We start from the raw sequence: 66986 nt of genomic DNA on the forward strand, positions 1-66986 counted from the left end.
CTGCATGTCAACAGGTTTCAAATATCCTCCTCAGTCCCAGCAGCCTGCTTGGAAGTGCTGTGTCTTTATCAGACCATTGCTGGTCCTTCTGAAATGTGAGTCTCACTGGCTGCATCCAAACCTTATGCTTGAAGAGCATTTCTAATTCAAGCAGTATAATTAGCATGCTGTTGTTAGAAACATCATTAGTATAATTAGAACATGTATAAAATTAGCACAAAGGTATCTAAAATGTGTTGTGAACCTGGCCTGGTCAGTACAGCTGTTGCCACTCTGCATTTCAGGTGGTTTCTCTGGGTGGTTCATGCACTTGCATGGCAGAGGAATTGGTAGAGCTTGGCAGTGGAATTGATACAGCTGGAGTTCTCTGCTAGGAATTCTTTGCTGATGGAGAGTGTGTTGTCGGGCTAATAATTTTTATGGGAGGATGCTCAAGCATATAAATTAGCCCTGTGTGGATCAGCAAGATTTTCCTGCCTGCATCCAGCAGGGAGCACATTTTGGGAATGACCATGCTGTACTTCCCTGGGTAAAAACTGTCTTGCATCCGGGAGTCTTTGGTGGGGCTGTGTCAGTTTTCACCAGCCAAAGGTGTGGTGACCTTTTGCATTGCTTTGGACATTTGTTATTGGAGAGGTTAAGCTGCATGAAAGCTATTTAATTACAGACCTGCAGTGGTTTCTGCATGCTTTCCCTGGAATTCATTGTACGTTCAGGAAGGTGTGTAAATCACATTTTTCAATCCTGCCTCTTGCCTGCTCCTGTCTCAATCTCAGCACAAAAGCAACACAGAAGTCCTGAGCAGCAGTGCTGGATGTGCCTGGGTGGGTTGGACAGGATTTTTGGGGGGTGCTGGGAGGATGTTCCCTGCTCCCCCTGGAGAGAACAGCAGGGAAGGGTCCCCAGGGGGGGACAGCTCCTGGCTTCCCTCAGCAAATCTTCTCCACACAAGTTTCCTGCTCCCTTGGAGCACTCTGAGCTGGCTTAATTGGAATTCCTGGTGTTGGAATTGCCCCGTGAAGGCTCAGAGGTGCTGCTGAGTGTTCTCCCCCTGCCGTCTGTCAGAGGTGGGGCACTTATCTCTGTACATTGGGCAGTTTTATTTATCTCTGCCACAGCCAATCCTCCCTCCAGGAGATCTCTGCTGTCCATGGCCAGTGAGTGTCCCTGCAGGGCTGATCCAATTCCAGCATCCATGCCTTCCTTAGCAGGCCCAGGGGAGGAGCCAAGCATTCCTACCTGGATCCAATCTGAGCCTGGAGCAGCACAGCAGCCTTTGCCCACTGAGGGCTGGGAGAGGATGGCAATGGAAACCCAGAGTAGGTGCAGGGAAAAGCAGCTAAAATCAGTCAAGTGTTACATTCATGAGGGAAAAATATCCCTCTGAACTGAACAATGACTGGAATTTTTCCAGTGACTGGAAAAATACAGCTGCTCCTTAAAGCTGCAATGATTTTCCTGGAAGTTATTCTGCCAGAATAAACTTGAGGAAAGCAGCACTACTGCTGCTGCACAGGGAGCACTGACCATGGAGGAACACAGCCAGAGGAGGACTTATAACACTATACAGCATCTATAATAAGAGAATGTACATGTATAAATATCATACAAAATTATTATCCACTTTAATATGCTTTCTTATATTCAAATTAATAATTTATTATAATTAATTATTATATAATTATAGAAATTTTATTATATTATTATTATTTCTGATTTTTTTCCTATATTCTGATTAGCTCCTAAAGTCCAGATCTGACAGGGCACGAATCATCACCTTTTCATTATACAGAGCACACCTGGATTTTTTAGACTATCCTGTGAGCAGCAGCTCTGCTAAAGTCTTTTTATAACTCACAACTAAATATAATCTCCCATATAATTATATATTTATGCTAGATTGTGCTGTAACACACATGAGCTGGCTATTTGTTACCACATAACCGTTTATTAGATTTTTTTTTTGAAATGACATTACAAAGGACCTAAGGCTGGTATTACAAGTATATATTGATACATTTCTCATGTTCACAAAATTCCCCCGTTATTATGAGCTTTTATTACAGTGAGTTTGGAAAAATGACCTGTCATATTGCCTTCACAGCACTCAAGTGCTAATTTGGTGGCATTTAAGGAGCAGCTGAAGCGTGGTGCACCTGCAACTGCTGCCTGCCACTAGTGCTTGCTGAAATTTGCATTTGAAGCTGGAGGAGCATTGCAATGATTGTCAGAACAGCTGACATTGGTCATTTTTCTTCACAAGTGACACAGTTCAGACTCTCCCAAACACACCTTCCACGGCCTAAATGTAATAAATACACACTCCAGGCCCAAAGATGTGGGTATGATTAGAAAAGCAAACAAAAAAAAAATCAAATATTTTGAAGTTGTCATTCCGAGAGAAGCAAGGCTTTAAAAATCTACCTGGATTCTCTCATTTTTTGTTCATGTATCACTGCTTTGCTAGCAAACTGCTGTGACCAACAAGGCAGTGATTCCCACTGAAAACCCCACACAGACATTGCCACAACCCCTGTCCATCAATCCCAACCCTTCAATCCCAGTTATGGATCAAAGGGACATGTTAAAAACCTTCAGTCCCACGGTGAGATTGTTCTGTGAGCAGTTCCTGGTCTGCCCAGGTGTCACAGCTGGGGTGGCAGTGGTTGCTCAGATGTCTCTCATGGTCAATCTGCATCTCCTTGATGCTCCAGGAACACAGCTCAGGGAACAGCAGCAGTAGGAGAGATGGTTTTGATGTTCAGGGCCTCTTGTTTCCAAAAATCACCTTTATTACATGGATGAAAGACAACACAGTCCTCAACTAGCGAGTGCCTGATGCTCAGAGCTACAATTAATGCAATGAATTGAGTTTCAATCTTGTGCTTCACTCCACAAACTCACAAGGCAAGGCTCCCATTTGGAAGGAGTCACTAAATGCTGAGCTATCAAACATGAAACATCTAGAAAAGTACAGGAAAGAGAAAAAAGTGACTCCACAAAAAAATACAGCCAGGAGTTGAGATCCATAAGATCTGTGTTTTAATAACACAACCAAGTGATCCTCGTTACAAGAATTCAAAAAGTGAAATTACAGTACACAAAATCAAAATAGAAACTACCCTACCCCAACTATACAATGTACATTAGGAATGCAAGCTCTGTAACAATATAAAAATGCTTTCACACACTGGAGTTGCAAAATGCCATTTTTTAATTCCAAGGATTTGTAGAAAAAAAAAGAAAAAGTAATCTTCCATGACTTGAGTTGTTGGCAACCTGTTGGGGAAAAAATAGTAAGAAAGGAGATTACTGGGAATTAAGAGAATGATGCTCATCAGAGATTTTCATTTGTGGGGTTCAGGCTAATGGAAATGGCACTGAGGGCAACAAAGCCAGTAATAATTTGTGTTTTCAACAAGGTAACACAAAAATAGACACCTCAACAAGCAAGAACATATCTGTTCCAAACACAGGCCCACTGTAACATAGGGGCAAGTTGGCAATCAGAAATGCTGTGAGAATATAGAATAGAATAGAATATATAATAGAATAGAATATATAATATATAGAGCTTTACTGAAAGGTGAATTGCCTTCCTCCAGGGAGCACTGCCCTGGCACAGGCACTGCCTCATGCCTGGCTGCCCTCCCACACAGGCAGCACCTGCAGCTTGGCAGCTGGGAGGGAGGCTCTGCTCCCTGCAAGCTCCCAGAGCCACACAGGAGGAATTTACAGCTGAGGGACTCCTCAGCAGCCCCTGGGGCTCCACCTGGGCGCTGTGCTCCAAAGCCTGAGTGCCTTTTCCATGGGGAAATCCCTGCTGGTGTCCACCCTGAGCCTGCCCTGGCCCAGCCTGAGGCTGCTGCCTCTCCTCCTGTTCTTCCCTGGGAGCAGAGCCTGACCCCTCCTGGCAGGAGCTGTGCAGATCCACAAGGGCCCCCCTGAGCCTCCTTTGCTCCAGGCTGAGCCCCCTCAGCAGCTCCTGGTGCTCCATTCCCTACCCTGGCTCTCTCTCTCTCCCAGAGCAGCCCCCAAACCAAGGAGCAGCTCCCTCTGTGTCACAGCCAGCAATTCCAAACTCCCAGGGCTTTGTTTCTCCTCCTGTTGTTCCCTGGGAGCAGAGCCTGACCCCTCCAGCTGTCCCCTGCTGTCAGGAAGTTGTGCAGAGCCAGGAGAGTCCCCCTGAGCCTCCTTATTCCAGGCTGAGCCCCCTCAGCAGCTCCTGGTGCTCCATTCCCTACCCTGGCTCTCTCTCTCTCCCAGAGCAGCCCCAAACCAAGGAGCAGCTCCCTCTGTGTCACAGTCAGCAATTCCAAATGCCACAAGGGCCCCCTTGAGCTCCTTTGCTCCAGGCTGAGCCCCCTCAGCAGCTCCTGGCGCTCCATTCCCCTCCCTGGCCATGCTCTCTCTCTCTCTCCAGCACAATCCCCCAGAGCAGCTCCCAAACAAAGTCACAGCCAGCAATTCCAAAGGCCCAGGGGTCTGTTCCAAAGGCAGGATTTACTTTAGCCCTTGTTGGAAGCCGGGGTCTTGTTCTCCCCCTCGAGCTCCTCCACGCCCGCCTGCATCATGAGGTCGGCGATGTTGCGCTCCAGGTCATCGATGCGGCAGCTCATGTCATCGACTGCCAGGGGGTCAAGGGACAACAGGGACAGCTCAGGGACAGGGACAGCAGCCTCAGCAGGCACCTCAGAGCCCCTCTCAGCCCACCCTGGGCACTGCCAGGGTCAGCCACAGCTGTGCCAGGCTCTCAGCACGCTCACAGGGGCAATTCCTGATTCCCAAAATCCCATCTCACACTGCTCTCTGCAGTCTGAGCCCATTCCCCCCTGTCCTGTCACTCCAGGCTCATATAAACAGTCCCATTCCACCCTTCCCTTCAGGCCACAATTAAACCACCCTGAAATTTCACTTTTCCAGCTCTGCCAGCCTTTCCTCCAGCAGAGCTGCTCCACCCTCTGATCACCCTGGAGCCTCCTCTGGTCCCTCCTTTCCCAGCCCCAAGTGATAACATTCCCCTACAAGTGTCTAAAACTCCCTTGGTTTAATTGTTTTTATCCTTACAGCTTTGAGCAAACACTTATGGCCGCTTCAAATTTCTCTTACAAACCCCCCTGGCCAACAGACTTGGTGACACTTGTACTGCTGCCCCCATCTGAGTTTAGAAAAGGATATTTCTTCCAATTATTTGGTCAGACATGGTTTGAAACTTGTCCTGCATTTGCTGGAGCAATGTCTGCACCTAATAGAAAGGGATAAAAAAGAAATGGTTTGTTTCCTTCAGAGGCTGTTCCCCGATCTCATGTAACAACTCCACCGTTCTTTCACTGCTAAGCTCAAACCCCTGCAGTACAGTTATACCTAGAGCTAAAAATGCTACTTAAATATTTGTAAGATCTAGAACCCGGCCACCTCCCCAAGCAGGACAGCACCTCCATGGCCCTGTTAACCTCCATGGCCCTGTTAACCACAGGGCGATTCTGTGGGCTCACGGACCGGGTTGTGATGAGGGCCCCCTCTCCTTCCACCCCCTATCACAGCCAGCGACCCCTCCCGCGGAGCAGCCGCTCCAAGCCCCCTCCAGAAGCGGGTTTTCCCTCCTTCCCCGGCTCTCCGCAGCCCCTGCAGCCCGGCCCGGGCCTCACCACGGCCGTCAGGTCCTGGACGCTCTTGGGGTCGGTCTCGGCCATGGTGGCTCCGGCGGCGGCTCCACTTCCGGGCCGCGCCCCGCCGCTTCCGCCCGATCTCGCGAGAGCGCCCGCCCCGCGGCATTGTGGGAAATGTAGTCCTGCGGCCATCCCCCGGTAGTCCACAGACAGGCACAACAATTAAAAGATTTTCATTATTTCTCCATTTCGGCTGAAAATTGTGTTGTTTTCTTATGAATTAGCCTTCTGTCTTCTATTGTTCATTGCTGTATGAGCGTGGTGCTAAATTATTCTATGTAAAGGGCTTCTCTGCTCTCAGGATTATACATTTTTGTTTGAATGACAGCTGTTGTCTCTGTTTAATATGCACAATTTGGTTTCTGAAGTCCTCATTTTTTTACACAAATAAAAATTAATTATTTATTGTAATAAATAATTAATTTTGAAATTTATTATTTATTAATAAAAATTTTATTATTTACAAATTATTATTTATTTTAAATAATCATTTATTAATATTCATTTTATTACTTTTTTGTTTTGTTTTTTATTACTTTTTGTTTTGTTTTACCTTTTTTATTACTTTTGTTTTTATTACTTTTAATTTTATTACTTTTGTTTTATTACTTTGGGGCTTTTTTCTTTGTTTTTTGTTTGTTTGGTTTTGTTTTTTTTTTAATGCACAATATTAAAATGTTCCTTTCTTTTACTTCTTGCTTTCTTCTGGATGAGCAGTTAAGCTTAGGTAGGTCTTATCTCTTGAATGCTAACAATCTACCCAGAAATGGATGAAAATTTAAAGGATGACATTTCATGAATATCTCTTCTAGAATCCATTGGCATTTCTGCTGCTTTGCCTAGACAAAGCTGGATGATTTGATTATAAATACTTCATGGGTGGAGGAGAATAGGTAATTATTCTCAGTGCCTGCTCCATTAGGATTTTTTCCCCTCTGTTACTGAGTTAAAAGAATTTTGGCAAATCAACCAGGAATTTCCAGCTACGGATCTCAGGCTGAAATGAAGGGCAGTTGAAATTTTATTTTCTCGTGGAAATTTGAAATTTGTCCTTCCAGTTCCAGCTCTACAAAAGCAGGAGAAAGGCACCAACTGGAGATGGACAGAGGAGAAATCAGGAAAACAAAGGGACAGTGGGGAAACCAGAGTGGAAACCTGGCCAGAAAAAGGGACAATGACAGAGCTGGGCAGCCGTGTCCCTCTGCCCTTCTAAAGTCCTTCCCAGCCTTCTGATGTTTGCATTTTTGTGATGAAGTTTCTCACGCACTTTTCATGTCAATAATGATTGGTTTGCATTCCTTTCTGGAAGAGGAGAGAATTATTGAGCTCTTGGTTTGACCAGTGTGGTTACAGAAGCGGCAATTCTATCCTGTGAAAAATGTGTATTTTATCATTGGCTTTTGGCAAATATTGAAATGAATGTTGTATGTGTTGTGTTAGAAAGTGATGCTGTATTAATTCTCATAAGTAGTGTGTTAAATATAGTTTTAGGTTATAACAAAATGTTAACATAGGAACTATGCTAGGGAGGATAATTTTTTTAAAGAAAGGACTCACACCAGACAGCAGCCACAGGACACTGAATCTTTCAGAGAAAGAGAATTTATTGCTCCATTTTCAGAAGAAACAAACTTCTTCCCACCTCTCTCGGGCAGGATGATGCCATTAGGATTATGAGGAAGAAGCTGACACTGCCCAGACAGAATCCTGTGTTTAAATGGAATTTATGCACCATGTATGAGGTGTATGAATATGCACCAGGTTATTGCTTTTAAGGGTTAATCCTCTGTTAATGTGTGTCCTTTCTCAGGCTTGTGCTGCCCAGAAAAAGGTACCCAGACCATCCATAACTCTTTATCTCTGTTGTCTCATATTGTCCTTATCCAAATTGTCCAAAATTTCTATTACTCTAATTATATTACTATTTTTATAACCATTTTATTACTATTAAACTTTTAAAACTTTAAAACCAAGCGATTGGCGTTTTTCACAATCCTCCAATCCATAGTCGCCTTTAAAATTCCATAAATATCCAAGTGCTCTTTTTTGCCTTAAACATCTCAGTGAATGTTCATTTCTTGTTGTATTGTGACACAGCCACTCTGAACAACTCTTGGTTTGACCAGTGTGCTTGGACAAGCAGCAATTTCATCCTCCAATCCATAGTCGCCTTTAAAATTCTATAAATATCCAAATCAAGAAATAAATGTGCCTTTTTTGCCTTAAACATCTCAGTGAGTGCTGCTCATTTCATGTCCTATTGTTGTGTTTTCAAGAATGTGAACAATGTGAATAATTGAGGCAGCACAGCCGAATGTGAGGGGACAAAAACCTCACAGAGCAAGGGAAGGAAGGGTCACAGGTTGTGCTTCTGCCCTGCCCTGAGCTGCTCTTAATGCAGTTTGCACTTTGATAAACTCTGAAATCAGGTTCCTGAGAACAGCCTGGCTGTGAACAGAAAAAATGAGCAGTTGAGACTTATTTAATTCCTTAATTGGCATGTTTTATGATCCCAAATGTCCACAGCGTTCAGTATTGTCATTTCTGGGGCCAGTGGGACCCTTGGTTGGGCTGTGGATGAGGGAAGGTGGTTTGGCTGGAAAGGGAAAGGGAAGGGAAGGGAAGGGAAGGGAAGGGAAGGGAAGGGAAGGGAAGGGAAGGGAAGGGAAGGGAAGGGAAGGAAAGGAAAGGAAAGGAAAGGAAAGGAAAGGAAAGGAAAGGAAAGGAAAGGAAAGGAAAGGAAAGGAAAGGAAAGGAAAGGAAAGGAAAGGAAAGGAAAGGAAAGGGTTGTTTTAATCCTTTAAACTAAAGCCAATGGCAGCTTTTCCACAGGAAATCACTTCTCCCACAGGGAGGAACTCTTGGGACATTCCTCCCCAAAAACTCCTTTGCTTTCAGAGGATGACAGAGCTCCTTGATCTCACAAAATTTCTCAAGTTTAATTTTTCTGCCTTCATTTATTCAGAGTGGGGAGCCCTGGCAGTCCCTGGGGTTCCCATCCCTGGGCAGGATCCCCTGGCGCTGAGGAGCTGCCCAGGTGGCTGCCAAAGCTGCTTTTTGCTCCTCTCAGAGTCTCCAGACTGGCACAGTTCAGCTTTGTCAAACTGGCTGGCGCACCAGGTAAATGCTTGCTGCAAAGTCACATCAGAGTGTTTAAAAAATCACAATGCTCGTGTTATTTTTCTGCTCTGAACAGCTTAGGAGAGCTCAGTGGTGCTGGGGCGACACAAAAGCAATTTTTGCAGGGTACCTGCAGCATGCCAGAGCCAGGGCAATCCATCAGGGTGCTGCCAGCACTATTGATGGGGTCTGGGATGGAGTTTGACTTGAAAGATGAAGAGGAAATTAAGTATAACAGAGTGATAATGGAATGATCAATGCTGCCGGCTGCAGACTTGGTGTGTGCACTGAAAAGGAAGAGTTGTGCACAGAAAAGGAAGAGTTGTGCACAGAAAAGGAAGAGTTGTGCAGTGAAAAGGAAGAGTTGTGCACTGAAAAGGAAGAGTTGTGCACAGAAAAGGAAGAGTTGTGCAGTGAAAAGGAAGAGTTGTGCACTGAAAAGGAAGAGTTGTGCACAGAAAAGGAAGAGTTGTGCGCAGAAAAGGAAGAGTTGTGCACTGAAAAGGAAGATTTTCTGCCCAGTGTGGAGTGAGGGGATGAGCCTGGTCTGAAATGCAAAGTCATCAGTGGGGCAGGGTGAACACTGGGGCTTTGCTGACAGAGCAGGGAAATAAAGAAGGATGGGATGATGTCCCAGAATGTCTCTTTCAAGAGAGCAGAAATAGTTCTGGGGTTTGTCATGAAATTCCCTTTCCTCAGTAACCACAGTCCTGTTTTCTCTCACAAACATTGAGTGTAAAGATGGGGTTTGTGGAGAAGTCCTTTTCCTCTAGCATTTGAGTAGCCTGGGCTATGAACCACAAACCTGTTGTCATAAAACCTCTCTTTTTTTGTTTTTAAAAGTCTGATTTCCATGGGGGAAAAAAGCCATCAGATTGGGACAAGGATTTTCTTTTTAATGGGACTCTCTGTAGAAGGAGTCTTCACTCAGTAGGAAAAACTGTGCTGAGTATTATGGGCCTCAGAGTCATCCACCATGAAGCTTTTTGTGTTCCTAAAAACTGATCCTGGCAGGAAAACCTCTGTGCCCCACCTTGGGAACCCTCCACAGTCTGTGGGACTGGTCTCTGTGGCAGACAAGGCTGCAAAATCCTCTTTGGGCAATGCCATTTGGAATTTTGGATGATTTTAATGGCTCCCCCAAGGGAAAAAGAGACTTCTGAGTGTCTGATTGCTTGTAGGATGTGTTATTTATTATTTATCCTGCATGCTTTTGTTGCTGCTTGCTGCTAAACATCCTCATCCTCGTGGGTTCCGGTGCTTTTATAGGATGTCAGGTTCTCAGGAAGTCATTATGGGATTCATTAGGGATCTCCATCTCTTTCCCATCCTTCCATGCACACAGGAGTCTCAGTGTCCCCCTCAGTATTTTATTTTGTCTTGTTGCAAAGCCCAAGGGATGGATTTCTGCCCTCTGGAGTTTTCACCACAGCCACTGAGGTCTTTATTGACAGCATCTGATCCACCCTCTGCAATGTTTTCAGCTGCTTCCCTCAGGAAGATCAGATTTTGAACCAGATAATGGGATTGCCTTATCCCAATCATATGGTTTAAAATATCTTGTGGGGTCAAAATTTCATTATTTTAATCTTCCATTGACCATTACATGAACCCTTGCAATTCACTGTGGCTTTTCTACAAAACTAAATTGCTTAGCAGTGGCTTGTACCAAATCTTTTTATAACATCCTTGAAGAGTCAGGAGCTTTCCAAGACAAGATCTCCTTCTAAAATTCCTTTTCCACACAGTAAACTTTTATTTCTTAGCATTAGTGGCCATTCAGATGCTGTGTCATTTACCTTTGTTTTCTGTTTAATGCTAAGCTGAGTTTTAAGCCATTCACAGGGCAATCCAAATTTTGGCTTTACATTTGTGTAGATAAATTGTACAGAAAGTTTAATTAACTAATTATGTACTCACAGTGAGTCACAACAGCCTGGTAATTCAGAACTGCAGCAGTCTGACCATCACAGAGTAATTCTCTTTGTGCTTTAGGGGATGCCAACCATGACACAGGTGCTCTGAAATTGGCAGTTTTGGCCAAAACAGGAAGATTTGAATTGATATTTTGGGGAACCATTTGAATATGGAAGCCAGCCACCAGTTTCAGAGATGATTAGGGTTTTAAAAGCCTGGGATGAGCAGGAATTTTTCAGAAATTGGGCATTCAGAGAGGAGCTCTCTGAGCAAGGGTGTCTCATGAAGCTCTTCACCATCACTGCCCTCCTTGGGCTGTGTTTTCAACCCACTGTGAATAAATTTCAGTCCCCCAGCATACAGCTGCATGGATCTTTATGGTTAGTTGCATTCAAAATTAGAGTGGTTGGGGATTTTCTTCTTTTCCCTCTATTTTTGTGAAAGGTTATTTGTAAGTTTGTGCATTTTCAAACTGGATGCAACCTGAGCCAAAACTCTGGAGCGTTTACTGCAGAAATCTGGATTTGGTCAAACTCTTTATTTCATATCTGCATACTCCTGGTTTTTCCCATCCCTTCCCCTCTGCAAGCATCAATAGTAGTTAATAAAAACCTCACAGAGCTGGGCTAATGATCCCTTCAAAATGAGCAGGGAATAAATTACAGCAGGAACCACACTAGGTAGATGACATGATTTAACTGAGCTGAGCCCCTGAAGAATTAGTCTGGTGATTATGGGAAGTGTCTTTTTGAATGAGGTAATTTGAAATTAAGTCTCTTTTCCATATCTACTTAGCACAGTCTATTGTTCAGAGCCTGGGGCTCAGGTTGGTATCTGATGTTTGAGGCAGCTTTGCCCAGAGTGTCTCCTGGTGAGTTTAAAGTCATTTCAGACCCTTTCACTCCTGAATGCTACACTTGCAATGAGATTAGGCAGCAGAGTGGTTAAAGTGAGCTTTTCCATTGCTAAAAAAGGTACTGCTGTATAATTCAGAACTTCTCAACAGAGAAAATAATTTAAAAGACTGGAAGACTGAAAATAATCCACCTTGAGGGACTGCCTGCTGTCCAGAGCATGGAGCCCAGCTCCTGCAAACTGCAGCTCCCTTTGCTTTCTGCTGTTCCCCGTGGATTCTCCCAGATCAGGAGCTGCTGGTTGAAAATGTGCTGGGGAGCAGAAAAGCAGGGAGAGCCTGGACATTGTGCTCCGTGCAGCTCAGCCAGGCAAAGCAGAGCATTGGCACTGAAACAGCAAGAGATTTGTGATTCCAGATTGCCAGGGATCTGCCTTTTACACTCTCCTAGAGAAATCATTAGGGATCCACTGAAATCTCCCATTTATCACAGTAAATTCAGATGGCTGGGACATTGAGTGGGTCTGGGTCATGGTTGATGCTTGTTCTGGCTGGGTGAGGGGGCAAAAAGCTGAATTATTATTATTTTTATTATTGTAGTAATAGTAATAGTAATAGTAATAGTAATAATAATTCTTATTACTATTGTTATTATTATTATTGTTATTATTGATGTTGTTGTTGTTGTTGTTGTTATCTGTCAAGGCTGGTGAATAAGACCCAGATTTTCCAGGAAAGTATCCATGGTAAGTGCTGGACCAAGCCTTCATGCTCCTGCTTGGGAAAAATCAAAATTGTCTGAGCTCTGTCAGCCATTCCAAATTGCCATTTTTTGCTCCTGCAGCTGACTGAGGCCAGCTCCTCTTTGTGCACTGGATGTGCCCAAGGAGAGGAGGGAAAGCTGGAGCTGCACAGTGATGAGGTTCCAGGGAAATTACACTCCCCACTCCAAACACACAGAATTATCACAAACCATTAAATGGTTTTCCCTTCTGCTGCGCACTTTGTGTCCAACCTGTCATGGCAATCTTGCTCTGGAGCTTGAGTGAACCTCAGCCCCCGATTCCCATCCTCTGCAGGGAGTTTCCAGCTTGGCAGCCAGGAATCAGGCAGCTCACAACACAAATCCTGTCTTGGGTTCCAAACACTGGCTCGACAAATTGCACTTGTATGTAAAATAAAGCAATTTATTACCATTGGCAGTGGATTTGATGCTTCAATGGTGGGCTGGATGTGTTTGACAGCTGCCTTCCAAAGGAACAATCCTGCTCCATGATCCTGTGCCAGATGAGCCTGCTAATCTTCCAGAATCAGGTAGATCAGGTTTAAATTCTGGGTTTAGCCATTTTAATCTGGAATGAAATGCATGCATAGAAACTGTAAATTTGTTTGTCTGGCTTAGGTTTCTCTTGTTACAAGGCTGCTTATCAGAAAGAATAAATCCATGTTCTTTTTTTCTTCTGAAACACTGACAAGGTATAATTATATCATGATTTATTTTACAACATCAAGACCAGGACTTGAAATATTTACTCAGGAAAAAAATTAGAAACCACAGAGAGTAATCAATCATTCACAAGTGGAGAGATGAAATTCCTTCTGTGTCCATTTGGTAGAGTACAGAATAACCCTGTTATTGGGGCCTCTGACAGAGGCAAAGAATAAAATTCAGTCTTTTTTTGATTTCTAATGCCCTTTCAGGCTGAGCCTTATTAATGCACCTCATCCTGAGTAAGAGTCACAAACGCTATTCCAGGCTTTTAATCCCAAAACCACAAGGGATTAGTGGAAACAGCAACAATTTGGAGCCCAAATAATTGAGTTATATGGCATGTTGTTGAGTTTTGTTTTATTTTTTAATAGTCAGATCCACTCCAAAAGCCTCCAGTTGTGTAAGACTGAGTTTGGGTTTTGGTGGAGGGATGTGCCCCTGATTTTTGCTTGTGGTATTTCCTTCTCCAGGCCCTGCTGGGCACTCCTGATGGATTTCTGTCCTCCTGGGAGTGTTTTCAGATCCCAAGCAGTTGCTGCAAACAGAAGAACTTCTTATGGCATTTACCTGTGTGGGGAGACAAAAGAAATCCTCAATGCTTCCAGGGTAAAAAAGTGCCCACCACGGAGCTGTAATGGATGGGAACCAAGCTGATTCTAGAAAGAACAATCAGTCTGCCTCTGACAGAATTATCCCTGTTTTCCAGCCTGAATTTTCAAGTAACTGTAGATCAGTATGCAGAAAATTATTTTTCATATCTAATTTATGTTCACTAAAAGGATCATAAAATTCTCCAGGTTCTGCTTCTTCCAATTTCCAGCTGTCTCAGGAAGACTAAGAATTGCCACCATAACTCTAACTCCTGATGTGTTTAGTTATCAAAACACTTTGTTACATCACTCCAGAAGCCTTGACATTAATAGTCAATTCTTCAGCTCCTTTATTCCACTGAATGGTGAGCTCAAAAATATAAAATACAACGGAATCGGTGTCAAACTAATTGATAATTTAATGAAAATTCAAATAACTGAGCAGGCAGATAAGCAGACCTGAATCACAGAATGAAGTCAGCTGCTGGGATGGAAATCATTCCTGTTCCATAATTTCATCATTTCAGTGGGGTTGGTTTGTAGCCTGTTAAAAATGGGATGTGGTTTTGTCACAGTTCTTGTCCCCTCAAAAGGAGCTGCACAGACACACCTCACACAGTTCATTTCAGAAGTCATTCACCAAATCTGAGTTTGGTTTTATTTATTTCAGTGGGGTTATGCTGGTTTACATCAGCTGGGGATATAATAGCCATTTCCTTGGATTTCCCACCAACTCCTACAAATCCCATAGGGAATGTCAATAAAACTTTCTGACTCTGTAGGTTTTGAGTTGTGCTGTGTGTGGAAGGACTCTCAGCCCTACCTACCAAATATAAGCAGATGCATTTTGGCAAAAACAGCCTGGAAATGGTGCTGTTGATATATTTGATTTTGAAATGGAGCATTCACTGAAATTAGAATGTTACACTGAAATTAGAATGCTGCAATTGAACAGCTCTACCTTCTGATTTGGGGTCTGTTAACAAATTTATTTTTCAGTGGAAATAAACCCCAACTCTGCCATTTTATTCAGACTTCAGGAGATATTAACCTTCCAAACTGGCTCTTTGCAAACAGGAATATCTGCTAAGTACTTTTTACAGCTTTTTTTATTTTTCTTCCTCACTCCAGAGAAACATTTTCCAAATTTCCCTTCCAGCATGGGCCCTGTCATCTCACTGCAGGTCAAATGTAGCCTGTCCTTGTGCCTCTCTTACCCTAAGAAATTCATTAGGGAGCCATAGAAGAGCTGATAATTAGCTGTGAGGGACTTGCAGCAGATGTTAAATATTGTAGCACTGATAGTTTTGCACTTTGAGGTCTGAAATGCTGGAAACCTCATTCATTACTGAGCAGTGGTTACTCTCATCATCAGGGACTGGCTAGAGGAATTTAGGAGATGAGTTAGCAAGTGAATATATGAGCTGATTAATAAAAATTCCACACCAGCCCTTAGCCTGGAAGATGCTGAATTTAGAGCCAGCTCAGACCCTCAGTTGTTTATGCAATGATGCTTCAACACCAACCTGAAACTACAAATCCAGGAGGGCTCCCCTGGGCTCCCTGAGCCCTGATTTGGGTCGTGTTCCTCAAAAAGAGCTACAAGGCAGCAGCACGTCAGGAGCCACCAGGGAGATGTGCAGGAGATGGAGAGCAAAGCAAAAAACAGATAAAAGGAACAAGGCTTCGTTCCTTTTCCCCTTGTTTTTAGCCTTTTTTCCTTGTTTTAAGCCCTTTCCCCTTGTTTTAAGCCTTTTTTCCTTGTTTTAAGCCCTTTCCCCTTGTTTTAAGGCTGTTGTAATTTGCCTGATCCCGTTGAGAGGAACCTTTCACGTGCTTTATTTTGGATAAGCAATATTAACATTTTTCTCCTGCAGGTTACAGCTGGAACCCTGGTTAATGAGAATTTTAAACTTTCTGTGCTGGCAGGCACTGACCCCCAAGAGAACACTGCATTGACCTGAGGCCGTGGAGAAGCTTCCAGAATGGAATGATGGAAATGGGATTGTGAGTGTGGAGTTTGAATGGAAGTGTGTGATATCACAGGGTGGAAAACAGAGTTTAAGGTTTAGAATATAGTAATAGGTGTAAAGCAAACTGGAAGTTTTAGGCTGGAGGCTGGTCCTTTTTCACCTTCTTCTCCATGGGTTTGGGTGCTTTTGTGTGATTGGATAAATTTCCACACTGTGGGCACGGGTGGCTGGTTATTGGGTTAAAAGTGAAAATAATTTAGGTGCCATTTCTTAATTAGACAGTTTATCCTTAAAAGGCCTTGTAGATAGAGGGATAGGGCTCCATTTTTAGTTTGTTAAAGTGAAGTGCTGCAGAACTCAGGGTTTGTGAGACTGTGACAGAGATAAGAACTGATAAACATCTGAGTCCCAACAAGAAATACCATCTGACACATTTAATCCTGACCCTGGCAAAAAGAAGATAAAACTCGACAGAAAGGCCCAGGTTAGGACCAAAGCCAGCCTGCATATTTTCTTGGGAAATGACACATCAGTCTCACTAGTAATATAATATAATATAATATAATATAATATAGATAAGAACTAATAAACATCTGAATCCAAACAAGAAATACTGTCTCACACATTAAAACCTTGGCAAAAAAGAAGCAAAGTCCCCCTCAGGTTCCCACAACATGGTTTGCCAGCCTGTGCTGAGCCCAAGGCTCCAGGGACAGAGTTGTGTGCTGCCAAACTGACAAGAATATTGAAATTAATCAATTCAGGAAGTCAAAGCTGGTTCTGAAGCTGGAGGGGAGCCCCAAACCCCCATTCCTGCAGCATCCTCTTCCTCACAGGTCACTGCATCCCTGCCCGAGCCACCCTGGGGCACAGAGCACCCAGCGCCAGCTGCTGGGGCAGAGCCTGCCCTGGGCAAGGTCTGAGCTGCCAGGTGCCCTCCCCAGTCCCTCCCTCTGAGATTATTTTTGATCCCCAGGAAGGGCCTGGCCCTGTGCATGGCCATTAGCATCCCTAATTTTAGCAGCATCATCTGTTTAATTGGGATTTCAGCAGAACAGGGAGCCTGGGGGCAAGGAAGACATCGCTCAGACATGAATTGCAAATGTTTTAAAGCTTCCCTCTCCCCTGGGTGAAACCTTCCAAGGGCTCTGGTATTTGTGCTGCTCCCATTCCAGGCTGCTCTCCTGCACTTGGATAAAGTTTCTTCCTGTGCAGAGAACATTTAATGGATGTGTACCAGAGATCTACTTCATATGTGCCATCTCTTTGCCACACAGCAGCATAACAAACCTTTCTCAGAGCTACTATAGGTATTTGTACATTTCAAAGGCTGTTTTAGACCATTTTCAGGATTTTCTGCATGAGTTGAGTACTAAACTCATGGGATTCTTCTTGTTGAGAGCTGTCAGAAGTCCCTTAAGCACTAAAATCTCTTTACAAGGTCAAAAACCTATGCCACCTTCCAAAACCTTAAACATTTAGTGGGAATTTCTCTGTGTTTTATATTTTTAATAACTGTATTTATTATTGTCACTTTTACGTGTTCATCAGTCCTAAATGTCACTGATATTTTGTAGGAATTTCTCTGTGTTTTATATTTTTAATAACTGTATTTATTATTGTCACTTTTACCTGTTTATCAGTCCTGAATGCCACTGATATTGCAATAGAGAACTTGGTGGGAGATGCTCCTAAAAATGTACCAAAAATAAAATGCAAACCTAATGCAGGATTGTGCTGGGAGGTTGGCTCTACACTCACCATCTTTCTCGTAGAAACAAACCTTAGCATTTTCTAAAAATCTTGCTAAATTATCACTTCTCACAGCATTTTGTCAGTGGTTTGCTGACACCTCCTCAAACTGTGCAAACCCCTTCAAACAAAACCTTTTCCAGTTGTGCCTGATCACTGATGCAACCAGAGAGTTGCCTGATTTATAGAATTAAATTATTATTATTATTGTTGTTGTTGTTGTTGTTGTTGTTGTTGTTGTTGTTGTTGTTAGTGCTAACTTGTAAAAAATTAACAACTTGATCCCTACTTGATCTGTACACACAGTTTTTAGAAAATGAATTATTCTAGAAGAAGGAGATGAGAAAATATTGCTATTTAAAAAAATGTCACCTTACCAAGCCAGCTTTGAGAACCTGGGAATCCTTTTTCCTGAAAAAGAAACAAAGCATCTCGTCCTACTTTCCTAGAGATTAGCTTTTGTTTAATCTTCCAATCTTCTGGCATCCTGAACCACTGACTACTCTAATAACAACATACTACTTAATCCTTATGAAACACGTAGTGATAATTCAGCCTAAGAAACAATTGCTGCTTTACTTTTAGCTGCCAGCTAAAAGCTTGAGGTAAACTTTCTGCTTTTACACAAAACAAAAAGAAATGTGAAGGGTTTTTTTTCCTCTTTTTTTTTCCCGGTAAATTCTCTAATTATATATTCCAGGGATTTTTTTCCAGAATAGTTATTTCAGGCATCTTTACCATAGATGGCCAGCTCTTACTGTGTTTTATTTTATATTCTCTTCGAGCAGACCAAAGGTTCACTCTTCCACTTCATCATTAAACAAGAAAACAAAACCTGTTAGTTTTAGGAGGTCTATATATATAAAGGAGGTCTTTATCTATAAAGGTCTTTATATATAAAGTTCTGATCTCACTTCACATAAATCAACATTTGTTGTCCTCGGAAGAAAATGGCTGTTTAGTAAAAAGAAAAAAAAATAGATTTAGAAAGGTGTGCAGAATGCCATTGATATTTTTTGATGATATGAGGAAATATGTTTTGAGAAAAGAGAGTTCAGAATAAATCACTCTGCCTCTTCTGCATGGCCTGGGAGCTGCTGTGAGCAGACACCATCCCCTCTACAGGTGACACACCCAGGGGAAAATCTGAGTGAGAATCAGCCCAGGTCAGACTTCAATTCTGTCATTTCAGCAGAAATGTGAAACAAAAATCTACAGGCCAGGTTGGGGTGATGACCAAAATCATGTTTGCTGTGACATGACTGACTTGAATTCTCCTTTGGTTTTGTGGTTAGATTTTTAATCGGGTTTAATTTCAGCACAGATTTATCTGCAGAGGAAAGGCCGAAGTCTAAAGATCAATTCATTCTGTTCCTTCTCCCTGCCCACCTTTTCAGGAGTAATTTGTTTGCCTTTCTCTCAGCTTGCCCACATTGTATCCGCATTTGTAGATGATGAAATACTTGACTGATTTTTAATACTTCTGTAATTTGGTCCACTTGTTCCCATCCGTGAAAAGAGAGGTAATTTGTTTCACCAGGAGCTTCCAGGCAGCTTTTCTTAGCTGGAGCTTCCACTGTGGAAAGGCACCCATCAATAACCAAGTGGATCTGCTGGGTGAATCCATGTGAAAGAGTCTGGGCCAGAATTTTCTCTGCAATTGATGCCTGTTGAGTGTGAAAGGGAACAGTAAGAAGTGTGTGACAAACCCTGACTCTTCTAAACATGGGGGAAAAAAGCCCTGAGTGTGCCTAGCACAGCATTCTGCTGCTGCACTGTGTCCTGGGACATTTAGTGGGCCATTTTTCCTCCCTGAGGAGATTATCTTCACATAAAGATAGAGGTTTGGATTAATTAATTAATCAGGCTTGGGGTGAGGACAGCCAGGATTATTATAAATTATTGGGGACAGCTTGGGGAATTCTGACACTTGGGGTTGAGGGGTTGCTGTGCTGGCTGGGCTGCTTTTCGTCCTCTCTCTGCTGCCCCACACTGAGATAGAGCAGGCAGGGAGAAGCATCTATCAGAATCTGTGCTACTTGGATAAAATGAAGTATAGTCAAGCATAAAATTTAACTACCTTATCATAATATTTAGTTGCACTCTTTAGAGATCTCAGTATGCTGGGTGATTGAAGCTCTGTAGACTTTCAAAAAGCTGGAAGCCCTTAGCACAGGAGTTATCCCAGAACCTGCAAAAATGGGCCTTTAGTTTGCTGTTATTTCAATAAATAGGATTAAAGCCTGGCAAATTTATCTACTGACATATTTTTGCTCTTTTGGGAGATAATTTGAAACTTATTTTTCTTCTATGTAGTGTTCTCTTCAATAACCTTGCCCTAAAGATTAATTTCTGTGTATTTTCATTGTTGTTTTGGGTTGGGTTTTTTTTAATCCCACTTGTGCAATAACACAGAGAAATGGACCCTCGTTGCAGTTTTATTCAGAAATGCATCATTTCTGGAGTTTTAAATTCTGTTGGAACATTCCTCAAACTCTGAATCCCTTATGGGATAAATCTCTTTGACCTTCAGTTTTCCTCAGATATCTTTTTATCAGCATGAAATGAGTTTAATTTGTTTAAGCATGCATACTCACACCCTAATGAGCTGATAGTGTTATCTTGATCAGTTCTGGAAATGACTGTTCGAAATCCTGCCAGCCTCATTCAAGGTATGAACCCTCGGATCTGGCTTGGAATTACAGATGAAGTGCATTGTTTCACCCTCTCTTTCCTAAAAATATCCTTTAAAAATCATAGTAATTGTGCTGGAGGAAAGTATCCATGAATCTTTGCTGAAGTGTGTAATAGTTTTTTCCTTTAATCATGAGCTTGTAGCTTTTTGTCTCTCAGAAGCTTTGAAATTTCCTGGACTTTGTTGTCTTTGAGCTGAGCTGATTTTCTGTGAAATTCTCCTATAAGAGTCTCTCAGAGGTAGAAGAGCTCTGACTAATTTGGTGAGGAACAAGGGAGCTCTGAAAGCTTCGGGACAGTCAGGTGAAAGTAAAACATCAGACCAATGAAAACACAAATGATTTGGAAAATCAGATCCTCGAGGCATAAATTTAGGATTGTTACCTGCTTTGTTGCTCTGGTGAAGGCAGTTCAAAACCAGGGATTTGCAAATGAAACTTTAATTGGAAAATTTTAGTGTCTATTTTCTTAAATGAGGGTGCAACACACTTAAAGGGCAGTACAAAGATTTTGGTTGAAGAACATAAAAGCACTTTCTTCATTTTATTAATATTCTTTATTCATGAATGCAACCCAATTATCTTTAGCATTTCTCACACATTACCTGTAAGGTGATGAATTTTAATAAGAAATTTCTTTAACTTTGTTAGAAAAGGAACAATTCTTGCTGTGGGCAGGTGAAAACAAGAGCAGCCATGGAACTGGGGAGGGATTTAATCTGTGTCCTGTCTGTCTGGGGAGGGATGAGGACCTGGATGCAGAGTTAAACCAAAGGGTGGAACATCAGCAAATGCTCCTGCACTTTGTGTGAAATAAAGTGGAACATCCTTGGGTTCTCACAGAGGCTTCACTGCCCTCAAGTTCAACATTAATTGTTCCTCATCTGCTTGAGCTTCAGGCAGCAGGAAAATTCTGTATTGGTCCATTTGTTCTTACTGAGAACAGCCTCTTGGAAGCTGATGGAATTATTTTGAAGAAGCTGAAACAAAACCTGTTGGCTCAATCTGACTGGTTAATATCTGGCTGAACATTAGAACTGGAAAGAAAGAAATAAATTTTGGAAGGCATTATGGCTTAATTATATGCACGTCTGGAGTTCTGTGCTAATATATTAAGTCCTAAATGACTTTTTAAAGCAAAATTTCCCAGGTATGAAGCAGTAGAGCTTTCCATTAAAATCTGAAGTGTTGTTTCAGGATGATTATGTTTTATTATTGATGGTACAACAGGCTGTAACTTTCAGAGGAGAAACATCTGAAGGGTCTTCTACAGCCCTTCCCTTCTAGATAGGTGCTTGATTTTTACAGCTGCTGTAGTTATGGCAGGAATGGAGTATGAAAATAATGAAATCTGAGTTGGATTTTTATCCCTCTTGCTGAATCTGCTGGAATAATCTGCAAAAATGCTCCTTAGTGCTGCTAATCCCAGTTTGGATTGTTGTGTGAGCTCATGGGATGCTGTTCTGGTTGCAGATTTTTCTTACAATGCACAAGCTTTGGGTCAGGCTCTTCCTCCCACTGTGAGCATTTCCCTGGCATAAGGGAACTACAGGAACATGAAACTTTGGGGAAAATAAGTTTTTTGAGAGCTGTCTCCTGTCAGAAGTGAAATGATAAAGACAGGAGCACAGGAGGGGAAACACCTCAGTTCTTTTCATCTTTTTCTTGTGAGCATCATTTTAATCATCCAGGAACAAACCAGAGCAACCCAGAGCATTCGGTTTCATCCTAATATTGCAAATGAAGAACTGCCCAGCAGATCTGCAGCCTGTTCCTCAGGGCTTTGCTGGGTGTTGTGCCATGGCTGGCACTCAGCGAAGGGGGGAAAGCCCCATTGCTACCAAAACAAAAAGTTCACAGGAAGGAATTCAACACTTTCAGTAAAATGGGCTGGAATATCTTCATTTTACCATGCAGAAACTGGATTGCATTTAGGAAATATGACTTTTATATCAGCCCTTTATCAGTTTTAACTTCAACACGTGGCTACTAATTTATTACTTGTAGAAGTAAAAACTGGGAATGTGCTGTACTTCTTTCTCTCCTTGACCTTTTAGGTTTTCATCATTATTTATAGGTTACTGCAATGTATTAAAATAATTTTCTGAACCAAAAAAAGAGGGAGAAAATGTTTCATGGGGAAAAAAACCAGAAGGGACATGCTGAGTGTAATTTCTGTCAGCAGATGTGCTTAATTGATCAAAATAACTGCACAACTGTGTTTGGGTGTGTTTGAAATAAAATTGTTGACCACTGCAAGTTTTAAATAGTTCTGCTATAATTAATGCATGGCATAGGCAGTCCAGTCCCTGAATTCTTTTACAATTTTCTCCTAAAATAAAACACTGTTCCCTCCATGAATTTGTGGCTTAATCAACCTGGTAACTTTATGTTAGTGGCTGGATGCAAAGACAGGTGAAAAGCGAATTTCAGAAGTTCTAATAGTAGGCTGAAATAATAAAATACAGAACCTGTGAAATTAAAGGAAGTTAATTAGTGGGATAATAACATGTCCATCTTATGTAATGCTTCTGTACCAGAGGGAGTGGTGAAAGTCACAGAGGAGAAACAGCTGGAAGAGAGCTGGGAGGCACCAGGGCTGCAGAGAGACCTGGAACAGGCTGCAGAACCCCTGAGGAAATGAGAGTCAGGTCAGAAAAAAGGTCTCAACCCCTCGGTGGGATTTCAACATCACAGAAAATTTGCATTTAGCCCCTGATCAAAAGCCATTCTCTGTGTTTTGAGTCCAGCTCAGACCAGGTGGGAGCATCCTGTGTTGTGTTCTCACAGGGCTCCCACAGGCTGGGCTGCAGAGCAGGATAAATTCCTGATTTCCCCCAAAAAGCAGCAGGGTGGAGGTTTTTGCGGGAGGTGTTGCTGTGCCAAAGCAGCAACTAGAAGCTTCAAGAGAGATGCAGTGCATTGGTGAGGGCTGCACAACGTGGATCCCCTGGGTGATGGGTGCTGTCCCTCTGCTGTTTCTGGGATGTAGGTCCAGGGGAAAGGCTTTGAAGTCAGGGGAGATGGGTGCCAGGCAGCTCAACTGCTCTTTTAATTAAATCTGGTTAGGAAATGATTCGATCTTGGCAACAACAGGATCTGCTAATTGTAACTGCTTGTTCTGAATGTGTTACTCAGTTGAGTTACACCAGCACTAAATGTTCCTCCTAACATATTTTTCCCTCCCCTGTAACACGATGAATCATGCAGGACTCATTTTCTGTGAGAGCTGCTGCAGCCCAGACCCAGCTATTAGAGGAGATTCAAGTTAAAATCAGAAATAGGAGTGATGGTCCAAATTCAGCTGGACATGCAAACACTCAGCTCCTGTCAAGCACTGGTGCTTTGTTTGTTTGTTTGTTTGTTTGTTTGAACTCTGTGATTCAGCACATTCTTGAGTTGTGTTTTGGAATTTACAGGGGGTTAAATCACATTCTTGGGCTGTGTTTTGGAACTTACACAGGGTTAAACACTAGACTGAGTCAGGGTTTGGATTTCTGTCACTGTCCACACTCCCAGCTACATCACAGAACCTGTTGGACGTGGAGCTGTTACAAGCACTTGAGCAGTAAAACCCCCAATATTTCACCAGATATCTACATTTTTATAGCCATGCGCTGGGCTAGTTTTATGTGCAACTGTGTTGAACTAACTCCTGATCTAAGAAGGAAATTGTTACTTGGAAAAAGCAAATCAGCTGCCCTACCTGATTGTTTGTGTCTCCAAAGTCAGAGGGAGAAGTGTTGGGGGTTTTTTTTGTTTTTTTTTTTTTTTTTTAAAGCTGCAGCAATTCTGCATCAGGATTTGTGTCCCAGCAGCCGCCAGTGATCAGGAGCAAGCACTGGATTTGGCACTGCCAGGCCAGAGGGGCAGAATCTCCAGAGGAATGCAGGTGGCATCACCATGCACAGGACCCTGGAGAGGTTTGCTTCATAGTCCAGACCAGGATTTTGTCTGATTTATCATCTCACTGGACCTACTTAGAGAATTACCGGGGGAAAAAAAAAATTAAAATTGTGAAAATTAAAAAATCAGATGGACCTGTGCATAAATCAGCAGAAATTGCATATTTAATGGGACAAATGTAAATGCCTGTCATCTAAAGCCAACTTGCTCCTCTTGTTGGAACATCCCCCTGAATAATCCCCTGCAGTTTCTCTGGTTTGAATCATAAGGTCAATAGCAAGATAAACCCAAGAGATTAATTCCAGTCACGCCATCCCAGCGGCGCCAACAACTGTGCTTTTCTCCTCTCTAGCTGTGCAGGAGGGAGGGGAGCAGCTCCTACAGAAGCTGCAGAACCCTGCAGGAGGCTGGGTCCAGGTGGGAAATGTGGCAGTGCTGCACATGTCCCCAGGCTGGGCAGGAGGGGTGCCTGCCAAGAGCTGGCCCTGGGGAATGTTCACTCACTGAGCTCTGCCCCACCACAAGGACATGGGGACCTCGGCAAGATTTAAGAAAATGGAGTGAGGAAAGCTGGCAATCTGATTAAAAACTAATTTAGGCCTTGATTAATCTCAGTGTTTAAATACATTCCAGAAATGCAGCGTGTCAGAGCCCTGTGGGGATCAGGAGGGCTCTCACTGTGGCCATGAACACACAGGTGTGTGCGCACACCTGGCCTCTGGCACCTGCATGGAACTCACTGAGCACCTTCACACCATCTAAAGGCTCAAGTTGTACAAAACCATCCATTCTGTCCTTAAAGGAGCATTGCTGACCTCAGCAAAGCCCTGTTGATTCCTTCTGGCTCTACATGAGTATCCCAAAAGGGGCATCTTCCATTTCCATTAGAAAATCACTCCCACTGCCTCTCTGGCAATCATTCCCCTCATTCTTTACTATTTATACCTTTGGATTCTTCTTAGAAGAAGAATTTTTCACATTTTCAGAAGCCAATTTTCACATTTTCAAGTAGCCTATTTTTTATCTTATTTCCAGAGAAACCATCACCATTCAACACAAAATAGAACACCAAGGCTTTTTTGATATGGTCAGTAAGCTTGGGCTTTTTTTTTTTTATTTCTCATTTTTATTTTAAATAATTATATGAAAAATAAGTTTGAAGACTTTTGCTGTCTAGTATGATATGTTTACAGTCTGCAGACCACAACTGCATTTCTAGCAAATGCTCTTGCAAACATGATGTGTTTTATACAAAGCACTGCAATTTGTTAGGTACGGATTGATCATCTGGCTACAGGCAAACTTTGAAAGCTGTCACATACAGCAGTTTTATTTTTATTTTAAGCTTGTTACTGGCTTTAAATACAGAATTTGGATTTGTGTCTGTATGCCTGGTGATGAGTTGTGGAAAACCACACTGGTGTGTAGCCCTGAAAGAATGTGTCCTGACGCCTGGCTCAGGAAATTCATTGCAAGAGCACTGGAAACTCAAAGGCAAATCAAATAACAAGTGTGTTTGTGCCAACAGAAGCTGGTTTGCTTGTTACTCATTCAGAGTTAGGTATTCAGCAAGATGCATGAGCTGTAGAGACAAAGTTTATTCTTAGTAGTCATAGAGAAGAGTGAGCATTTATCACTGAACAAACTCTGACTTTTTTACATTCTCCCAACCTCCAGCTCTACAGGGATTTTTTGGAGCTGGCACTGTTGGGTTGGCTGCTGCCTATACCTATGCCAGGAGAGAGGATAGCACTGTAACCCGTTCTGTTGCTTTGCTTTGTGTATTTTGCTGATGCACACGTGCACGTTTCTGTCTGTGGTTTTGGGAATGGCCCAGGCCAGGCTCAGATCCCTGTGTAGATGTGTTTGTTAGGGATGCCAGGCTCAGTTTCCCATGCAGATGTGTTTGATGGGGGATACCTGGCCCAGGTCCCCATGTAGATGTATTTGATGGGGAAGGCCTGGCCAAGGTCCCTGTGTAGATGTGTTTGATGGGGTCTCCAGGCCCAGGTCACTGTGTAGATGTGTTTGATGGGGGTCTCCAGGCCCAGGTCACTGTGTAGATGTGTTTGATGGGGGTCTCCAGGCCCAGGTCCCCGTGTAGATGTGTTTGATGGGGTCCCAGGCCCAGGTCCCCATGTAGATGTGTTTGATGGGGTCCCAGGCCCCGGTCCCCATGTAGATGTATTTGATGGGGAAGGCCTGGCCAAGGTCCCTGTGTAGATGTGTTTGATGGGGGACACCAGGCCCAGGTCACTGTGCAGATGTATTTGATGTGGTTTCAGGCTCAGTTCCCTGTGTAGATGTGTTTGATGGGGTCCCAGGCCCAGGTCACTGTGCAGATGTGTTTGATGTGGGATACCAGGCTCAGTTGCCCGTGAAGAGGTGTTTGATGTGGTCTCTAGGCCCAGGTCCCTGTGCAGATGTATTTGATGTGGTTTCAGGCTCAGTTCCCTGTGTAGATGTGTTTGATGGGGGACACCAGGCCCAGGTCACTGTGTAGATGTATTTCATGTGGGATACCAGGCTCAATTCCCTGTGTAGATGCATTTGATGTGGTCTCCAGGCCCAGGTCGCTGTGTAGATGTGTTTGAGGAGGTCTCCAGGCCCAGGTCCCCACGTAGATGTATTTGATGGGGGAGGCCTGGCCCAGGTAGATACCTGTGTATATGTATTTGATGTGTTCTCCAGGCTCAGTTCCCCGTGTAGATGTATTTGATGGGGGACACCAGGCCCAGGTCACTGTGTAGATGTATTTCATGTGGGATACCAGGCTCAGGTCCCTGTGTAGATGTATTTGATGGGATCTCCAGGCTCAGTTTCCTGTGCAGATGTATTTGATGTATTTGATGGGATTTCCAGGCTCAGTTCCCCGTGTAGATGTATTTGATGGGGGAGGCCTGCCCCTCCAGGATCAGGCTGTCTGTCTCGTTGAAGGTGTCGCTTTCCCCGGCGCGGTTGGCGCTCTTGGCTCGGCTCAGCCGCGCCTGCAGCCGCTCGTGCTCCTTGCGCAGCTCGGAGTAGGAGTGGGAGAAGGTGTGGAATATCGAGGTGGCGGGGAAGGACATGATGAGGATCCCGCTGAGGATGCTGCTCAGAGCCACCATCTGGCCCGGCACGCTCCGCGGCACCATGTCCCCGTAGCCCACGGTGGTCATGGAGATGATGGCCCACCAGTAGGAGGCGGGGATGCTGGTGAATTCCAGCACCCTACCTGACTCGTTCTCAGCCAGGTACACCAGGGGGGAGAAGAGGGTGACGGCCACGCACAGGAAGAGCAGCAGCAGCCCGAACTCCCGCGTGCACTTGCGCACGGTGAGGCCCAGGGTCTGCAGGCCCAGCGAGTGGCGGGCAAGGCGCATGACGTACAGGATCCTCAAGGCACGTAAAACCCGTAGCACCAAGCCCACCTTCTCCAGGTACGTGTTGCTGCTCGGCCTGTCCTCCTCCTCGCTGGAGTCGTCCTCGGAGAAGATGAGGGAGGCGTAGTAAGGGGAAATGGCCAAGAAGTCGATGATGTTCAGGGGTCCTTTGAAGAACTGACACTTGCTCCTGGCCTGGATGAAGCGGAGGCAGAACTCCAGGGAGAACCAAGCCACGCAGATGGTCTCGATGACGAAGATGTAATAGCACTTCTGGGAACACTCACCCTGCCACAAAACAGAGAGGGAAATAAACAAAAGAACAGTTTGTGAACCAGCATCCAAAAACGCTGAGGGAGAGGCAATATGAATCTGCCTGAGTCACTGGCAGCAGAGATAAACAAAACCAGCTCACAGGTAGTGTGGCAGCTGTCCTTCAGTTCCACAGAGAATACTGAGCACACAAAATAGCTGAACAAACATCCTATTTGCCTAATTGGTCATAGTCAGGCCTCATTGGTCAGGTAGGCCATGAGGTCTACCTGCCTCATTTTACCCTGTTGCTTCTTCCAACCTACTGGAATGAAACCCATCTATGTATAAAGTCCTGGCATGCAGGCTGTAGATCCTGAATGTCACAGACAGGTAGAAAAATTATAAAACAAAGGCCTCATAAAATCAAGCCTGTCCTATTAAATTAATAGTTGGCCTGACACCTCTTCTATATGCAGCTAAGTACTTTGCAAGTTTTCCTGTGAAAACATCTTGAAAATGAGAGTTCGTTAACGCAACAATCTATTTCTAGGGTGAAAAACAAGTGCACTTGTATAAACAATAAGATCTGTCCCATGAGAATCAGTGAAGAAAAATATGTAAACAATTCAAGAATAGAGAGATTTGATGGACAAGTAAAATACCTTTTACTAACCAATACAGTGACTGACATGAAAGTTATTAACAAATTAAAATTGCCCACAAGGTCGGTAAAAACTGTCTAAAATGAGTTGTGTGAATAAAAAAAATGGCTTTTCCCACATGAAGCAAATGGAGTCACAGCAGACTTTTTACAATACTGAATAACTCACACTTTCTGCTGCACTTGGGAGTAACAAGTCTTTTTGTGTTCTAGAATTGGCCAGCAGAGGTTCCCCCTCAGGAGTGAGTTTTACCCTGCCCAACCCTCAGAACAATTTAGCTCTGTAGCACCATTTGGCGATTTCTCCTTTCTGCACAGTAAGCTGCTGAGTCCATATTTTACCCCTAATATGAAACACCACAGAAGCTTCATCAGCCCTGCCAGGGCTCTGCCTGCAGGGTCAGGCTGTGGCTCCATTTGCAGTCAGGGCTGGAGCACACTGATGTTTGCAGAGCTGCTGACGGGGCTTGATGAGATTGCCTGCAATCAGCAGTTGTGCTGTGCAGTGCTCACTCTCTCTGAGCCCTGAATTATTTGTACAGTGCAGCCTGGACTCTGCACAAACCTGCCTCTGGTCACCCCAGTGATGGGGCCTCTGAATTATTCATTGCTCCCATCAAGATTTATTTAATTTTTTGTTAGCTGGGCTGAATTTCCAGTACATCTGTTATTTATTTGCCTTTAGACATTTGCAGGTGACATTGCTCTCAGATCATCGTGGGGTTTTCCCTATTCCTTCCTTAGAAAACAGAAGAAAAGAAATTTTGTTTAACCTGGTTAAAACTTGCTGGTTTGTTAAACCTGGAAGGTTTAACCATTAAGATGTAGGCTGTCTTTTGAACTGAGCATGAAATTTCAAGGTGTAGCAATGTAGAGACTGTTTGGGAGCTTTTTAATTCTTGCCACCCTCTGTAACTTCAGTATTCCCTATAGAAATTTATATTTACTTAGTGAAGGCAATTTATGCTGTCAGCATAATGAGAACATGCTCATTGCCTTCACATGGGGAGATGGATTTCATCCCAACAGTTTGCATGTGAACGTTTTATATATTAGGAACATTTGTATATATTATGGAATGCACCTGACTTGATTTATATAAAATATCCCTCTCTAATGTCAGTCTCTGCAAACATTCTTCATGCTTTTGAATACCCTGTTCAAAAGCAGCAAATATTGAAATAAGAGGGGGTAAGGAAGGAAATATCAAGCACCAAAGCCAATTTCTGTTTCTCCCAGTAGTTTTGAGGATTTTTACAGCTCAGTGTTTTATGTTGCTCTCAGAATTGTTGTCCAAAGAACAGGCAGAACACACTGACTTCAAAGCTCTGTTCTCACCAAAATACTGATGCTCCTGTGTCAGTGGGAGATTTCAAATATTTTTTGCCACCACATTCCCATTAGTTACTTTCAGTACGGCCCAAATACTCTGATCCATGAATTTTTTTCGTTTGAATATCTGGTAAAGAAATCTCTGTGCCACAACAACTTCTGCACAATTCCTCTTTCTGAACAAACCAGACACATTTGGATATCCTAGTGCTCAGCACCTGCCAACACAAACCACAACAAACTCCCTCCCTTGACCTCACCATTAACTGGAGTAGAATTCTGGGGTTTTATTTCCAGACCTGTGAGTCAAATTTTCACTGAGCTCCTTCTCCTCTTGCTGTAGTTTTGCTCACGGTGGAGTGGGAACTCTAAAAGCTCCAAGCTGGGGTGGTGCTGACTGTGAGGAAGAGGGGAAGATGAAGTTTTATTTACAAGTGACCACAGCATATTTTGGCAGGGCTGTTTCAACCAAACCATCTGACATCAATCTGTACTCAACCTGTCTCTGACTTTGATGGGAGAACAGTTATGACAGGCCCAGCAGTGAGTATGTAACTCTTTATACTTTATTCATCCTGCAGATTTACTTTTCAACAATGCAAGAATTTATCAGGATTTATGGAACTTGCCTCCAGCAGAAATTCTACAACCTGTGATATAAATGTAATAAAATGAGTGCCTGGTATTGATCTTCTGTATGAAATGAGCATTTGGCTCAGCAATGAATGAAACAATATTTTGTGTGCTAAAAGATATATACTGAGCCTGCTGCCTGAAATATTGAGTGGTTTCTTAGATTTATAAACTACCTCAAAGACGCAAAGGAATTGTTTCAAACTCCTCTACCACCAGAGATAGTAAAAAAAATCAAGCTTCCTTTTGATTATTCCCCTTTGGTGTATAAGAGAGTGGCTTATTTTCCATGTTCACTTATGTGCTGGAATTTATGGTGTTACAGTGAGATTGCTCATTTTAGGATATTTCTGTTAAATTCCCTTTAAACAGAAAAAAAAAAAAAGTTCATAATAAAAGAGAAGAAGAGCAGTACTGAGTGCAGTTAACCCAGTTCCCTCAACAGCCAGAAGAAACAAGTGCCCAGGGGAACCCTCCTGGTTTCTGTTTTCCACTCAGAGAATCCCAGAATGGTTTGGGTAGAAGGAACCTTAAACCCATCTTAAACCCTTAAACCAGGTTGCTGCAAGCCTTGTCCAACCTGGCCTTGGATGCTTCCAGGGATGGAGCAGCAAAAAAGCAATTTATTCACTGCTTGTGAATTCCAGCTAAATGTGCCACTCACAAGATAAAAGGAGATAAATTTCCCAGCCTCTTAGTTTGCCAGGAAACATTAATTAAAGTGTAATGACATCAAGGATAACAAACAGAATCAGATCCCAGGGTTATGCAGCACTAGCCTAACTTACAACAGGTATAAATCTCATCTAGTGAAAATAATATCTTTACATGCATCAATAATTTCAGTTCTGCCCTGGGAGACTGAATCAGAATTTCCCCTGCAGAATATATCTCTCATCTATCCATGCTGGTTTCCAGATGCTGCTCCCTTTTTTTTGTGTAGACAAGGAAAAACTTGATTATTACTGAATAACTGTAAGGCACCACTAAGGAACTCTTGTTCCTTCAGGGTCTGCTCTGTGCTGATCATTTGTGTCTCACCTTTTTGCTCTCTTAAGACAATTGGCAAATAAAATGTGCTTTGGAAAACTTGTTCTGAATCATTACCTGATGCACCCATGAGTTTCCTGCTGCCAGAGATTTAGTCCAATACCTTTTGCACTGGTTTATCCCAATACCTTTATTCCCTCTTAATCTGAAGTACAATCAGGAAAGAAATCCTGTTATTCCCATTATGTTGGGAGTGCAGTGCTGCAACTGTGTGAGGATTAAGATTGGATAGGTACCAACTTTCTGCCCTGGGTGTGATTGACTCTAAGTGGAAGTTTATTGGCAGCAGTCTGAGCCTGTTTTCTGTGCTGTGTAATTTGGGATTTCCCACAGTCTATAAACAGGGTGGAGTCTGGGAGGTAAAACAAGCAAAACTACAGGATTTCCTGTGATCTCCTTCCTGTGCTTGCCAGGGAGCTCTGCTCAGGGTGGTGTCAGTGATTCCAAGTGTTTCTTGTGTCAAATGATCTATTCTCAGGTTAAATAGCAAATGATGCATTGTGTCAAATGATCTATTCCCAAGTTAAATAGCAAATGATCCATTGTGTCAAATGATCTATTCTCAAGTTAAATAGCAAATAATCCATTGTGTCGAATGATCTATTCCCAAGTTAAATAGCAAATGATCCATTGTGTCGAATGATCTATTCTCAAGTTAAATAGCAAATGATCCATTGTGTCGAATGATCTATTCCCAAGTTAAATAGCAAATGATCCATTGTGTCAAATGATCTATTCTCAAGTTAAATAGCAAATAATCCATTGTGTCGAATGATCTATTCCCAAGTTAAATAGCAAATGATCCATTGTGTCAAATGATCTATTCTCAAGTTAAATAGCAAATAATCCATTGTGTCGAATGATCTATTCCTAAATTAAATAGCAAAAGTTCCTCCAATGCTTGTGGAACACTTTGCTAATAAGCACAGCTTGATCAGTATCTGGATTATTTCAGAATCATGTCGTATTTCCAGAGCTTTGGAGTGGAAATCAATCTGTACCTCAGCACAAGGTGTATGTGTTGCTTACACAGCACACTGGTGAGAAAGGAATCTCGTGTTGTTTATGAAGCCAAGCTGACAGAAGTCCTTGAACCCAGCTAAAGTCATAACAGAGCCCCTGTATGCAAACGCTGTTATTCCCAGGGCATGTTTGTGGGAACCAGCTGGCTCATCATCATCATCAAACAAATGAGCAAGGGCTGAAAGGATCTGAGCCCTGCTCCCAGCCCGAGCTGCTGCAGTGATTGCTCCCGAGGAAAGGCTGCCCTCTGCTCAGTGACCCACACCTAATGGAGCCAGAACCAGGCAGGGAAGGAGCTCAGAGAGCACATGCTCCATCCTATTGGAGTCCTAGAGGAGTTTCCCAGAGCACAGGACCTGCACCTTCTCACCCCCCTGCAGTGGAGGGACAGGCTGCCAGAATGTCACCGTTCACCCCAGGAGTGTGCCTGGCTCCAGGGCTGAGGCAAGGTCATGGTTCACATCTGCTAAATTTATCCTGGCAGGGGCAGGTTTTGTTTGGCACAGTCAAGCTGCTGCTCAGATCCTTCCTGTGATGCACACACTGCTCTGTGGACAGAGGCCAGGGTCCACCAGAGAGGCAGCAGATGGCATCAGCCTGTCCTGCAGCTCCTGACCTGCCTTCTGCCAGCCTGTGCTGTCCAGCACTTATCCCAGCAGGACTGCTCTTCCTGCAGCCTGGCCCTTGGGCCAAAATCAGCCAGCCCTCTAGGTGCAGGATTTCAAAGCAAAACCAGCAGGAACTTCCCTCTCTAAGCCCAAGGCTGCCATTTCCTGGGTGGGGGCTGTTTTCCAGCCTTTTGCATTTCTCACACCTGGGCAGTTCATCCTGCTCTAGAGCCTCTCCCTGAGCAATTCCCTCTCTGTGAAAAACCCAAACTAATGGGATGGTGTGAAAACAAGCTTTGGTTCTTCCCACAGACCCAAGGCAGTGGGAATACAGGGGAGGCTGCAAGTCCAGAGAAGGGTTGGGAAGGAGCAGAGGCAGAGCAAGAGCTGGGTGTAGGGAGCTGAGCTCCCCAGCTGGCTCCAAGCTGTTCTTACCCCATTGGCAGCAGGAAATGAACACATACAGGACAGAAATCCCTTTTGGCTGTGAAGTGATGGCTTGGTTAGGAAATGTGGTGCCAGCCTGGGTTCCCTGCATACCTGAGCTCCGGGATGCAGCTGCAGTGCTGCAGGTAGTGCTGAATCACTGCGGCCGCATTGCCGCTGTTATTTGAATAATTAAACCACGCTCTGCTGAATCAAATGATGGGGAGGGAGAGCTTGAAAACCCTGTGTTATGGATCACATCAGCTCTTGGATTTATGGTTTTAGCCTGATGCAATAAAATCAGAAGGTTACAGCCTGCTGAGAACAACTCTAACCTGATTTAGGGAATGATGAGCTTGTTAAAGCAGTGCTGTGTATTCTGAGAACACAATGAGTTCCCACTTGTTCTACTCGAGGGGAAAGAAGCCTGGACTTAGGAAAACAATTACTACAACCACAGCATTTGAGGAAACTGAACCAATATTGGTATTGTATTAATGTGGACATTAGAAGGAACAGAGAAAGAAATTAATGCTCTGTGTCCAACAAATAATTGTCCCCTCTGGGGCAGAAGTGTACCTAAAATAAATTGTTAAAATTAACTTTTAAACTTTAGTGTGCAGACACTGTTAGAGTCAGTCTGAAGAATCTGGTTTTGATTGAAACCAGTTGGTGACTCCAAAGTGTTGCTGTTAGCAGAAAGCTGTGAAAGAGTAAACTTCTTCTTGTTTTTCTAGTAAGGAATGTAACAGACAATTTTGTAACTGTGCAGAGCAGTAAAGTCAAAATGACAAGGAATTTATCTGAACTTGGAAGGATAACCTTCAAATGACAGTTTTGCTGCTGGTCGAAGCATTTTGCCTGTTACTGTTTCTCTCTTTCCTCACTGCATTGCAAATTCTTCAGAGAAGAAATTCCTTCTTATTGTAACTCTGGAGCACAGGGGGTCCCAAAGATTGTTAAATCTTTTAAGGAGAGATACTGGTGCTAATGAGAGGTGCTGACAGTGGGGGAAGGAACTTGGGGGATAAATTAGTTTCAAGCAGAGTTTTCCAGAGATGGAAAGGCAGCACCCATCTTCCCAAAGAAAACATTTATTAAACTCTCACCTGTGCTGAACCCCTTGAGGAGAGCCAGGTGAGGGGAGTGAACAGGCTTTTCTAATAATTACAGCTCTAAAAGCAGCAGGAGGGGAAAGAAATCCTGGCTCCCAGTGAGGGCCAAGTGCTGGCACACTGCACAGCTGTTGGTGCAGTGCCCAGTGCAGAACAGCTGGAACAGCTGGAACAGCTGGGGGTCCCCCAGGATGGCGTGCAAAGCTCGGAGCCTCAGCACTGCTGGGACACAGCCAGGAGGGGATGAGCATAAGGCAAACAAATAATGTCTGATTGTGCTTCCTGAACACTGCACACTGGCTTTGGAAAGCCAGGCAGGATCCATTCCCTCCCTGGAGGGCCAGAGTTTGTGCAGACACTGATTTTGTGCGGCAGGGAGGGGGAGCTGGGGCACAGATGGGCAGCAGTGAGCACCCCCTCCGTGCCCTTTGGGCTGTGCAGAGCAGGGTTTCAGTGGGATGAACTCATTCAGAGCTCTACAGAACAGACCCCGTGCTGAATTGGGCAGTTCTGGGTGTGGGTGCCTGGGAAATGGTCACTGATTGTGTGGGACTCTGAAATCAGGGTCTTAACGTGATGGTGAAATTTCCATCTCAAAGCTCCTGGTGTTTCTGGCCTCAAAAAAAGGCAGATCCCATAAAGCAATAATTCATAAATATATATCATAAAGCAATAATTCATAAAAATATATCAAAGTCCCAAGCTTGAATATTCTGATTTCTGTTGTTTAATGGTTTCTTACTGAACCTTTCTTCGACCATTATTAATTTAACTAATTCACTCTATGAAGCACATAAATAGCTGGGTTTCACTGTGCTGAGCACACCCAGACCAGGAGGGTTTTGGTGCTCCAGTGAAGCACATTTTCCTACTTCCCTTGCTAATCAAAACGGTCAGAAAAAATCGGGATTGCACTGGATGCTTGGACAATTTAAGAGAGGGATTTTCTGCAGAAAGTGACCTGATAAGAACCCAGAATAAAGTGCTTGAGCAGATGCAATAAAGCCAAAGCACATCCAGCTTTATTTTGTTCCAAGTAATTTCAAGTCATACGTATATAGCAGTATATTTATAGATAGGCATGTGCACATATGCCTTTATAGAATTACACTTTCAATGAGAATTGCATTTTCTTTCTCTTCACAGTAAGGTGAATAAATTGGGTTTTCCCCCTGTAAAGTAAAATTATTCCATTTTAAAGAAAACCTGTTTCTTGGCAGCTTCCCCCAGTGTGCAAGCCAAATATTCTTTAGTATCATACAGAAAACTTCAGCAACATCAAGCATTAAAAAACTAATCAGGGTGTCCAGAATAATGGTGTAGAATATAAAAAAATAATTTAAAAGTTGTTCTATTTGTTAAGTACTGGGTTCTCCTCATCTGTTCTGTTTTCTGGATTCTAAGTGCAACCAGAGACTAGAAACTTACTCTCTTAAAAGGAACTTGATTTTCACATAATCAAATGATCCCAGGAAAAGAAGCTTTAAAAAACATGAGTAGTCTGTGTTTCAGGATAAAACCTTCACATGCAACAACAGTGGCTGCAGCTTGTGATGATTTTGTTTCATTGGGTCCTATAAAATACCTAAAGCAATTCCAAGCTTCTCAAGGTCAGCTAAGAGCAAACACAATAATTTGTAGTAACAGGGTCAGGGAATGGAAATATTTGGGGGTTTTCTCCCCCCTGACCTTAATTTGCTGCCTTCCTGAAGGACAGACCTTGCTGTAGCCTCTCTGCTGAGTCATTTCTCCAGAGGATGCCAATTTTAGGGACTCATTAAATGGAATATCTCATCCCAAGGAAAGTCCCAAGAGTACTTCAAAGTGTTCTCCCTCTCCAGGCCCTTCTGCAGTGGTTTTACCCCAGAGTTTTCTGGTGTAATGATGGGTTTTTTCCCTTTGGGTTGGATGTGCTGTTTCAGTGACCCTTCTTAGATTGTAACTCGTATGTGGGACTGGGACTTTTGGGGGCTTTGATGGGACTTCTGTCCTGTCTCTAGTGGGATGATCTGAGTTTCTTCATTTGAGGGTAACTCTGGTGAATTTTGTCACTTCAGCTTTCCTATCCTGTATGCATGGTCTCCAGTTCAGGTTTGCAGTTCTCTCAGGCTGCCTGTTCAGATCAATAACTGATTTTCTCACCTCTAAATATGCCTTTTTTCCCTATCTCTACATGCCTTAATTACTGCACGTTGATGATATTAAATCTGTTTTTTACCAAAGAGAGTTTGAGCTCCACAAAGAACTGATGCAAATATCATGGACAAGGATATATTTCCACTGGAAAATGTGGTAATTCTGTCGTTTCATTCCTAACTTGTTACTGATGACTCTTCTCTCCTTAGCCTCACCAATAATAAAACCTTTTGTATGTTTATTTCATGGTCAGACTCAAACTTGAGCTCACCAGAGCTGTTCCTTTGCTACTCCACATTTTTGCTGAACTTTTTGCTCACCCTTCACCTGGGACTGTTCCCTCTGGGTTGGCATTCCCATCATGTCCATATAAAATAAAAATGTTTGCCCAAATCTGGGTGGGTTTTTTTTCACGAGGAGGTTCCTAAATGGCATTTGGCACATTCTGGAGTGTGTCAGTGATAGCAACTCCTCCTTTATTTCTCTGTCAGCTGCATCCCCGACCCCAGGCTCCCCCTGCCATCCCCTCTGCTGCCCCTGGCGCTGGCTCCTTCCCTCCCCTCCGGTTGCCAGGGTGACTGGGTTTCCCTGATGCAGATGCTCTCTCCTGGCTCCCTGCCATCCCTCTCCCGGAGACAGAGCCGAGTTTTCACTTTCCCCAGCACGCTGAGGACTCCTGGCTGCTCTTCTGCCTGCTCTTTCCTCCCTTCTGAGCAGACCTGGCTCAGCAGCTGCTCGCAGGACCAGGGATCTGCTGTGCCTGCAGGGTGGGATCAGCAGCCTCTGAGCCAAGTGAGTCAAGTGGAAGTCACCTTGCATTATTTTTTCCTTTTTTTTCTTTTTCTTTTTTTTTTTTTTTTAACTCTGATCCATCTTGAGCTGGAGTCCAGCCACTTTTCACTCTCTTAATGTGGCTGTGGTGAGGAGGAGCAGGACCCTAGAGTGGTACATATGCAGCAGAGGTAAAGCCTTTTTTGTCTGTTTTTCAGAACGGGTAATATGAATAAACTCAATTTCCAGTGTTAGTGACATTGGAAAATGGATCCTTGCAGTAATTTTAAGGACATTTAGCTCAGAGCTTTTGCCAAGCTTTAAATCAGAACTGACTAAACCTCACAGTAATCTTTGAATTCAGGTGTGGAATTTCAGGTTGTTCAGAAACTTTGTGAAGGAATTTGACTGTTTTCTGTCACTGAGCAAACAGATATTGAATCATCTTTGTGTTCAGCCCTAAAAGCAAAAACTTCAGGTCCTGCATGCTTGTTTCAGGTTGTTGGTAAATGTGGCCCCATCTTGGAATCAGTCTCTGAGGTCAGTTCTGAGTTACAAATCAACAGAGAGTTGATTTTGCTAAGCATGACTCAGCTGCAGCCAAGAAGTCCTAATTTTAGTCAATTAACTTCATGGAGCTATTTGTCCAGCTCTAGTTAAAATGCTCTTTTGAGATGCCAGTAAGGAAATTTTAGTTGTTGCAGGCTAAGAATTTAGGGATGGAAATTTAGGGATGCCAAAACTGCTTGTTAGTAGTTCAGATTTCTGCTTTTCCACAAGGCATGAGTATTTTGTCTCATATATTCCCCTATTTTTCCTGTGGTAGAACATCACATAATTCATAGAAAGTGACTTTTAATACTCTGTATTCTGGGGCACAGTGACAAAGTGCTTTGGGCTGGTGCTGTAAGTGTAAATTATGGAATGTTTCCAAACATTTGGACAAATGTGGTCCTTTCCTCAAGTTCATCCTTCATCCTCTCCCCTGCACTTCCAACAATCCATCTTTTGGGCTGGTTTCAATGCAGTTTGCTTGTTTTTAAAGTGCTGATACATATGCAAATCTCTAAGTAGTAATGTCATCCTTGTTTTATAGGAAATCCAGGAACAGCAGCTTCACTGCAGCTCCCAGACACACTTATAACCCTCAGCATGCTTTTCTTTCTAACTTAGTCATTTATTTTTTTTAAAACACACAACCCCTTACATCCAGCAGAGCTCTGCTCATGTGCTGGGTCTTTTACATGGGATTTATTTATCAAAGCTTTTCCTGCAGTGGTTGGGAAATGGAGATAAAAAGCCACTTCCATTAACAAAGTTAGTAGGAAGCACTTGCTGGAGCAGAGTTTGTAATGTTTGTACATTGAGCTGGAAGAAGGATGTTCTATATTTAAGGTACTTGCTTGGAAGAAGCATTGGAACAGTGTTAACAGCTTTTGCTGTGAAAACAGTTTTTCCTTCTTTCAGCCAAAAAGTAATAGAATAGCTGGGGAAGGCTGCAAGAGCACCAGGCTTATTCCTGACAGGCTGGAGCCTTCCTTAGCAAATGGAAGTTAATATTCAAGGGGTTAAAAGGAGCAGGGAATTATCTTAAATTTCAGCCTCCTGTGCTGTGCTCAGTTTTATCCAAAGATATCAAATATCAGGATGTATTTTTACCATGACAAGGCTGCTTTGACCAGTAAAATAGATACAGATTTTTGTCTTGTGCACGCCAGGCTGTGCTGTACATGTAAAAATGACTCTATTCATCAATATGTGACACTCTGAGGAGTGTCTTGTCTTACAGCAGGGGTTGGGGCAGGGGGTTCATTTGACACAGATTTCCTCAGCACTTTTGGAAGGGCAATCTGCAAATGAAGTGCAGGATTCATTACAGACATTAGTCAAGGTTATTTGATGAATTTGGACGTTATCACATCTGAAATAACTTTGGATTCTTACTTTTCCTCTGGTCTATTATTACAAAAATAAATCTTTTCAATACTGAAATATTTACAGTAATGTTACAGAGAAGATCCTTCATGTGTGATGCAGGCTTGATTTATTTGCCCTGGATTAATGTGGATGAGTTTTTTGAGAAGGGTTTAAGTGCAGTTAGCAGTTCAGATAGTGCTTGGTATTACTCCTACAATATGTACATATATGTGGGGCAAACACAGAATTCTCTTAGCATGGAATTATGGTTTTTTTGGATGCACAGCTTTTCTGTATCAGTATGTGCAAAAATACTTCATCTGCCTCTCATCCTTCAATCTTTATGCATCTACGGAAATGTAACATATAAAAATTAATGAATATTTCTCCCTCTTTAAGCATCTGACAGTTTTATCACAAGGGAAGATACCCAGCTGTTTTAAAAGTAAAGATGTCAGAGGAAAATATTTCTGTAGCTGATGTGTCCAAAGGAGAGATTGCCTGTAAATAGAGAGTGAAGCATCTTGAAAACTCCACGATGTCAGTTTGAGAGTCAGTGCTAACAAGTTAATCTTACCCTGGCAGCTGCTTCTCAAGAAGGAAAAAACACCGTATACTGGAGAGCTGAAATATCTGCTCTGTCCAAAAGCTTTCTTGTATTCTAGCTAAAAATCAGTATGATATTTGTTCCCATTATTCTTAACATGGTATCACTTGAAAATGATGGAATTAATTTGAGCCATAGCTGTGTTTTCTGTCCCAGTTCTGTGGTTAGACCAGTTAAGAAGGACTGACTTACCCTGTCTTCTTCAGCTCTCAAGTCTGGCATTGTGCTCACACAAAGGCTGACAGCTGTGGTGGCCACAAAGAGGATGGAGAGACAAGCAAAGACTTTGCCTGGCAGTCCTGACTGGGGATTTTCCACCATATCTCTGAGTCTGTTCATGAACTGCCCAAATCTGGTTTTCTCATCCAAGACACACGAAGCTTCCTTGCTCCTCCGGAGCTCCTCTTCTTTGCGGATCTCGGCCAGCTCCTGCAGCTTCTGGAAGAGCTTCCGAAAGCAGCAGTTCTCCAGGTTGGATTCCTCAATGCCCCAGTACCTCAGCTCCTCCTGGAAAGACAAGGCACACATGTCTCTCAAGAGCATCAGCTTCCCTGCTGCGAGGAAGCTGACAATCATCCCGAAAGCGTTGGGGTTCCTGTCAAAGAAGAACTCGTGGGTGTCCTCATCGTAATCGTCACACAGCTGGATGATTTCTTCATAGCTGCTGCAAAGCTTCAGTTTGCTCAGTCTGGTCAGGGGAAACTCGTCCAAAGTACTCCAAGGCAGCAGGTACTTGATGCCCCCAACGTTGATCATGATCTCTGTCTTCAGATCGACTGCAGACACTTGGTCAGGGTGGTAAATCCTCCTGGCTCTCTGGTAATGGACCCCCTTGACAGAAGGGGTTTCCACACAGATGGGAAACAAGTGGCTCAAGGAATTGCAGGAGTTGTAGCTAATGTTGCTATAGTCTTGGTCACTGCCTCTGGAGAGAATAGGCATCTCTAAGAGTTCTCACCGGGACATCCAGAGCGGCATCAGAGCAGGGGGATCTGTCAGCCAGAGGATACAGGGAGGAGGAGAAAACATAGCAGAGGTTACTGCCAGAGAAAAGGCGTCTCCAGCCACTTTCCTCTATCAGGAAATCAATGAGTGCTTGTTTGGTAAGTAAAAGTCACCTCTGTGCCTCTTCCTGAAGCCTGCAGCCCGTGAATGAGCTTTGCTTTGCTGCCTCATTGGTTGTCTGGCAACACAGGCACGGAGCACAGCTCCAGCCTCATTCATAATTATCACCGAGGCTCGGGAGCCTGCAAATCCGAACGGGAGCACCTCGGGCTCCTCTCCGAGCAGGTCTGGGCAGCGTTACATCCTTATTTTATCCTTATTTTCCGGTTGCTGTCGCTTTGCTTTCTTATTTCTATAAACCCGTAACCACGCGCTAACTCAACTAAGCTGCTTAATAGTTATTAGCGACAGAGCGGGCAATTACCTGCCATCAGCTGGATGCGAAGTTCTAATTGCTTTAACGGGACTGCTCAGATTGCGATTCCTCTGCTCTCGCTGCACGCCCGTTCTGCCTCTCGGGGGGGTTGCAAGGATTAAAAATGCCTTAAATTCTGTCTAAATGATGACTGTTCTGATCGACCCGACCTCGTGCCAAATTACTGAGGAGTTAGAGGGGAATCTTTGCCCACCGCGGAGAAAACTTTGTTATAAGCAGGCAGAAAGTGTTTTCTCAGCTCAGGAGAATTTAACACTCCCCTCCTCCTTTCAGGGACAAACCCCTGCTTTTCCCAGTAGTCCCTAGAGATTAAAAAACCCTTTTTTACCCCAAGACAGCCAAGTGCAAACTGCAAGGAAAGTTTCCCGAAGTGACTTACCGGCGGAGCAGGGGCAGCAGGCGGGAGCGGGGGTGCCCCGCAGGCTGGAGCTCTTCCCTCTTCCTCCTCCTCCTCTTTCCTGGAAGGGGAAAGCAGCCGTGCGTGTGGATGTAACATATGTTGTGCTAAGGGATCCTCCCAAAGGTGTCCTGAGCCGCAGCTGCTCTCCTGGGCTTTGCTGGTGGAGGATGCTGGTGGATCCTGCCCTCTCCCTGTCCCTCCTCTCTTCGCTGCCCTCTCGCTGTCCCTCCTCTCTTCCCCCGGGACTGTCGATGTGGTCCTGGAAGAGGAGGGGAGAGGGAAGGGGGAAGGGCTTAGGAATAATCTCTCCAGCATCCCTCCGTGTATCCAGCAGGCAGCAGGCAGCAACTGGGGGAGAACGTGGAGTACAAGTCCCCGGCTAATGAGGTTTGATAATCAGTAAATTCTGGCAAATCTACTTAATAAAACAATTTCAGTGTCTATTAACTCCTTCCATCATAGTCATGCTACAGTCGCTTGGGCTGGAGAATTCACTTCAATTTCTCAGCAGCACTTGCCATGACCTGCATCCCTCTCAGAACTGGGATTTGCTCTTTAATATTCCTGGATGGAAAGGGGAATTTGTAGGGTCCATGGATGCTGTGCCTCAGCATTCCTTTGGCTATGAGGGAAATGCTTTCCTTCCATAAAAGAAAGGACTCTTTTCCAGATCTGCAGTGCTTTTCCAACAGCCAAGAACTTTTTCCTTTCCACTTTACAGATGATGGGAAATCAAACCTTATCATTAATCAAACCTTATCATGCTTTGCTCATGCATAGCTTTAGGGAGCTGGGCTTGCTGTAATGCTTTTGGATTCTGCAACTGGGCACGGATTTCACACAAATTCTCTTTGTTTGGCCTCAGTCAGAGGGTCCAGGAAACCTGGGCTTGGGTTCTGTGGACAGGTCCCCCCTGTGGGGCTCCCCAAAAAGCCTTGGCTCGTGGCTGTATTCAGCAGGCTCTGAGGTGAATCCTGTCTCCAGAGAGATGTGTGAATCTGTGGGCTTTAAATGCCACACTGGGAGCGTGAAGGTCGCCAGGAGAAGTGAGATGGGGACAAAGTGCAGGTGCTCCTCACCCCTGTGAGGAGTGAGGGGCAGCTGGAGCCCTAAGCTGCTGCTCCTCAGCTTTTATCAGCTCTGAGCAAGGCTGTGGCACAGCCTAGGACACGAAGCCTTCGCTAATTGGGCTTTTGGGGCACATCTCTCCGGGCCCATGAGGTGCCCACAAGATTAACTTCCTATCAGGCCTCACCACTGGGGTTTTCACTCCAAGCCTAATTATGCCATCCACAGAGAAAGACCAGATAGATGCCTGAAGGCTACAGAGTTCTGGGAGCACAGCTCAGAATCACTTCAATCCTGCACCTTTGTGCAGGGCTCAGCTTGCTCTGCCCATCAGTCTTTCCTATGGATTATTTCTGTGAAGAAAAAGTAAACCCATTCTAATTAACTTTGGATGGATTGGTTCACAAAAGGATAAAACCAATTAGCATTTCCTTCCTACCTTGTGAAGCCCTTGCGTGGTGTTGTTAAAGGTTATTTTTCTGAAGCCAGCTGACAAGGGGAATAAATCCAAAGCAATGAGAAAATTCTGTGTGCAATTGAGTGATTTCAGTGCTAAATTTATTTATCAAGAAATACATGTACTTTATTTTTAAGTTTTCTTTTCTAAGACTGGGTACTCCAATACTTGTTTTATTGGGACCTGCAGCTGTGTCTGTAGCTAGATCAGGACCTTGTTGCTGGCTAGAATCATACAAATATCCGTCAGAGACAGAGAATGGATAGAAATATTTCTATTGAAATTTATTAATAAATGCACACAAAATAAAAATACCTGATTTGGTGTCTGAGGAACCCATTTCTGAAGGACTGAAACATTCACCTCACCCCAGAGCTGTCCTTCTGTCCTGGCCAGGCTCTGTTTGTGCCCCCCTGGACCCTTCTGCCCCATCTGTGGGAGATCTCCTTAGCACTGATATCTCTCTGCAGGTGACAAAGGCAAATTCCTGGCTCAGTTCTCACATCTGCTGATGTGTTTTTTCACTTTGTAAAAAATTTTTCATCACTACTGCTGTAGTTTTCCTTTTAAATTCTCCATGCCCTTTTCAGTATGAAGTTGGTAATCCTTAATTTCTTTCTCTGTTCGCTGTTTCCCTCACAATTTCTGGAATTGCTCCCTCCTTGCTCTTTAGCCATCTGGTTATATCAGCTCCTTACACACCCTTTATGCCTTAAATGCAGTTTCCATATGCTTCACTGATTTACTGGCATGGCTGACATTCCTCTCTCCTCCTTGTTTCCCTCCTTGGGTAGCTTTGCCCTTCTCCTGTGATTTGATTTAGTCCTTGGTAGGACTCCTGGATGCTGAGAATTTTAAACTTTCTGTGCTGAAGGGCACAGACCCACAGGAAAATACTGAAAATATTTGACCCGAGGCCATGGAGAAAGCTTCCAAAATTGATTGGTAGCACTGGGATTATGGGTGTGGAGTTTGATTAGAAGTTTTTGATATCACAGGGCGGAAAACTTAGAGTTTGGGGTTTTAGAATATAGTAATATATATGGGAAAAGATGGAGGTTTTGGGATTTTAGGGTCTTAGGGTGGTGGCTGGTTGTTCCTCACATTCTTCTCCATGGGTTTGGGTGGTTTTGTGTAATTGGGCAGAAAAGTCCACATTGCAACTTTAACTGATCAGTTATTGGGTTAAAAGTGAAAATAATTCAGGTGCCATTTCTTAATTGGACAGTTCAGCCTTAAAAGTCTGTGTAACAAGAGATAGTTGGCCATTTTGTAGCTGGTTAGTAGAACCAAGGACTTGTGATGTAGATAAGAAATAATAAACACCTGAGTCTGAATGGAAAATATCATCTGGAGAGCTTCAATCCAAGGCAGAGGTAGAAAAAAGAAGCCAAGAACTGGCAGCCCTTCCTCTCTCCCCTGCTGCAGAGCAAGGACAGCGTGCTGCTGAGGAAGGAGCAGAAGGAGCTTGCCCAGCAGGCTGGAGCCCTCGTGGCTGTGATGGCACAGTGCAAACCCTGTCCCTGGGACAGGAGAGCCTGGCAGAGCTGTCCTCTGAAGGCAGCACATTTCCCCTGCAGGTTCCAGTAATTAAAGCCCTCACAGCACCTTTATTCAGGGATTGATAAGAGGTGGAAAGCTGGTGGTGTTCGCTGTCGCTGGCTCACCTGTGATTTCACCTCTCCTGTTTTGCTCTCTGCAGCTGTGCCAGCATCCTGTATGAAGAGCAGATACAGGCAGAAAACAGAGATTTCTTTTTACCACAGAGCACATCATAAAACCGGAGAATTTATGGGCACATGCTGCTGCAGTGGCCAAAAGTGTAAAGTATTTAGGAAAGAGCTGAGAAATTTATGCAATGAAAGTTCCCCAGGCAGATCCAATGTCTGGCACAGAAAGTCAGCAAACCACCTATTTCTGGGCACCAGGGAGATGTTTCAGCACAACCTGGATGCTTTTCCTGTTCTTTTTTCCCCAAAATTCTTGGTGGATGATGTACAGGGGGCTGCTGGCGTGACCTTGTGTTTGTGCTGAGACACCTGAGGGTGGCCTGGGCTCTCTGAGCTTGGTGTTGCCCCTTTTGCAATGTTTACCTGACAATATTTCTCCGTCAGAAGAGCCAAAAAAAAATCTGAATTATCTGTTTATATCCATATGTGCATGTATAGAATCTCCAGACCAATGATGTCGGTATATAATGGGCAATCTCACTCAGAAATGCTCAGTGCTTCCAGCCTCCCAACCATTCTGCAGGGAGCAGCTTGTAATTTAATAAAAGCACTGTTGTCAATCCTCCTCCCTCCCCAAGCAGGCTTTTTGTGATGCTTAAATATAATACCAAGATAATTGCTTTGCCTGGCATCTCTAACACAAGATGCATTTCAGGCTTTTAAAGTCAGGGGGAAAACAAAAGTGTAAATCAAAATCATTATTTAAGGAAATATGAATTCACTGGAAAAGAGGAGGGGAAAAAATGAGGAAAAGAAATTAATTTTCAAAGCCTCCTCCTTCACTGGCTTAGAAATCAGCATCTTCAGTGCTGCATCTTCAGTGGGTGCAATTTCAACACAAAATTATTTGATGCTGTTTCTTTCACTGATTGAGTGCCCAGCCTGTTGTCTGTGATTCTCCTTTAAGCCTCAGCCAAGGTATAGCCCTGGCCCTTCTCAGGTTCTTTATGTCTGTGCCATGTGAATGCTGATGATAAATAAAACAATTTTTCGTTTTTTTGGAAAAAAAACAACAACAAATTACATGTGATTGAAAAGAGCATTTGAACACCCAAAAATTCATTTAAATGCTTCCATTGTGTTCAGTGGTGGTTGGAACTTCAGGAATTAATTGGATTTAGATAGCCTTGTTACATGGAAATTCAGCCTCTTTTCAGATCCCTCTGCTACTCACTGGCCATAAAGAATAGCTTGGCCTCCTTTTCTCCATTTAATTATGACATTACATATTGCAAGGTAAACTTTAAGGATTGATGCCAACATTTTATCCAGTCCAGCAGTGTTTGCTTCATGTTCCTGTTTATTCCCTCATAATTTGCCTTTATGAAGCAATAGAAATCCCCTCTCTTGCCAAATGCCTCGTTTGTATGAATAATTAAATTGACAGTAAAGCACTCGATCCACCTCTTCATTATTCAAGTCTTCCCAAGTTGCAGCATTATTGATTCCAGCAGAATAATGCTGCAATGGCCCAGGAACATGTGCTAAATCAGGCTGTGGGTACCCAGGGTTTGTTAAACATTTTATAAAATATTGCTGGTTTTATAAAATATTGCATCCCTGTCCTTGGAAACCCCAGCCATGATCCACGGTCCTGTTGTGCCACGAATTGTCTTGGAAGGCTGGGTCACATATCACTGGCAGTATTTTATTCCTTATTTCCTTCCTTGCCTTTGTAAAAGTCTCTTTTTTCTCTATCAAATCTGATGAAAGCTGGAAAGGGTCACATCTGAATTACCATTGAAGCAAACGAATAATCTGGGGCATTTCTTTGCTATGTAAACGTAAAATAATGTTCATGATATGTAACACACACATTTCTGTGTGGTTTCTCTCCTTTCCATGCATGAAAACTGAACCTGAGCCAACTTTGCTAAAGTTTCCTGAAGTTTTCTGTGCTTTTTTCCTCTGGGCTGTCTAGAAAATTATGCCTGTTAAGAAACAGTGGCTGAGGAAAGGAATCCTAAAGGGATAATCATTCCTACATGGACCCCAATGAATTTTGCATAAGGGATGAATCATTTAGGTTTAAAAGGGTTTAAGGAATTAAAATGTTGTGTGGCAGGGGCAGAGGAAAAGCTGAGTGCCAGGCTTGGGGCTGAGTGCTGTTTCCTCTCACACAGTGGGAGATGGATCAGGAGGGAATGCCCAGGTGCTGTGGGATCAGGATTTAGACAGAGGCAGTCCCAGCTCTGCCCTGACTGGAGAACAGGACCCAGAAAATCTGAAATCTCCTGATTCCAGCTCTGGTGAGCAGCCTCACCCTGAGCTCCACACACAAACTGGGTGCTCAGCCTGGAGAAAAGGAGACTCAGGGCTGTCCCCATCACTCTGCACAGCTCCTGAAAGGTGCCTGTGCTCACCTGGGGCTGGGCTCTTTCTCCAGCAGCACTGACACAACCAGAGCACACAGCCTCAAGCTGCACCAAGGGAAATACAGGTTGGATATTAAGAAAATTTTTTCACAGAAAGAGTGATAAAGTTCTGGAATGTTCTGCCCAGAGAGGTGGTGGAGTCCCCATCCCTGGGTGTGTTTAACAAAGCCTGGATGTGGCACTGGGTGCCAGGGTTGAGTTGAGGGGTTGGGGCTGGGTTGGACTCAATGATCTTGAAGGTCTCTTCCAACCTGGTCATTCTGTGAATTCTGTTTGAGGAAGGTTTTCTGCCATTCTGAGCACCTGGAGGTCCAAACCAAAGGGCACACCTGTCTGAGCACACCAGGAAACAAATCTGGTCAGCATTTTTGACCTTACTGAGAGTTTAGCAACCAAGTGGTCTGAAAGAGAGGCCTGGTGATAATCAGCAGGAGGCTGGTGCTGATAAATGAAGTTTTCCCTCCATTTTCTCTCCAGCTCTGCAGGCACATTTGGACTGTGCATTTTGATGTTTCTCTCAGAGCTGAAAACATCTTGACAACATAAACTGTGAGAAAAACTACATAAATGCTTTTTTTACCAAGTGCTTTTTATTTCAGTTCCAGAGCATTTCTGAATCACACCATTTTCATGACTGATACCAAGGGACTCATTTCAGTGGTGCAGCTCAGGATCACTGAAATACCACAAATACCCAATATAGAGCACAGGATTCAGGAACAGAGATAATAACTTCTCTTTCTGGTGACCCTCTAAAGCCTCATACTTGACTGCTTTGAGCACCAAGATTGGGGGTTTTACCCTTTTCATGCATTTCTACAGCCAGGAACAGCAGAGATGATTAAGACAAAAAAAGGTTTGATTCAAAGAGAAGGTGTCTGCACAGGGCCAGGTGACAGAGGGACTGTCCCTGTGCCACCATGAGTTAGAGAAAATTACACCAATTTCAGGATTTGAAGAGGAACATGGACAGAAAAAGGTGTTAATTTTCTAGGAAGAAAATCTGAAGAAGATTTTAACCAGATGTTGCAAGAGCTCTGTTATGGATGTGTCTGCCTATCAGTACTGTTATTTTTTGAGCTCTGCCTGTACACACAGACACACACCTGACTTACAGTGCACCCTGTAGTATCTGCCATTGGCTGGTGTAAAATGAAAAGGGAAAAGGGAATATTGTGGTCACAATCCAATTGTCATTGTAAAAATCTCTCTTTGTCATCCCAGCCATACCACTCAGTATCTCTGTGCCTCACTTTCCTAGCCATAAATCAAATAAATGTAAATACTATTATCTTGTAAGTACTGTGTTTGTAATACTAAAACATGACAACAGACTCCCATTCAAGGGACAAGGACAGGAGGTATTAAAAAGTTGATCTTCAACCAATTCTGCTGGAGAAGACAGCTTTTTAACAGGTGGGTAAGTTACTAGAAAGACCGATTATTTAAAGTTATCTAGCTCAAGAATAAAACACAGAAGTGCTTCTGCTTTCAAAAAGAAAGAGAAATAGTGTTAAAATTCCATTAGCTACTGTGACAAACTGCCAGATTAAAACATGAATTGCTAAGCAGGTGAGGTGGGTTTGAATACTGAATGCTGTTGATTTTTTCCTCCACTCCTGTTATAATTTATTTCTCAAATCATTTCAAACTAGTGAAGGAAGGTCCGAGAATATATATTTTTTTTTAGTTTTTACTGGTGAGATTGATTTCTTCCTCTTGTTTTTCTTAATACCGTACTTTTTAAATTACCATACAAACCCAGTTCTCCATTTATGATGCATTAAATGTAAAAAAAAAAAAAAATCATTCCAATTATGTTTCTTCCCAAGCCTTGAGACCTTGTGTTAAAAGCAATATGCATAAAACTCATTGTTGTGTATTTAGCACCACACTGTTCTTGAAAAGTACCCTTGAGCTCTTCTTAATAACTTGGCTGGTTCTCCTTGGGATCTGTATTTTAATCCATGAAATGTTAGCCTTGTTGAGGCTGAAATATAAAGATATTATCTGACCATGTAAGAACTCTTAGAAGCAGAAGCTGTGCTTGCAGAGCAGTCCCTGCAGAGCTGGGAGAGGGGCCCAGGCTGTGCCCCTGAAGGATGCTGTCCTTTCCCCTTGGAGAGGGAAGGAGAGAGATTTTCCCCTTGTGAGAGTCCCTGGCTCTGCTTTGGGGATGAATTTATGAGGCTGACATGAACATCTGCTAAAATCCCATCACCAGGGGAGGAACCTGTTTAGGAAGGACTTTGAGATGCTTGAGCACATCCAGAGGAGGCAATGAGGCTGGAGAGGGGCTGGGATCACACACCCTGTGAGGGATGTTTGTAGGAGCTGGGGGTGCTCAGCCTGGAGAAGAGGAGCCTTATGCCACAGACACATTTTATGAAAAATCCTTTTGCTAGGATTTCTCTCCTGAGAAGCTGAGAGGCCTCAGAAATGAAATGCAAACATTGATTATCTGCTGCTGTGGAATGCAACAGGTGCATCTGTGATTGGTCTCATGTGGTTGTTTCTAATTAATGGCCAATCACAGTCCAGCTGGCTCAGACTTGCTGGTCAGTCACAAGATTTTATTATCATTCCATTCCTTTCCTTTCAAGCCTTCTGATGAAATCCTTTCTTCTATTCTTTTAGTATAGTTTTAATATATTCCATATATCATAAAATAATAAATCAGCCTTCTGAAACGTGGAGTCAAGATTCTCATCTCTTCCCTCATCCTGGGACCCTTGTGAACACCACCACAGCCTTAGAGGTTTTAGGGACACCTTATTGCTCTCTACAACTTCCTAAAGGGAGGCTGTAGACAGCTGGGGTCAGTCTCTTCCACCAGGCAGCACTGAAAGAACCAGAGAACACAGTCTCCAGCTACGTCAGGGAAGGGCTAGGTTGGATATTAGGAAGAAATTTTTCACTGAAAGAATTATAAAGTACGGGGATGCTCTTCCCAGGCAGGTGGTAGAATCACCATCCCTGGATGTGTTTGAAAAAAGCCTGGACATGGCACTTGGTGCTATAGTCTGGTTGAGGTGTTAGAGCACAGGTTGAACTCAATGATCTTAGATCTTCCAACCTCATTATTCTGTGATTCTGTGATCCTGTGAACCCAGCCCTTCCCTCATCCCCCTCATCAGACCTCCAGCCCACCTGACAGCCCTGGTGCTTTGCAGCTTTGTGTTTCAAAAGTGAATTTGGAGGCCTTGGTTTGCCCATTCCTCCCCCCAAAACCTTCCCCTGTTTGTTTGGAATTCCCATTCTCCATCTGGGGCCAGACCCCTCCCAGCACCCAGGGCTGCCAGAAACAAAACCCTGCAGCCCTGCAAGCCCCAAAGGGTGGCTCAGGTTCCTGTCCTGCAGTCAATAATCCCACTTTTCCCTGATCTCTGGCTGCTTCATCACCCCTTGGTGCAGAGGAGCTTTTGCACTGATTGAAGGCACTCTAGAGCTGCCTTGGCACGAGGATTAGGAACTTCAGGAAGGTCTAAGTGCTCCTTGTGAGCTTCCCTGCCCAAAGCTGGCATTACCTCCTGTAAAGTGATCATTCTGCTCTCTCCATCTGGATTCCCCACCTCCTCTTATCCTACAGAGTCATGAGGGCTTATCAGCTGTGACTGCTAAAAGGGCAGGGAGGAAAAAGAATCAGCAAATGTTTCATTCACCATAATCCAAAAATTGCCATCACACTGAGTCAGCAAAGGTGGGACTGGGCAAGGGATGGATCTGTGAGTCATGTTTATAACCCAGCTTTTGTTGTAAACACTACAAAGATGCATTAATTAACAATAAAATCAAGGGAAATGCCTGGCAGGATAGACACAGAGACAGAGACAGAGAGGTTAGAGAAGATGGAAGGCACTTGTAAACTCAGGCTGAACCTGAGGAAATTACTGTGTGTCCACTCTGGGGGATTAATCTAAAGCAAACCAGGCATGAAGTAGGAAGAAGGATGAATGCAATGAAAAGCAAGAGTCAGGAAAGCAGAAATGCTGGTTGGTTTTACAGCATGTTAGGCAAGCATACAGCAAAACAGAAAGTGATTCCATTGTTCAGTTTATCCACCAAACAAATCAAAAGGTGCTTGTGGAGGTTTTTGCAAAGAAGATGCAATGGATCATGGATTAAATGAGAGTACTGCTAAATTCTCACCTCCTGTGGCTTTGGATTTCATTGTTTGAAAGAGATTTGCAGAATTTGAAATGAATGAGGCTGACAAAATAATTTAAAGACATGGAAGTTTTCTCTTATGAAGAAAAGGTAAAAGAACTTAGAAGGTTATGAGTGACACCATCCATCCATAGCTGTTGAGTGGCTGTTAGCATGAGGTGAAAGGAAATCCTTCTCTGAATGTTTCTGGGAAGACCTAAAATTTTGTCTGAATGCATTAACTAGACAACAGAAAATGTCCTAAATAAAATGCCACGTAGGCTCCTGGAGGAAAAGGAGTTTTTCCAGTGAAGTTGCTCTTCTCTCCAAAAGTTTTATCCAGTGCTGTAAGCAGGAGAGGAGGGGGTTTGAGAGGATGGTTTTCCCCTTGGCTGGAGTGAGGACAAGACACACTGCTGCAAACTAAAGCAACACCCCCTGCTCCCTATTAAGCGGCACAAACAGCACTCAGAGCATTTTCACATTCACTCCTCTCATTTAAGCTCTCTTACCTGGAGCTTAAATGACAGATCCTCCTGTTTCTGCAGTGCTTTCTTCCCATCGCCTTTCAATAATTCATATTCATCTACACCTCATTCCTGGGCTCCTTTTCATTGCTCCTTTGATGAACAGCAAGAGATGAAAGGTGCAGGAGATGCTGAGCTATGACCATGGCTCCAAACACTCCTGGTGTTGAGGGAAATAACTTCATTACCACTTGGGCTCTTACTGCTTGCCTGGGAAACATCCAGCCAGTGCCTGACATAGAAATGTGTGGCACCAAGAGAGGGAGAAAAGGGTCTGCAGTATTTCCTCATGCATTCAAAGCAGAATTTTCACAGTTCACTTTAACCATTTTGCATGGAAAAACACAATAAATGTACCCAGGAATCCCTTTTCTTGAAGCAAGCAGAAATTATCATGTTATTTGTTTTTACCCTCAGCAGTGTTCAGACACAGGCTGCAGAAACTCCAAGTCCCTGGGAGTTTTACATTAGTGCATACATTTTGTTAGCAGCCTGTGCCCAGAACAAATTCTGTCTCCAAGATGTCACTGTTTAGAACTTTCCTTTTTAGCAGCGATGTGGAAGGACTTCAGTAAATGGCAGCACTTGGCACAGCCCCATCTCACTGAACAGGGACTAATTTGAATTTTATTCATTCCAGGCTATTTCTTTCCACAGCAGAGAACAAGAAACTACTTAGAGGGTGATAGAGATCTCTCCTGTTGCTTGTCCTTCCCTTCTGGGTATTTAGCTGGCCAAAAGGGCCTGTCTTTCAACCCTAATGACCTCCAATAAATAACTGCACTCAGTGGCCCAGCCCAGGCTTTGTGTGTGGGTGTCGATTTTCCTTCTGGTAATATTTAATCTGCTGAAGGGATTAGAAATAAGAAAAGATTTTGATTAGAATGAAATCACCCAAATTGCCCTAAGCTCCTAAAGTAATAGAGGCAGCAGAAGTGCCAGTGAGCTTTCCCTGATTCCATTCTTGGTGGAGTCCTTCAAGACAAACCTGGTTTCTCACCATGTCCTGGATGAGTCTCCATAACCCTCCTTGCTCTGCTGGGGTTCGCTGGAATAGTTTTGCACTGTTTCTGCAGCAATTGTGCTGTTCAGAGGAATTTTCCCCAGCCTGTTTTCCCCCAGGAGTCATCCCAGTGTATTGGACCATGGAGATGGAACCAAGCAATAAAGTGCATTTTGTCTTTGTTGGGTGACAGCACAGGGTGCTCTGGTTTTACTCTCCTCTTTCACTGTAAAAATTGTGAAATCGGTGCAGGTGCTTCCTTCTCTCAGCAGGCAAACCCAGGGACAGTGCTTGGGGTGATGTGATCTGCGCACCAAATTAGCAGAGGGCCCTCAGCCCACCCTGACCAATGCCTGAGGAAAATGCACTTTGCTGCTTCACTCAGCACCCTCTGCTTGGCTCAGGGGCAGAGCTGCTGCTGGTCCTGAGGCTGCTGCTCTCCTCCAGCCTTGGGGAAGCACAAGAAGCAGCTAAATCATCAATTTCTGCCTTGTCAACAGAACTGATCAAAAGGTTCAGGCAGAGCTCAGTGAGGAGCTGAGGGACCCAAGGGCAAGGAGGGCACAGCTTGGACTGTGAGTTCTTCATTACTGATGACAGGAGAAGGAAACAACTAAAGCTGATTAGAAAAATAAGAAGTGCTATAATGTTTTGCTGGGTTTAGGGTGAGATCTTAATTTTAAGAAAAGGCTTTGTGAAGCTTCGGATCCCAACTTATTTTTTGCTGGCTGCAGGGTTTTGGAAGGACTGGTGCATTTCAGATTCACATTTTGGTGGTACTCCTAATTATTGTCCTGTTAGAGAAATGGTTTTGTTTTCATGGGAGGCGGTATTAGCTCATAACTCAAATTACAGCTCAGAGAAAGAAGTGTTTCAGGACATAAAACCACCTCTGTAGCACACCTACCTTGCTGGGGACTTTCTGAGATGTTTTTGATTTTGATTTCCAGCAAAACCCAATGTTTTCTCGCTCTGATATTTCCCAGAAATCAATGCTGGCTCTCTGGTGTCTGAGACAAGATTGTTTTCCCTTCAACTGGTCATTAGTGGTGTTGCAGCAGAGCTTAATAATCCCAGGAATGGACAGGAACAGCCTCTTGTTTGGTGCACACACAGCACAAACAGATGGTTGTTGTCTTGGGAAGTTCACCCTGGAAATAGAAGCTGCAGTCTAAGTCAGACTAATGGGAAAATATTTCCCATTTTCAAGGCAAACCTTGGTCTCTGGTTTCACTGAGAGGCTCTGGAGTGAATCCCCATAATTGTCATGAATTGGCCAGTTGTCTGATACGTATAATGGAAGGGCCAAATCCTGTTTTCCTCAGTCCCAGGGTTATTCTTTTTGTTCCAGTCTCTTGTGAAGGAATTTTGAATGAGTTAGAGGCAGGATTTCTGAGTTTTTTAGATGATGCAGTTTATTGTTTTATCTTTTACATAGACAGGAAGGGTGAGTTCAGCTCACATTTTTACTGTATGGTTGACAAGGTTGCAAGACTTCTAGTTACAATCCTTTTAATGGACTTATTGACTAATAAAACACTGCTAACAAGGATATTGATGGTTTTAACTTGATTTTAAAATATTTTGTCTCATGGACTCATGCAACAGTGTAAGCTTTTTTAGTTAATTACGTTATGACACACAAACCTACAGTATTGCATTCTAAACATCTTGTTCGCTTCTGCAATTACTTTAAACATTCTTCTTCTTAACATGTCTCTGCTTTAAACTATAAATCCACATTCTCACTTCTAGCCCTTAAGTTTGGAAGACCTTTCTAAGTCTCTAAGTTTCTAAGACCTTTTCTAAGGTCTTAGATCAAATCCTGTGTTTAATTCTAAACTTTGACTTACAGTTCTGAGAATTCCCTGTATTTCAGATTCAGGATGGTGTCCTGTAGGTGTGAGCAGAAAATGGGGACATGAGCAAGGCAAGCAGGGTCTACCAGCACTGCCTGGAGGAGGGAAAGGCCCCCGTGTTTCCAGGACACCAAAGTTGTGAGAATTCCCTGTATTTCAGATTCAGGATGGTGTCCTGTAAACGTACGCAGAAAATGTTGACATGAGCAAGGCAAGCAGGATCTGCCAGCATTGGCTGGAGAAAGGGAAGGCCCCCATGTTTCCAGGACACCAAAGTTGTGAGAATTCCCTGCATTTTGGATTCCAACAGCCTGGATGGTGTCCTGTCAGTGTGAGCAGAAAGTGGGGACATGAGCAAGGCAAGCAGGGTCTGCAGGAAGGGAAGCCCCCCGTGTTTCCAGGGCACCAAGGAAGGTGGTCCAGGCTCCAGGGAAGCAGTGCTGAGCCTCACATCACCTGCAGAAATATCTGCAAGAGGAACTGTCAGCATCAGTCAGCTTCAGCTCTGAATTCACTCCAGGCACTAAAACCCTTTGGCTGCTATTAACACATCTTAAGCTAATGAGTCCCTGGAATTGTAATTCCTTCCAGAAGCTATTTGCAATGGACTTAGCTGGCTAATGGTTATATGTTTGAACTTCATCCTTTCACAATAAATTCTACTGCTAATTCCTGGCTTTCCCGAAGCTTTGTTCTGCCAGATTCACACCGTGGATCTCTCCTGGGATGCCTTCAGAGCAAGAGCAGGCTGCTGATTTGTAGTCAGAAGCCACACACCTTTATAAAATATTCAAAATACCTTGTTTTAAAAAGGTTTTAATTTCATTACACTCATAACTCTAATAAAAAGCTGGGTGCAACACTTGCTGTTTGTTCAATAAGTGTTCTGATTTTCCGTGCCAGAACCTGGAGTGAATTTGTTATGAGGGGTGAGCTCCTCTAGTTGGAGATGCAATCTGGAGCTACAAGCACTCCCATATCCTTTTATTTCCATTAAATTCAAGTTTTTTAATATCAGTTTTAACCAGCTGATGCCAGGCATGCAGAATGCTGGTTTCCCATGGCCCTTTTGTGGTGAGCAGCTCACCCTTTGTCCTTTATCTCACCCTGTTGAGGTTGAGGGAGATGTGCCACAAGAGCAGCCAATTTTCTTTTCTCTAGATATTTTTGGCTATGGTTTCGTTTGTTTAGACTGACTGAAAGACAAAAATAGACCTTGTACATCCCTTTGATTTCCCTAAGGGTTCTCCTTTAGTGTGAGTGTGGATTCTTCAGAAACACAGACCCATGAGTGACCCACTAAAGATGCAGAAATCATAAGAAAGCCCTAAAAAGTTTCAGTTGGTTTGTGATTAGCATTTTTTAATTATTTTTTGGTCATTTTTATGCAGAAGCCATAACCACCTCTGTTATCTGCCTCACAGTTCATAATTGACAGCAAAGTGATTTTATCAGCATTCCTTGTAACATCTGTTTCAGATAAGGACTAGAGGAAAAAAGTCCAAATTAATTTGTGGATAGATTTGCTTTGAAAATACATGAGACTATTCCCATAATTCCATTTTCTTACAGCAGTCCCATGCCGTGCTATTTATTATTCCTGTATTTCTGATATTTCAAATTTAGTTTTTTAAGTGACAGAAATGCTTTAGTACCTGCATCAGTAAGGAATAAATCCAGCTGAGTGCTTGAAGTTGCAGAGTCTGGAGTGTCTGGTCCATGCTGGAGGTAAAATGAAGACATTCAGCCTTCTATGAGGTTGTGGTTTTTTTGTATTTCTGGTTTGTAGATGTTAATTTCTTGGTCATATCTATCTGGGATTACTTCAGATGGTGTTGGTGAATACTCATCAACAATTGACCTTTAATTTTTGTCTATTCATTTGTCTTTTTACCTAGACAAAAATATGATTTCTGGCAGTGTCCAGCTCTGACACACTGCCCAGGAGAGTAAGTTGTGACTTTTTGGCATCATTTCCATTTGTAACTTCATTTCTACATCTGATTTTATCCCCTAAAGAACAAAGCTACTATATTCCATGAGACTACACCAGCAAAAAGAGATTGAAGTGAGTAGAAAATCAGGTCAGGGATTTGGAAACATTTTTATTGCATTGACACGTTTTGATTTAATTTTCTTTTTTTAAACCATTCACTTGTGCAAAATATCATTATTGCAAAATAAATGGAATCATCACATTTATGAATGGAAGAGAACACTGCTGTCAATGTTAATATTCTTCATTGCTTCATCCTTTTTCAGTCTTGCCCCACTGTTGTTAATTTTGTTCTTTTTAAGGAAAAGTTGTTTTTATTTATCTGTTATTCACGTTGATTCTGGGCAATTTTAACCCATGACAGATACCCCACTCTGTCAAAGGAGGAAAGTTGGGCTCCTAAATGATTTAACCCAGTGAGTTATCCCACAGGATAACTGCGAATGTTTCCAGGGGGGTAGGGAAGCAATCAGCACTGAGCCACAGCAATTATCCCCCCTTGGGTCACCCATGGCTGGCACCTCCTCTGGCAGAGAGACCCCTCTCTCTATGGAAAACCAAAAAAAAAGGGGTCAGAAATGTCAAATCCCTGTTAAACCCCCTCCTATTTAGTGTATTTCCCTTTTTTTTTTTTTTTTGGAGGCAGCAGAATTATGGTGACAAGAATAGTTTTACTCATTGCCAAATCTTGGTTTTGCTCAGTTTTTGGAACTTTTCTCCCCTGACATTTAACGAAGGAAAACACCTCTCCTGCCAAAGACAGTTTAACCTCCCTCTAACAGACAGCCCTGCTGCTGTAAAATATATTATTAATGCTTTAATCAAGCAGCAGTGCTGTGATTAATGTCTTCTCCTGGCTCGCGAGCAGCGAGGGAGCATCATTAAAACCACAAGTTGAGTCATGGAAAGAGACATGGCAGGAGAGGAGCTTCAGGGGCTGTCATCAAGGAGCTCATCTCCTCTCTGGTGTCGTGTTTGGAGTCACCTGGCTGGTGTTGTTTGCCTCCTTCCTCCCCCTCATCCCTCCTGCCTGGTTTTGTGCCCCTGGCAAAGCTGAAACCCGAGCCCGGGGCTCCCTTCCTGCAGGGATCCATCACAGCCCTGAATTGTGGTTGTGCTGCCCCCAGAAAAGGGGAGGAATGAGGAATCCGACTCCATGTGCCCAGAAAGCTTATGTTATGTTATGTTATGTTATGTTGTGTTGTGTTGTGTTGTGTTATGTTATGTTATGTTATGTTATGTTATGTTATGTTATGTTATGTTATGTTATGTTATGTTATGTTATGTTATGTTATGTTATGTTATGTTATGTTATGTTATGTTATGTTATATATTATATTATATTATATTATATTATATTATATTTTTACATTACATTATATATTTTACATTACATTATATATTTTACATTACATTATATATATTACATTATATTACATTTATTATGCTATACTACAGAAAGGATACTTACAGAAGGCTAAAAAGACAATAATGAAAACTTGCGACTCTTTCCAGAGACAGCTTGGCCCTGATTGGCCAAAGAGTGAAAACAATTCACGGCAGAACCCAAAGAAACAATCACCTGTGGGTAAACAATCGCCAAACACATTCTGCATGAGCACAACACAGGAGAAGCAAATGAGATAAGAATTGTTTTCCTTTTTCTCTGAGGCTTCTCAGCTTTCCAGGAGAAAAACCCTGGAAGGCAAAGGGATTTTTCAGAGAACATGAGTGTGACACCCCTGGACCTGCAGGAGAGCAGCACTCAAAAAACAGAGCCCAAAAGCACACACAAATAAACACCTTTTTAGGATTTAAAGTGTTTTTCCTGCACTGGCAAAGATCATTTTTATACCAAGTGAGGAATTTGATAAATACTCATATTTATGTAATTTCAAAAGCTTTTTCTTTTCATGCAGAGTGTGATATATAAAGAACATTTCCTTGCTGCCATTTATGTACAGATCACTTTCATGCATGTTTGATAAGAAGTTTTCTTTGCCTCTACTATTTAACCCTATATAACTTCATTTTCTTAATTCTTATTGCTTGTATTGGACATCTTCATGTGCATAAATAAATACACTTGTGCATACCTACCCTAGGATACAAATAGATCACAAATGGTGAGTGAGGAATTATTTGGAGAAATGTGAGGGGGAAAAAAATCATTGCTCTGGTTCCTTTAACAAATTTTTGGGCTCTCACTCGGCAGGAATGAGGAGTTTTCTCTTTAACATTGATTTGCAAACTTCAGAAATCATTTTCTGCATCACATTTCAGTGTTAGAATTTCCTTCAAAGGGATGTCCCATGCCCCGAGTTATTTTCTGCTTCAAGACAGTTATGTTTGAGAGAATTCATGCCCTTTTATTAAGGAGAGACATCAGGGGGCAGCAATTTCCCTGGTGGATTATTCACAGCAGAGAACCCAAAGGGTTGCTCTGGATGTGGCCTCGGAGCTCACAAGCAGCAAATTCCAGGCTCAGCCCTAATTTTTGTCCTTCCTTTAATACAAAGTTCCAGGTTCCGTGCAAACTGATGTGTGAGCTGGGCTGGTTTAGAGGTGTTAACAAAAGCCCAGCGATTATGGGCAATATTAGCGGCTCCTGCAGTAATTATCTAATGAAGGAGGCAGATTAAGCTCTCAGATGGGCAGGCAGATGCAGAGCTCTGGGTGTGGGTGACACTGGCAGATTGGGCTCAGATGAAGCAATTTTGAAACGTGAGCAAGGAGAGTTGTGTAACACAGCTTCTCACCCTTCTCAGCTTCTCATCCGTAGATCACCTTCCTAGAAAATCCTAAGAAAGGAAATTATTTCAGGAATTTCACACCGTGGGGTAACTTGCTCCTGGTGCCTTCAGATCCCAAGAACTGTATTTTTTTTCAGCCATTCTGGAGAATTATTTACTCTTCATTGATTCTTTTCTCTGAGCTCTGAATTCTTGTTGCTGATCACAGCACAATGAGTAACCAGACCAATTTTGGGGTGAAATGACCTGCTGCTGTGGTTACAGCTGTATCAAGAGAAATAAAACCTTGAAGAGATAAAGGGTTAAAATCCCTCACAAACAAAAGAGAATGGGAGAAAAAAATAAGGAATAAAACCTTTTATTTAAAGTCCTAATACTGGAGCAAAGTCCCTCAAATGTGCCCCATATATTAATTCAGCATCACTCATGTGGCTGGAAAGGAAAGAAATGCTCCATTTGTTCTGAATGCTTTGGGTTTGCATTTAAAAGTAAAACTGCCAGGGCTCTACAGGCGTGTTATTTGTTGGGATTTTCCTGCCTTTATGTTTGCAGAGTTGGATAAACTTTATCACTTTAGTTTAATAGCAGATCTGGAAGATGTTTGCTCATGTGTTTTCTATATTCAGTATATCAACATCAACATTTTCTCATGGATTTTTCACGGATTTGTGGATAATTCTGGCTCTGTCTGGAAAACATAAATGCCAACTGGTAAAAATCAAGTGTGAGAGGAGATCTGGATGTCTCAGTAAATAAATATCTATAGAGGTGATTGTCAACTCAATCCAGTGGTTCTTAAATCACATTTCATAAAGTGTTTCCTGTTAAAAGGCCAGCCCAAAAAGATTTGAGAATATTTCTTTTGAGAGAGGTGCAGTTCCCTTCTTCAGCAAGTGTTCCTTCACCTGAGACCCTGAGAGTTACTTGTGATTTTTTTCTTGTCATTCCTTTGCAATAAATTCATCTGTTTCAGTGGTAATGCTTTGACTAAAGCTGCAATTTCCTAAACACTCCCCTGTGTTTGCTGAACACACATTTTTTCTGTTTCACCGTGTTTCTGTTTTCAGTTTTTAGAACTCTCTTTTTCTCCTTTTCTTTTTCTTTTTTCTTTTTTTTGGTGAATGTAGAAGTACCCAGGCCAGCAGGGTAGAAGAATTTAAATATTTAGTATCATGAATATTTTATTATCTTCAGGATTATATTTGCACCTAAAAAGAGAGAAAAAGGAACATGGACTTCTGTCCATCTCTCAGACTGCCTGCAGCCTGGGCCCAGCACCCCCAGACTTGCTGAGCAAAATATTCACATTTTTGAGATTTTTCTGTGGGGTGGTGTTCGTGTCAGTGGCAGGAGTTTTGAAGACAATGTGACAAAGTTTGTGAAGGTGAATTTCTATTTTTTGAAGTGTACACCCAGTAAAACCAACGGGAAACTGTTTTTGACTTCAGACCCACTGAGAAACAGGAGGTGACTCTGTGGTGCTGCTTGGATGGATTTCCTTGGCCAGGGCTCAGCCTCACTCTGCAAATATTTGGAAAAGCACCCACTCCCACCACAGCTGGCAGCAGCCACTTCCCCAGGCTGATGAAAGGTTTTTGGTTTGTTCCTCCTGCTCCATCCCAGCCAGGGACCTCTCTGAGAGCTCTGGGCTCCTTGTGCTCCCCAGGGTGTGAGCCAGCACCTCCAGGACTCTCCATTCTGAAAGACCAGCTGGGAAACTCCAGCTTGCTCTATTGCCTTCTCTAGTCCTCAATGTGTATATAAATATAAATATAAATATAAATATAAATATAAATATAAATATAAATATAAATATAAATATAAATATAAATATATTAGATCTAGATATAAGTTAAATATAAATATAGATATAAGTAAAATATAAATAGAAATGTAAATTTAAAAATAAATATAAATAAATACCAGAACTTTTTATCAGCCAAGGGATCCACAGCACCTGTTCTGACCTGAGTAAGGGGGTTAAAACCTGATTTCAGCACCTTGTGGCCACCCAAAGCACTCACCCCTCTCACTGTGAGTTTGCTCAGTGATGGATTTTCTCACTGTTCTAAAGCTCCCACTGGATTTTGTTGTCTCTATCCATGTTAAGTAATGGAAGTGTAAAATATAAAAAAAAATTAAAAGAGCAGGTAGACCAGGAGAACATTGTTTGCTCTGGTGGTGTGACCCAAATTAAAAAAAAAAGAGTTTCTTTTTCCCCTCTCCTTCTTTAGATGTCCTTCTAAAATAAAGGACATCATGGAGCAGAACTGGAATACCTAGAATTTAATTTCAGCCTGATGTGAGCACCTCAGAGGGACAGAACAAGGGGAATGGGATGAATTTTGAAATGCCAGCAGCCTGGCTAATAGCCACATCATAAGCTACACACTGGCAAAAAAAAATGCATGTGCTGGGAGCCACGTGCATGTGCTGTGGTTGTTTTCATGAGGATGGAGCACAGCGTGACTGTGGGGGTTTATAAACAGCAGAGGGACTGGAAATTATTTGTGGGTTGGAGTAAGTAGGAGAAAAATCAAATTGCAAAGCATTTTGGTTTAGACTGTCCCACAGACCTCTGGGTAGCTGACAGTTTATCACCAAGATTTTTATGGAACTGAAGGAGGAGGTATTTAAAGCCTGACTTTGCATTAATGAGTTGCTTGAGGAGCATGGGAATAGCTGAACAAGCCCTTTGTGCCCTGTGGCTGGAGAGGCTCTCCTTTGGCAGGACCTCTGGGGCTGCAGAAACTTTCCAGCTGCTTCCAACACAGAACAGTAAAATACAGGGATGGGAATAATTCCCAGAGGCCACACAGGCCTTCTCCCAAAGCAGGATTAAATCCCTTTTATCCCATTCCTGACAGCAGGGACTTGTCCAAGTTCTCCTCTTGCTGCCCATCCCCTCTCTGCTGTCACAAGGGGTAATTGAGAACACCCTGCGCCCACAAATGGATCCATCCCTGTGCTGACAGTGCTCAGCTGTCCTCAGAAAGAGACTAACAAGAAGTTATCAGGGTTTTTTTTTTCCAGTTTTCAAACCCCTTCTGCCATTCCTAGCCTTGTCCAGTGTTTGTGGAGGACTGCAAGGAGCAGGGCAGAAAATCACACTGTGTAGTTACAGCTTAATAACAGCTTTTAGTGCCCCGAATGCCTTCTAAGTGATGTTTTCCAGCTCTCCCATCACCTTTATTACCCTCTGCATGTTTTAAGAGACTCTCTATAACATTCTTTACATCCTTGGGGTGCAGGTACCAAATTCAGATGGCAAAGATGGGAACCCATGGGGTTGTGCAGGCTCCTTGAAAAAGGGGGCAAAACAAAAGAGCCTTATCCTGCTCTGTCAGGGCTAGTGGGAATTTCGTGTCATTTGGGGGAAGGATCAGTCCCTCCAGGAATTACTAACAGTTCAGGCACCCCAGAATTCTGCTGAGCCTGCAGAGCAGGGGCTGCCTGGCACAATGTGCTCCTGCGGCTGGCGCTGGAGGTAATAATTCCCAAAGACAGAATGGCTGGCAGGAAAATGAAAATGATCTTTATCAAATTAGCTGAGAATGTGCATTGTGGCTGTATCTGGAAGCACTCTCAGGGGTGCTCTCTGCTCTCACTCTCCCAGCCTCAAAGACCTGGCCCTGCACACTGCTGCCAATGTTTTGTATGGGAGAAAACATCAGGCAAAATTCACTCACTTATTTGTCAGTGCCACCTCAGTGGGAGCCCTGCAGCAAAATTTGGGGTCCTCCTGGCTGGAATTTCAGCACAGGAACTTAACTACTGAACTTCTAAAGCTTTCCATTTAAAGTGTCCAATTTTTAGGGTGAAGGAGTTAAAATCAGGAGGAGGATTCAGAAATGAGGAACCAGAGTTCATGCAAATAACTCGTGTGGTCATCACTCAGCATCAAGGTGAATTTTAGCTCTGTTAGATTGTTAAAGGAAATTGGTTTAACATGCCAGAGAGGAATGTTTAGAATGTGTAAATTATCCAAATGTGTGTGCTTCTAGTAATGGAGAGAATGAAGAACTCTGCTGGAAACAGAGACATTTTTATTTAATTGTGGAATAAACCAGTGCAGCCACGATTTCAGGTTTTCTTTCTGCAGAGATGTTGAAAGGTTTTGTGAAAAACCTGCTATGGGTCAAAGGTGCTAAATCACAAAGCTAAGGAAGGCTGAATTTATTTTCCTGTTATTTTTACTTCAATGAAATAATGATTAATTTCAATATGAAAATTAAGAGAAAATGTGGCTGTATTTAATGAGAGGAACCAAGGCACTAAAACCTTGACAAGTGATTGCCTATCTAGATATTTTTTCCTTTATATGTAAATCTATCTGCAACTTTTCATCTACACATTTAGATGCAAGAAGTCCATAATATCTCTTTATATATTTATTATCATTCATTTCGACTTGTATAATCCCACTTCTTTGTACAGAATTGCTGCAATAATTGGTTATTTTCTCCCAGAGCAGAACGTGTCCACTGATAGCTGGTGCTGATAGAAGTGTCCTTCAACACTAAATTAAAAATATGTGATTCCATCATCATCTGTCTAGACCAGGGACCTTCATCCTCCTGCTGTCTGCTGCACCACGACAGCTTCCACCTCTTTCCACAACTTCATCTCCAATTTAGGGATGAGCAGCAGGGATGCCAGCACACATGGCAACCAGAAATAGCCTGGCTTCCAGCAAAATGTCACTCACCCCAGAAAGTTAATAAAAAAGTCCAATACCTGATTTTTTTTGCTGCCCTGCAGTTGGCATCTCACACGTCAGGAGGATGCAGGTCCAAGGCTGTGGGAATGGCCATCTGCTCTGCCTGCACACTGCTGGTGCTTGGCACTGCTCAATTACTCATTTTTTAGAGACATCTGGAACTGGTGGCCAGCTATTAAAAAAAATAATAATAAAATAAAATACAACAGCGCAGAAAAAATTAAACTGGGCTGAGTGCCTTTGCCATGGGATTATGAGAAATTTCAGCATATTTGTAGAATCATGGAATGGTTTGGGTTGGAAGGGAACTTTAAAGCTCGTTCAGTCCCACCCCTGCCATGGCAGGGACACCTTCCACCATCCCAGATGGCTCCAAGTCCTCTCCAGCCTTGGACATTCCAGGGATCCAGGGGCAGCCACAGCTTCTTTGAGCACCTCCCCACCCTCACAGGGAGATTTTTTTCCTGATATCTCATCTAAATCTACTCAGAAAAATGTAATAAAGCCAGAGGGGATGACAACATGAGTAGGTTTTACTGGTTTGTTTTCCTAATGACACCACAAAGCACATGGGGAAGTGGAAGAAGACAATCTAGGGTGCAGAAAGGTGGAAAAATCCAACTGGATGAACTCAGGTATGTACAGACAAATGGGGCACATTGTCTAAGCCCTTAGAATGAAAGTACTGTAATTATATTTTCGCATTGCAGTGTTAATTGGTGCAGGGGAATCCCAAAGGTGCACAAGCCAGCCCTGGATTCCATGGGGGTTTTTAGAGCCAAGGGCACTTTGGCCCACACCAGGAGCCAAAAAAACATTCCCTGTGCTGTGTGATGGGATAATTCAGCTGCCAGCCCTGGGATCAGCTGTGGAACATGGAACACACATGGCTGATGGAAAATACGGGAATCCCCACCCAGAGTGGGGAGGAGAAGTTGTTCCTTGGTGAGGAGAGCAGAGGAGGCAGCTGCTGAGGGCTCACCTGGAGCACCTCCAGAGCCATGGAGCCGATGCTTGGACAAGGGGCTTTGGTTGCAAGTGCAGAGTCAGAAGGAGGGGTGGGGAGAGCAGGGCTTGATTAATAACTCTGCATTAATTGCAGCCTCAGTGAGCACAGCGTGGTGCCACACAGGCTGTGAGGAACCAGCTCAGTCCCCAGGGATGGCAGATCTGCCATGGGCAGCTTCTCCCTCCAGGCTGTGCCGCCTCACCTTTGTGTCCCCCAAGGCATTGTCCCTAAAAATAAGATATAATACATAATATTTAATATTATCTCAAATAATATTTTTTCACTACATTCAAAAATTTTTCACTAGATTTAAATATTCCCTGGGGGAAAATAAACCCCAGCTTTTACTCATAGCCCAAATCTTATATAACTCTTCAGGATATGATTCTGTTTGAAAAGTAAAATGAACAGTCTAACAACATAATTATGTTTTTTTCAGTACTGAAACCATCAGAAAATTTTTGCAGTTTTTTTCTTTAATGCCTGAAACAACCAAAGTCTTCTAGAATTGTTTTTCTCTCTGATGTAGAATTTGTGTCAGTATCTTTCTGTCAGAGCAGGGAGTTTTGATGAAGTTTGGAGATCAATCAATTTAAAATTCAGCCTTGAAATACCCTCCCAGCAGCTCTTGTTTAGAAACACAATTTTTCCTGTACTTAAATTTGAGTCAAACACACCAACAGGATTTCATGTGGATGGAGCAGGTGCTTAACAGCACTATTGCCAACACCTGCAGCTAAATCACAAATTAATCTTTGCAAATTTTGTTTAGAAAAAAACCCAAAGATGTTATCCCACTTGTACCTCCTGCTTGGCTCTGAAAGGTATGTTTAGATTAGATTTTTAATCTTTTCACAGCAATGATGAAGTCTTAATGTTGAATTTATTTTTTATTATTATTTTTTCTTTCCTATGGGTTAGAACTCTCGGAGCCACAAACTGGAACTGCAATTAAAAGGAAGAGGGGAAAGCACCAGAGAGTGGGAAATGAAATTGAAAATATTGGTTACCTGGCTTAAATTGTGTATTATGCTGTGAAACCTAAAAGTAAATATTTTGTACAAGGAAAATGCTGCTCACAGACCGGGCAGGTGTTTTGCACCTGTGGACCTGCCAAGTTCTGGCTTTTTCCTTATTTAGCAGAATGTTTGCAGGCGAAATATTTTCACACAAATCTTCCTCTGGTGCAAAGATCTTGAACACCAGGACAGTGAAGTTGGGAGACATCAAAAAGTGGGATTTGATGTGTCAGAATTGATATTTCTTCACCTGCTTTGCTGTGCAAACTTTTACACAGGAACTTGTGAATTTCAGAGACACAAATTCACCTTTTAGGGGAAACATTGCTTGTGGGGGCTGCTAAAATCATCATGTCAGAAATGTATGTCCAATCTTTTCTCTGATTTACCATCATTTGATTGCTTCAGGATTAAATATGAATTGTTGTGAAGTAACACAGACTGTCTGTATCTGCTGCAGGACATGATTCCTAACAGAGCAAATTGGAATTGACTCATCATTTTATTTAAAGATGTGTTTGTCCACACATATATTAATTATATTTATTAATACATATTTATATAATATAAAATATTATGTTAATATACAAGTATCGTATAACTGCATAATATTTTTGCAATA

At 43.0% G+C, this 66986-nt stretch overlaps 2 protein-coding genes across 2 annotated transcripts; both read right to left on the bottom strand.

The window, feature by feature from the left end:
* Window positions 1-1928: 1928 nt before the first annotated feature.
* On the bottom strand, window positions 1929-5730 carry HSBP1 (heat shock factor binding protein 1). The gene is made up of 4 exons (XM_005424758.2): window positions 5649-5730; window positions 5179-5245; window positions 4508-4627; window positions 1929-3279 (listed from the first exon to the last, which is right to left on the bottom strand). The coding sequence occupies exons 1-3, from the start codon at window positions 5691-5693 to the stop codon at window positions 4509-4511; spliced, it is 231 nt and encodes a 76-aa protein (XP_005424815.1). The 5' UTR covers window positions 5694-5730; the 3' UTR covers window positions 1929-3279; window position 4508.
* A 20577-nt stretch (window positions 5731-26307) lies between these two features.
* KCNG4 (potassium voltage-gated channel modifier subfamily G member 4) lies at window positions 26308-40845 on the bottom strand. Its single transcript, XM_005424759.2, has 2 exons — window positions 40054-40845; window positions 26308-27615 (listed from the first exon to the last, which is right to left on the bottom strand). The coding sequence occupies exons 1-2, from the start codon at window positions 40801-40803 to the stop codon at window positions 26830-26832; spliced, it is 1536 nt and encodes a 511-aa protein (XP_005424816.1). The 5' UTR covers window positions 40804-40845; the 3' UTR covers window positions 26308-26829.
* Window positions 40846-66986: the final 26141 nt, after the last annotated feature.

Source organism: Geospiza fortis, unplaced genomic scaffold (genome assembly GCF_000277835.1).
Source record: "Geospiza fortis unplaced genomic scaffold, GeoFor_1.0 scaffold102, whole genome shotgun sequence".
Classification (NCBI taxonomy): Eukaryota; Metazoa; Chordata; class Aves; order Passeriformes; family Thraupidae; genus Geospiza; species Geospiza fortis.

What these genes read in the sequence shown, in the direction of transcription:
- HSBP1 (XM_005424758.2), bottom strand. Translation starts at nt 5,693, where the DNA reads ATGGCCGAGACCGACCCCAAGAGCGTCCAGGACCTGACGGCCGTG. An exon ending in TCCAGGACCTGACGGCCGTG is followed by an intron (nt 5,246 to 5,648) that starts GTGAGGCCCGGG and finishes CCTTTCTATTAG; the next exon opens with GTGCAGACATTGCTCCAGCA. An exon ending in TGACCAAATAATTGGAAGAA is followed by an intron (nt 4,628 to 5,178) that starts ATATCCTTTTCT and finishes ACCCCCTGGCAG; the next exon opens with TCGATGACATGAGCTGCCGC.
- KCNG4 (XM_005424759.2), bottom strand. Translation starts at nt 40,803, where the DNA reads ATGCCTATTCTCTCCAGAGGCAGTGACCAAGACTATAGCAACATTAGC. An exon ending in TGAGAGCTGAAGAAGACAGG is followed by an intron (nt 27,616 to 40,053) that starts GTAAGTCAGTCC and finishes GTTTTGTGGCAG; the next exon opens with GGTGAGTGTTCCCAGAAGTG.